The sequence below is a fragment of the Archocentrus centrarchus genome, chromosome 1 (assembly GCF_007364275.1).
Source record: "Archocentrus centrarchus isolate MPI-CPG fArcCen1 chromosome 1, fArcCen1, whole genome shotgun sequence".
NCBI classification, from domain to species: domain Eukaryota; kingdom Metazoa; phylum Chordata; class Actinopteri; order Cichliformes; family Cichlidae; genus Archocentrus; species Archocentrus centrarchus.
In genome coordinates, this window is record NC_044346.1 from 16,904,023 (window position 1) to 16,976,111 (window position 72,089).

At 42.0% G+C, this 72,089-nt stretch overlaps 1 protein-coding gene across 2 annotated transcripts; it reads left to right on the plus strand.

The window, feature by feature from the left end:
• Window positions 1-2,926: 2,926 nt before the first annotated feature.
• cxxc4 (CXXC finger 4) lies at window positions 2,927-35,053 on the plus strand. Of its 2 annotated transcripts, none has more exons than XM_030739270.1 (3): window positions 2,927-3,256; window positions 5,272-6,210; window positions 33,951-35,053. In XM_030739270.1, the coding sequence occupies exons 2-3, from the start codon at window positions 5,386-5,388 to the stop codon at window positions 33,993-33,995; spliced, it is 870 nt and encodes a 289-aa protein (XP_030595130.1). In that variant the 5' UTR covers window positions 2,927-3,256; window positions 5,272-5,385; the 3' UTR covers window positions 33,996-35,053. The 2 variants fall into 2 exon arrangements, with proteins under 2 accessions (XP_030595130.1, XP_030595122.1); XM_030739262.1 differs by having other exon boundaries at window positions 2,927-3,252.
• The last annotated feature ends 37,036 nt before the right edge of the window (window positions 35,054-72,089 follow it).

Below are 72,089 nucleotides of genomic sequence, written 5' to 3' on the forward strand. Positions count from 1 at the left end.
CACAGCTGGTGAGATAGGAGTTAAAAGTGGGGACATTAAAAAGTGCCACATTATACTTCACTACTGACACTTTTTTTTAATACATTTATATAAGGTCAAAGTTAATTTTATGTGCTATTTGAACATTTACATGGAGTCATCATGATGCGTCTGTAAAGAACTCTGAAGCGTCACTTTCCTTGGGTTTTATTTCATTTCATATACGAGCAAAGATCTGGGTTTGTCCATTTGTTTTGTGATAATAAACAACACAGCAAACACAGGGGCCTAAGGTTTGTTTTTCAATTGATTTATGGAGAAAAAGGTGAACATAATGGAGGATTTTGGTCCTGATATAAAGCATCCACAGCTTAGAGGTGACAGCGGAGTGTGAGGTGTGCTAAGAGACTGCTGATGCTAAACTTCACTACTCCAAACTCAAATAGACCAATCACTGACTTCCGAACCACATACGCACTCACACTCACTTAAACACACACATCAACACTTTTGTTGATACACCTACCAATTTTCCTAAACATGCCCATGCACCACTGCTACTACACACTGCTGGGATGCATTGAGGTTAATACAGTGCTGTGAGGTAGACTGTCTCTTGCTTATGCTCTTTATTTACATTCTCTGTCTTCTTTCCCCTAACTCATCACATCAGCTCGCTGACAGCGCACTTTCCTCAGTTAAGTGCACTCTAACCAGTCAGAGGTTAAGTCAAATTTTGCCTTAACCTCTGACTGGAAGCCAGTAATTTTACTGCTGTCAGATTTTCTAAAAACAGTCTCTCTGCTGCCGTCAGCTGTCATTTCAGCGCCAGATCGATTCATCCCTCCTCCATCCCATTTATCCCAGCTTTTAGCATTCATGATGCCAAGTTCATCAGGAGTACATGTTGGTCCACATCAGATTAATCTTTCAGATCTTCAGCATTAAGGGTTAAAGGTTTGTAAAATCAGGCCTTTTATAGGCGGAGAGGCGTGTCAAATACAAAAAGACTAAGAAAGAACAGGTTTACACCCAGATCTGTTCTTACATCATCAAACTACATCAGTAAAACTGTGAGGGGTACGTTTATGCTTATAGTCAGTGCATTTCACCATTAAACTGCAGGCAAACACTCCTCTTTACCTTTTTGCATATGGCTGATTAGCACTCTTAAAGAATTATGTTTGAGTCTGAAAAAATATTTTTATAACCCAAATATCACTTCTAAACAAAGTTTAAAAGATGTTTACATAAAATTGTACAACCTTAATCATAGAAGTTTTTGCTTCTTCCTCGTCCTCTCTATTGCCAGCTCTAAATACAGTCATCAAAGCGTCGCCTTTAGCAGCCCATAGGCCTGTGCCACACAGCTCACCTGGAAGATTATGGCTTAGAAATGTGTCAGTGCAGCTGTCACCGTGTTTACTCACACATAAGCGTGCTTTAAAAGTAGAAGCAATGCAGGGGCTGTGTATTCCTCTGCGACATAATGCCATTTTGCAGTGGAGTTGAAATGATTGATCGGCTTACTGATTGACAGAAAATCAGCTGGTAGCAGCTGTGGTAATGCATCATATCAACAAACACACAAGAGACTTGCAGGTTTGAGTTTCCATTTTTGACTTGAGTATGAAGATTTGCTTACTCAACAACTGTAAATTGAATATCTTTGGGATGTGAGTTGTTGGTCAAACAAAAACAAGTAAATGGACGCTGTCATCTCAGTCTCTGATTACTAAATCAGGAAATATCTTACAACTTAAGAGAATAATTAAAAAAAAAATAAAAAGGTAAGTTGAAGCCCCAGTGATGAATTAATCATTAAGAAATACTCAATATAGATTATGACAATCATAACAATGAATCTGGGTTGAAAAGTTGTGGGAAATCAGGCTGGAAAACTGTTAACAGCTGCTTGATTTCTTATAGGAGTCTAAGAAGGCACCAACTCTTAAGCTCCAAATATAAACATGTCATTAATAAAGGGGTTTCAAATACCATGCTGTCAATAAATGGATGTAGTTCCATTAAAAAGTTGCCTCAATCTATTATTTACCTCACATCTTCAGTAAACTACATTTTCACCATTAATGCTGACATTAGTTACCACTTTCAAGACCATAACAGTGCCTCATTTAATAAGTGGCACCGAGGTTGTAATGAGTTTTGATGACCTTAATAAAAATAAATTTTATTCACCTGCTGTTTTGTTTAAAAGTTTTGTATTTGGAGAAAAACCTGCCAGCACGTAGCAAAGCCTTTTTTTTTCCCCCTCTAAAATGTTAAACCAAAAATGGGGTTACAAAGATTAAGGTCCCGTGTAAGCGGAACCATTTGGAGTCATAATTTAATCGTAACCCAAGCATCAGCGTGACCGGACAGGCAGAGTGCCACACATTGACACTCGTGGTGTAAGTGTGCCACGCGAGCTCCTGTTGACAGTGGGAACCATAGGCATATAGGCATGGTTGGCCAGCAGGCGGGATTCATAACGTGCTGAATCCTGGAAGTCTTGGTAATTATGGCTGTCGCTGGACGGACGGGCGGGGGGGGGGGGGCATTTTATCTTAATCACAGCTCAGCTCCATTCAAATTAATTTGACAAGTTTCCTCAACCCTTATTAAAACACGCGCAACCCCCCTCTTCCTCCTCGCCAAATCTCTCGTCATTAAAGAAATATATTAAAAAATATATTTTTGTCACAAAGGGGTGAAAGAGGCCACTGTAAGGGTTCAAAGCGCAGATATTTCCCGTAGATATTTTCTCCCTGTAGGGCGCCCTGAGCCATCCATCCCTCCCACCTCCCGAGTGTTTCTATAGTAATTTCCAGCCAATGATCAGTAGGTGTCCACATCCCTGCTTCCTCACCTCAGCACCAATCAGCCACACACAGCGACAGGAGACACGGGCTGAACTGAGACCAGGCAGACACACAATACAGCCTCCGGATCAAGAGGAGAGGAAACACCTAACCACCTCTGCGATTTCCGCCCCCCCCCCTCCTCGTTTTCTCCGACACCTTTTGGCTTATTTATGCACTTTTCAACCTTTTTTTTTTCTTCCAGCGTGTCAAGAAAGTCGATAAAAATGATCCTTTTGTTTTGAGCGCGCTGAACACACACACAGTCGCCCTGCTCTCCTCCGGCAGCCTATGTCTGTGCGTCTTCTCGCGTCTTTGCATTATTTCCCCCCCGCGTATCCCTTCGCAGTAATGTGCCGTTACATGGTCGCAGGCTGGTAGCATCTTGGGAGCTCTTCTCAACAGGATCCTGGTAGGTGATGCTCTCTCTCCCTCTCCCCCTCTCTCTGTAGCTTTCGCTCTCGCTTCGAGTGTGTGTCCATCCTTATTTTGGCGTCCGGTTGCATGCGTTTCACCCCCCGTTTTGCTGTCCCCATTTGTGTCCGTGTGGCTGCCAAGTGATCCGGGCAATGTCAGATTATTTTTATGGGCTTTTATTTGCACTGTTGCACCGCACTCCCCTCTTCGGATTATCTATGCATGACCTTTGATCTGGATGTCTAGCACAGACCAGACTGAGTGTAATTAATGGCATCGTTGTGCGGCAGAGGTACAGCGGCTGATCACCGGACGTGGCTTCTTCTTCTTTCTTTCTTTTTTTTTTTTTAAATACTTTTCTTTCCTCGGTCTCCTTTTCGCACTCTCCACCTTTCTCTGTCTCTCTTTCTCCTCTCCCTCCTCTCTCTGTGTCTCTCCAGCTTCGAGTATTGAACATTTCTGTCTCTCTAAACTTTGTTTACAGGCTGAAAATCAATGTCCGTGACTTGATTGCCTTTGGGCTGCGTATTTCGCTCCAGGGGTGAATTGATTAAGTAATAATGACCCTGAGGAGGGCTGATCATTAAGCCAAGGAGGTTTTGTTTACGGGTGGCTGGTGGTTGTTTCAGACGCCACACTGACATTGAACTTCCAGATCTGGAAGGTATGATGGATAGAAGTCTTCTTCTCACATTTGCTCCATGAAAATTAAAAGTGTAGAGCACTGAGACCTCAAGACTTGTTGGAAAGAAGAAAAAAAAAACTTCATGACAGTATTTAGATTTTATTATCTGGATAATTTGATCTCAAGTTAACAGGGCAAATGCTTGACTGTTTGGGCACGTTTGAATATACTTTAGTATATTGAGGACTTTAATAACGCCACCCAGTCTGATAGCACTTGCTCTGTGTGTATATTTATAATTCATTCTTTTCAAGACAGCTGCTCAGTAGCACCATGGAAGTGATTTGAAATGCTTTAGTGTTCCAGCAATGGATCAGCTTTGGCAATTAAGAGAGAAAGCCCAGAAAAAGGTAATGGAAGTAGGGGGAGATGTGTCTAATGGGCTTTTATCTGTGGAAACCAAATCCAGACAGACTGGGGGAGAGAGAGAGAGGAAATGGAGCACCCCCCACACGAGCACATGTACACCTCCACACACATGGACACACACATGCGCATGTCCCATCCTGAGGCAGCTGACACTGTAGTTGGTCTGGTCCATGATCTGGTTGTAAATTCACCAGTGGCTATCACTGAGCGCTGTCACTGAGTAAATGTAATAGAGCTGGCCATGAATGAATACCACTTGCTGCTGAGGCTGGTCAGAGTCTTGTTTACAGGGATGGGCCAGCTTTGCAAATCACTTTTACTACAGAAAAAATCAAGAGATTTTAAAATATTTAACTGTGTAAATCCTCCCATTTAAGAGAGATTACTTTTAAGAACCTACTGCAGGAATGAAATTTTTTTTTTTAAAAATGTGCATGTCTTCATGACATGAGGGTGTCTTCTAACTTCTACAAAATATTAGTTCAGATTAAATAATAAATTTTCATGTTTTGATTAAACGCACTGTTGTGTATCCAGATGTTTGTGTTTGTTCTGTGAAGTAGCTGATTGAATTTTCTTGAAAATATGTAAGAATACCCTGGCAAGAGATCTTTTTTTTTTAAATGTTGAAAGTGCAGCCTTTAAAACAAAAAAAACATGCAAATTTTTCCACTCAATTATAATAATAACATGTTGGTCTGTCACAGCTGTCACGTTATTGTCACTAGATGAAGATCAGCTCTGACTTTTTGTGATTATACTGACTTAAAAAAAAAAAAGAAAGCATAAACATTGTGCCAGAGAATTCTTCACATGTTCAGCTTTTCTTTTCGGAGAAAAGTTGAAATTGAGAAGTGGAAGCTGATTAGAATGAAAGCATTTGTCTCTTTCATGTGTAATTGTTGTTTTCTTCTTGTTTGTTTCTCTTTTTTTGTTTGGTTTTTTTTTTCTCGCTTTTAGCACTGGAGGAGACAAACCAGGATGGTAACTCGTTGTTCGTAACCATCTTCACTTTGACAAAGGCCGCTGTAACCTCACCCTCTTCTCCTAAACACCGACAACCATTCCTCAGCCATGTCTAACATAAACAATGCGCTTTGCATTGAAAATGGACAGAATGCAGATGTGTCTCTCCTACAAAAGGATAATCTTCAGGATGGTGGATTAAGCCAGCTTTTGGATTATAACGCAGAAATGGAAAGGTACAGGTCTTTTGCAAACTTTTATAAAACCAATGGGGCATTTCCACAGACTGCTAAGATTGCCCGTATCACGACGCCCATTTTTCCCAGTGCTAGAATTGGTATGTCCCCTTGGAACTGTGATAACGCCATGCTCTGGGGAAGGAAATCAGCGGCAATAAACCCTAATAGGACCAGCATGCATAGAAATGACTCCCAGAGGCCGGGGAAGCCTGGCGTGCCGCCAGAGACGCTGCAAATGGCAAATAATAATTTCCTCTCTACCTTATCCCCCGAACACTGCAGACCTTTAGCAGGAGAATGCATGAACAAGCTGAAATGCGGCGCTGCTGAAGCAGAGATAATGAATCTCCCAGAACGCGTTGGAACTTTTTCCGCTATTCCGGCTTTAGGGGGCATCTCATTACCTCCCGGGGTCATCGTCATGACAGCCCTTCACTCCCCCGCAGCCTCAGCAGCCGTTACAGACAGTGCGTTTCAAATTGCCAATCTGGCAGACTGCCCACAGAATAATTCCTCAGCATCCAGTGGAAACCCAGCAAAGAAGAAAAGGAAAAGGTGTGGGGTCTGTGCACCCTGCAGGCGGCTAATCAACTGTGGTGTCTGCAGCAGTTGTCGGAACCGCAAAACGGGCCACCAGATCTGCAAATTTAGGAAATGTGAGGAGCTGAAAAAGAAGCCAGGCTCATCGCTGGAGGTGAGAACCGGGGCTCTGCTTCCCCTTCTTTTGTTATTATCCCCTTGCACTCCAAAGCATTAACCTTTTCATCCAGTCACGTTCTAAGCCCTTGAAAATTGTTTCCATGCCCACCCATGCCTGAACATCCCCCCGGTTTCTCAAATCTGCCTACCCGCCTAGCCTAATTGGCAGTAATTAGGGGTGTTTGTGCGGAGCGCAAGCTGAGCTTGGCTCAGACACCCCTAATTGCTGCCAGTCAGGCTGGGGCTGGAACGCATCCGAACAACCCCGAGCTTGGCTCAGCTCCAAGCAGGGCTGGGAAATGGTTTTCAGCAGAGAGCCATCTCTCTCTGCACCCGGTCATTTTAACCAATTATGGAAACCGTCTCTGGATGGGGAGAATCAATATCCCACAAAGCCTCAGCCTCCGACCACCAAGAGATGGCGAGACTGATGGCAGAGCTGCTGATGGCGTTTCTCAAAACACCCCCCCAAGTTTTATGTGTGGAAGGGAATGAAGCACCCAGACTGATCCCTTCACACTTATCCTGTATGAATTGATTGTGCATATCACAGTCACAGTGGGGGTGGGGATACAGTCATTTTATATTATATTTACATCATTATGGGGAAATTATGGATCAGTTTGGGGCATGACGCATAAAAAATAATAAAATAAATCTGATCCACTTAGGAAAGGGAAAAACATATTAAGCAATGGCTTTACTGAGAGGTAGCAAGAGGCTTCATTAGGACACAGGGCAGAATTGTTTTTAAAGATTTGTTTTAATTGATCTATTTGCCGGATGACATTTGGCTGTCAAGGGCAAAGGCAGAATATGAATGTTGAGTTGCAGATATGGTTCTGTTTACCCTGAGGTCTGGACTTAACATGATCCGGTATGGATGAGCTTCCACCAAATGCAGCCCGAGTGCCAGATCGTTTGTTCATTAATCAAGAGATTAAACAGGGAGAAAAACAAGGTTAATTCTGAAATATTACCTATGGAAAAATGCCATGAATGGATTCATGCTTTGTTAACTGAAGTCAAGATATCAGCTTGTGTGATTCTTGTTTGGCGCTCACATGTTTTGCATAAGTTCAATAATACAATGTTGAATCCCAAAGTCACAGTGAACTGAGACTGTGCATAAATATCGATGCCTTTCTATGGTGTAACATATTATCATTTAGTCATATGATTCTCATCATAAATGTCACTTGTGTTTACCACATGGAGATCTTCCATTAATTTGCTCATGGCCTGTCAGCATTAGCACCTTTTAATCATTTTTTCTAGTACTGAGCCTCCAAAGCTTTGCCACTTGGGCAGTGACACAGAAATCTAGAGGTTTGTTTTACTCACTTTAATCCCTTAAACGGATCAGTTGTTACAAGCGAGCTGTGAAGGCGCACCATCAAAGTTTCTATTTAAATTCTAGTCAAGGTACATCTTTAAAAAGTTAGAAATTTATTGCAATAACTTGTATATAAAGTGGAAATGTTTACACAGTCACCATTTCTCTGTAACTGAGACTGAATCAGTTTCTGTTTTAGAAAACTGGTGAAAGAATCTGCCAGTGAAGTGAGATGATTTCAGCCTTTTTGGAAGAGAAATCAACATTTAAAAAAAGAATAATAATAAAAATAGTAGGTGTGTATGAACCAAAACGATTTGCTTTCAGACAAGTAGAAATATTTTCACAGTGGTAATAAAGAAAATGATCTTAAGGACTGAAACTACAAATACAAAGAGACTCTATAGGGAAGAGACTTCTGAGGCCTACATTTTAAATAGCTTTAAATGTTTGGTGGAGCCATACAGAATAAAATGTCTCAGGTTTGAATGCTTCTCTTAAAGCCTGCTGAAGCTTATATACTCTACGGGTGAGTTGTCATACAGTGTGGAAGACTCTACTGTTAAGGGGGAAAAAAATTAAGGTTTAAGAGTTTAATTAAATGGACCATTAAGGAGGCTATCTACTATGGGCTGGACGTGGATATTGCAGAGGTGTCGATCTGAAGCTCATTTGATGCTGACTCTATAGATGATGTACTAACAGGTGTTCCAAACAGGTGTCCAGGAAGCTGGGCCCAAGCTCGTAATCCATGGGTAGCACTTTTGGAAAACATCCATTTGCAAAGAAGGTTAGAATTACCAAGGGTGTGAAACCCCCCAAACAAATCCTAACTTGGGTTTAAAAGCTTTTTCTCTCAGTTCAGTAATTCATAGTGTGGACTTCTCCAGCAGTAATTGTTATTTTTGACTCTGCACCCGTAATTACAGGCACACCTTCTGCTGTGTAAATGGGTTTGCATTTAAAGGCATCTTAGAGGTGTGAAGTTGTGCACTTTCATGTACATTAACGCTGAGTGGGTCTCTTTTTGCCTTGCTGATGATGCTCAGAGTTCATTGGGATTTTATTAAGGAGTGTGAGGAGTCAGATGGTGCACGGAATACGTGCAACATCACATGTTGTAACACGTAGTCACACTCTGTATCTCACCTTTTCTTCTTCTTCTTCCTTTCTCTCTCTCTCTCTCTCTCTCTCTCACACTCACACACACACACGATGCATGCAAACACACACTCGCATCTAGCATCTAACTACGCAGTCACAAACGCACACGCTGAACATGAGCCAAGTCTACCTTTTGCCTTGGAAGAGACGATAAGCTACTGGCAGCGAGTTAGATTTGGCTGTCAGTGTTTTCCACATGGGAATCACCCTGAACTAATTATATCTTAAGCAGCGGTGGAAATGCAAATCAGAATTTTACTCACACCCCTGAAATCGGAGAGCCAATTTAATCTAATACCCCCTTTAATTTAGCGCGCTAATGCAAGGCCCTAGAGAATTGCCCTCTGTCACCGCTGTGCTGTTCTGCAGCAGATTCTGCTCTCTGCCTGCTCCGTCTCTGTGCTGCTCTCAGGCTCCAGGATGGATTAGTCTGGCAGAGGAATCTCATCTAACCTAACATTTCCTGAGCAGTTACCTTTGCATAGCTCAGATGGCTCAAAGGTCCTTCATTAACTTTCAAATGCTATACTTGTATGAGGGTAAGCCCTATCTTCACCTCTGTTTACCTCACCTGTGAGCATTCACTTTAACTTTTATTTCTGTATTTCTTTTTTTTTTTTCATTTATAAATGTTGTCAGGGAAGATACTGTACATGTTGTGTTTTATACTACATCTAAGAGTAGTATGAAAGAGTCTCAAAATTAACATTATGTTATCAGGGTGCTGCTGTAGCTCACCTAGTTAAGCTGGGAATTCACACCAAATGTGCTGCAGGTGCCTGGTGTCAAATAAAGGCTTGCAAATGGCCAAAAAATAAGTCTTAAAATATTCTATTATTATAAGAAAAATATTTATGTATATTTTTGTAGCTGTTTTTGTTTTGCTTTCCAATTTTTTTAACCCTTCAGGTTTATATCAGAACACAAATGGCCCTGAACCCATGCTTGGGAATTTTTTTCTCTGAGGTTGTGTCCAACAAGTGGCTTAAGGATGTTCTAGTTTATGCAGGCATTGAAATAAATTCAGTTTATTGGGAAATGTTATCAGGAAGATTTGGGATTCTGTTCAAGACAGTGCAGATGTATTCATAAACAATTCAAATTGTGAACTGAATGTAGCTCAGAGAAGCTTTAAACCACTTTGTTTTTTCCTGAGAAATCTTTAGACATTATCCTTACATTTTATAATTTATCAGTTCAGTTGTCACAGTTTTCACTATACATAGCATGCAACTAGACACTGACATAATCCAAGCCAACTCATGAGCACCCTGACCAGTTTCTACAAGATATTTTAGCTAAGCTACAAATTCAGCTGTTGAATTTTACATAATTTAGACACTGCATTTATAATGTATGCGTTTTTCAACAACTCTCACTATTAAAGACTGTAAATCAGTGATGTAATACCTACAAGCATGTCTTAAAACAATGCCCTCTGCAGTTATATAATTTGACAGAAACATCCTTATAGTTGAAAGTGTAAGTTCATGGACTTATTGTGAAACAGGAAGTGTGTTGGTAGGAACTATTTTGCTTAACCCTATAAGCCCTAAGTCAAGGGCACTTTCCTGTCCCTGTGGGCACTGGGGATATGGGAAAGAAGCAGTGCACTGTCTGCAAGACAAGCGCTCCTTGGAAGTGTCAGCAGTGCAGTGTAGGCCTTTGCCTACAGCTTGAAAGGAGCTGCTTTTCGGAGTTCCACCAGGGGCCAAAAACTACAGGGTAAAAGTTCACATACTTCTTGTTGTTCAGTTTTTTATAGTTTACAGTTCAAATTAAACATTCCAGATATTTTATTCATGTACATTCTGAGTGCCTTATTCAGGTAAAACTTGTAAACCCCCCCCCCCCCCCCCCCCCCCCCCCCCATTAATCCCTTATTACACACTTATAGCGAACTGTAAAGCAAAACAACGACCAGATGTTGAAAGAAGAAGCAGTCTGAAAAAAGGAACACAAGCGCATACTCAAAGTGGATTTTATGACACTTTTACAACTAAAACAACACAAAGGGAGCCTGTTTACCATTACAGAGTTTAAAGGGTTAAACTTTTTTTTTTTTTACACTAATAATGTAAAAAAGACAAAGAAATATACTTGAAATAACAACATCCTGAGAGGCTGCTATCTTAATAGCAACATAACGCTGCAGAAAAAGCAGAAAAGGACAAAGCCAAATCCCACTGAACAGATTCCTCTTTCAATTAACAAATGTCAAAAGCCAGCATCGTCATGTGCAGGAAAACAGAATCCGAGCGTACAGAGATGTTCTCTCTCCCTCTCTCTCTCCCTTCCTCCCTCCCTCCTTCTGTTCTTTGTGCTGTGTTGATATGACTACATGAAATGGGTGAGATGAAAAGGTGGCATGGCTGCCTGGAAACCTTTGCTATTGTGATAAAAGACAAGGCCCAAAATGGTAGGAAGCAGGACCTTGAGTAAAATAGCTTGGATTCAGCCCCTTAATGAGAGTGCAGGAGCCAAATAAGCAATGGTAGCCAGGTCTAATTTGTTTTAGGTGTGCTCAGAATAGATAAGGACAAATCTGTGGCCTTCACCCCCTCCCACCAACCTTTGCCTCCCTGGAGATAACACTGAGTGCTTCCAGTCAATCTCCATGGGCAAAGGAAAGGAGGGAATGAAAAAAGAGAAAGCAGCGAAAGAAAAGCCTGAGGGACATACAGCCTTTAGATCTGCAGATCTCTAACTTACTGGATTTATTCAAGCTTTAAAACTGCAGATTAATTTGGTCGCAGAGGTCTGGGGGGGGGTGAAAAAAAAGAAGGGAAAAATGAGACCGTACGCTGCTGCGCATCTCAACCTAAAGGGCAACAGTAAGCTCCTGTCAAGACAATGGGATTTTGCCATCTGAACCACAACGCAGACCGCTTAATTATACACATCTTTCCTGCAAGCTACCCTCAGCTACTTAAGAGCACAGGCCCCCTTAGTCATTGTCATGCCCTTTTTCCCCAAGATTGGTTGTGCCATGTGGTTTTTCTGTCAGCTTCCATTTGCAGTGAGTAGCTGTCCTCCTTAGGTCTTCGCTGTGCACAGAAAGGCACTACTGCACAGGACTATTAAAGAATTCATCACCGCTGCCACTGTCACCAATTAAGGCCAAAGCGTAATTGGAGGCGTCCGGACGATGCCCTTACATTATGTGGTCTGTCGCCTCCTCTGCCCCTGCTTGATTTAACATCCCTAGTTCAGCGGTAAAAGAGAAGTCATTGTCATTGTCTTTATTATAGTGAGAGGAGAGCGAGAGAGAGACAGGGAGACAGGGATGGGGGTAAAAAAGCAGCTCAGCAGAGGGTGGACAGCGTGAAAGAGCAGGTGCGGGAGGACGTTAATGTGTGGCACTTTAAATTTTAAACAGATGAGAATACATTATTGATGATGACTCTGGCTGAGAAGTTAAAAGGTATCTCGTCATTACTGAGAGCGGGTACGAAACAGTGTGAGAGAAAAGTCTTCAGTAATTGCATCAGGGGACTTCAGTGAGCGCACAGCAACAACGTGTTATTATGATGCTGAGTTCTTGACTTTTTTTTTTTTTCTTTTGCATAATGCCCTAATTCAGTGGGTGAAATGAATGATCAGACATGCTATTCCTCAGTTCCAGTGAGCTCTTACCCAATACCTCTAACCAACTCCTTTGTGGGTAAATCAGACATGTATTAGGTAGCTGTATTATTACATTGTCCTTACAACAAGAGTGAACTACACAGGAAAATGATCAGTTGTGGCCTCGGAACAGGAGTTCTAACTCAGTGGCTACCTGCTGAGAAAAAAGATCACTACATTTAAACATTTTAATCATTTACCTCTAGTCTTACACTGGTTTCTTCATTTTATTTCATTCATTATACATTTCAGTAGTAGTGTGGTTCTGGTCAGTGCTGCTTTTTTTTTTTTTTTTTACTAACTTTGGCCTTTTTGAAATTTAAATCCGGGTTAAGCACCTTGAAATATTTTAAAGTCAAAGCTGGGAATTTAAGCAAAAGAGCTTCCTAAGAGCATCTGTGCAGACAAAATAAAGACCTAATATTTCTGTAGAAGGTCTTTGCATAAAGACAGAGTAGTCTAAACCAATCCTCTGACTTTGTTTTCCTCTGCTGGTATGAGCATGAGGCTGAAAGAGCACCAGCACTGGCAAGTTGAAAAGTTGATTTAGTTCACTGTCCACTGTTCGACTGATCACAGATGCAATCATGTCAACAGCTGCGTATAAAATCTCCAGATTTTTCAGAAAGGGGCATATTGCTGTATAAGTGTGCAATTTAGTGTGGTGCTGACTGATCAAATGTGCTGCTAAAAGTTCTGTGTGTGAAAAAGTTTAAATAAAAGAAGCAGTGGTATGCATAACTGTATGCATAACAGTGAATGTACAGGGAAGTACAATACATGTATTGGTTACACAGTTTACATGGCTAGATTAAGCTGTAAGTGTACAATGCATTATTCGCAGATTAGTTGTTTAAAAGCGGGAATTCTTAAGACTGCGGTATCAGTATTGGTATCAGGTATTAAAAAGGCATTCTAAAACCATCCGGGTTTAGGCATATTTTTGAGATACAGGTTAATTGTGTTTTGGCTGAAACCCAGTTAGCATAGTCAGACACAACATGCAGATAACTAGCCTTGAAGCATAAAGGCTCTCTTTGAGTTACATTTACTCCTCATAGAATGTAGACAGCTAAGTTAAAAATAAGCGGGTAACTTGTTCAGTAATATGTGTCCGAGATGGTATCGCAGACACCACCATGCAACTGATTTGTGTATGAGAAGTGTGCTGTAAAAAAAGGAGCGTTAAAGTTTGTGTAGTTCGCCCATTTCCACAAAGCTCCAGCAATCCAGGAATATTCAAGAATTTTGTGTTAGAATTTGAATGAAAATGTATTATAGAGGAAAACTGAATTCATTTTTTATAAAGCTCAAACTTCAGTCAGGGTTTATAAACTTACCTTGTATGCATCCCTGTATCCTGTAGCTTTCACTAAACATCAGCTACGACAAAGGATTTTAATATAAAGAGACAATAAAAGACAAGGAAGCCGCTGACTCTCCACGTGTTTTGGAAGATTTGAGTTTCCTAAAAAATGTGAATCTGCTCTGTTCACATCTTAAACCTTTAACCATGTAATTTGTTCTATGTGATCAGTTCATCATCTCTCTGAATATGCTGCGCTGTCATTCTAAATACACTGTTGCATCATCTCTTTATGATATCGTAGACCAGCTATTCCCAGAGTCAGGATTGCTGCGACCCACTTAAAAACTGGAAAATCCCATCAGGCTTTCCCAAACTTAAATCTTCACTTTAATCAAAATACGAGAGAAAGTGATGTATTTCATTGAAAATTTTATTCAAAAAACATAAACAACACAGGCCATTAGTTATAAATTGCTAATGCTGCCCAGTCATGTGTAAAGGGCTAATGCCAACCCACTTCCCACTGGGACACAAACTTCAATACAAGAGCAGTAAATTTAGGACAGAGTAATGAGTAATACCACAAAATAACCACTTCCTATTCCCATTTTTAATTCACTGTTTATATAAACAAGTAAATTTATATAAATATGTAACTTTACATATTTGTCGGTAATTTCAAACTGAATTTCTGTTATTACTGCGGCCCCCGTGCAGTACCTTCGCAGCCCACCAAGGGGCCCCACTTTGGTAACCACTGTCATAGACAATTTAAATACACAAGCAGTTAACCGCAATACCCCGGTACAAAAAAATAAAAACCACCATGGAGGAAAAAACTCCTCAGTAGCCTGACCCCAGATTTAAATACCTTTGTCCTTTCTTCTATCCAGCATGGTTAACATACGGTAACTCAAACCTCCTGACATTTCACCTGCTTGCTTATTTTGCAAAATCTCTTCTCATCTGGCCTAGTGGTGAATCTCGATACAGCGGAAGTACTACTACTAGGGATGTCACCAGAGCTGATACTAATTGATACTTATCTTTCAATACCAAAATTCTGAATTGCGATGCTGCAATTCTTCCAAAACTGACAAGGGGCAGCATACGCCTACAAGATTTCAGATCTATCCTTACATGCAGAAGAAGAAGGATGTTCATAAGCACAGAAAAACTTCACTACATATGGAAGATGGCAGGTAGTCCAGCTCCTGACTCAAGAAGAAAAACGGCAAGAGTCGGGTATGGAAGTACTTTGCGTTGTTATCCTGAAATATATGTTACTATTTTGTTTGAGAAAGCTGGCATTGCTGTTGTGAAATCAGCTGTGTCCCATAGGCTAAAATGTTTGCAATGGCTAATGTTATTTAAATGCTAATGTAATGTAACTAAACTTATACCATTCACAGTGTAAAATGTGGACGTAGCTTCCAGGCACTTCCACAATGAAGCCATTGTGGAAGTGCCTTAAACCTGTATTCTATCTGAAGACCAGCAGATAACAGTCATATAGAAGTCTATGGGTAAAGGGCTTTCTGACTTGACCTCTGTAAACATTTTCCTGCTGAGTTTATGGGGTTAGTCACTTGTTTTGGCGTAAATGCTCATCTCAAGGCTTTAAAACGGGATTTAAGAAACCAGTGTGTGACATCACAGTAGCCACATCCATCTTTTATCCTTTCTGTGGTTATACCTCATGGTTAGCAGGTTACTTGGCAGCCTTCCTAACATTTCAGTCTGTGTCCTGTCAACCAACTATAATGGGGTGGCTGTAGCTCAGAAGGTAGAGCAGGTCACCTACTGATCGGAAGGTTGGCGGTTTGATTTCTGGCTGCTCTGGGCTGCATGCCAAAGTATCCTTGGGCAAGATACTGAACCCCAAATTCAGTATCTTGCGTTGGAGTATGAATGTATGTGAATGTCATATTGGGTATCAAGAATTGTGCAGTTCTTCTGGTATTGGTATCAACTACACAGTTTCTGGTATCATAAGATCTCTAGCTACTGTTACCTTTCCTTTCTCTATTTAGTCTGTTATTTATAACTATGGCAGCATGGTGGAGCAGTGATTAGCACTGTTGCAAAAAAGGTCCTGGGTTTGAATCCACCATCTGGCTGGGGCTTTTCTGTGGAGTCTTCATGTTCTTCCTGTGTCTGTGTGGGTTCTCTCCGGGCACACCAGCTTCCTCCCACAGTCCAAAGACATGCAGTTAGTGGGGTTAGGTTAATTTGTTAATAAGGTTAATTTGGTGATTCTAAATTGGCCATAGGTGTGAGTGGTTGTGTCTGTGTCAGCCCTACAACAGACTGGCGATCTGTCCGGGGTGTACCCTGCCTCCCATCCTAATGGTAGGCTCCAACCCCCCCACCCCCATCTCCCCCGCTGCCCTGAATTGGATAAGCGGAAGAAAATGGATGGATTTATAACTATGTTATTTGATTCATCTTCTGCCCCCCCCAAGAATTTATTTTCCCTTCATTTTTAATCAGTGTGATAACATAACAGATACTTAAAACTTGTTTAACATAAATAACCCATGAACAACAATCCGTTCTGTTCTGCTTTTGGTGAAAGTGGTTATAGAGAATGGAACACCACGCACAGTTTATGTTCTCGAGCTATCACGAAACAAACAGTAAGTAAACATCATGAAAATAACGTTAATTTGATCTTTTTTCCCCTCTGTGTGCAAAAATTAGTGACGTAAACAAACCTTAAACAGCATCCAAAAATATGAAGTGTTTAATTGTCAGTGGGATTTTTGAGATGCATCCACATTTTTGGCTTACAAATTTTGACTTTTATGATTTCTCCTCTACTGAAAACTGAAATTTCAGAATGTCCAAGATCTACAAGTATATATGGACAAAAGCAAAAGTTCCTTACATTTGTAAAGCTAAATAATATGGATCCAGTATGTAAAAAAAAGCAATGCAGCTGGGCAGACGCACTAAAGGGTTTATGCGTATAAGTTAAAAGGCAGCAAATGACAGATGGCCTTGTGCCATTCATCCGAGAAAAACTGACGTGAAAGTGAATTTGTGAGTGACAACTTGTGATGGGAGAAATCGGTCAATGTGGTTTAAGCATCTCAGTTTCTGCAAGTCAAATCCGCGCATGCTGCCACCTCCTCTATTGTGCCTCTGCTCTCAGATTATGAATATTTCATGCCGAGCATCTGACACCGTGCCCAGAAAGATATTTCAAGTTTTTTTTCCCTGTCAGAAACCCTGGGGTTAGAGAGTGTCACAGAGGTGTGAAGTCAGTCTGTGGTCCCCAGGCAAAGGATAGGATTTATGATGCACTCGCTGATGACATCAGGTGGATTTTTTTTTTTTTTTACTGCTGAGCCCCTTTGTCCTCCATGACTGATAAACCATTGAGCTGTTCACGGTTTGTGTCACTCCTTAAAAGATCTGTCTGTGGCGTTGTGTTGAGTAGAGAAATGATTTCAATCTGCTCAGAGTGCAAGCTGTGTTTTGACAAACTGTGACCAGTTTCACCGTCTGATCAGTGTGGAGCTGGAATGACTAAGCAGGTGGGAGTGTGCCTGGATTAGCCCTATCTTATATGCTTCCTCTAGCATATTACCTGCCCACTAATGATATCTCCCTTGTTTTTTATCCTTGTCAAGATTCACAAATCCAGTTTAACTAAAGCTTACTTATGTAATTCCTCATTCTAGGTTGCTTCAGATGGAATGTTAATCATTTGACTCTAACTAGATGACTTTAATCCTTGGAAGGGAGGTTTTTCTCTACATGCAGGGACCATCAGACTTTTATTGTATGTGTGTCTCAGCTAAATTCAATTAAACCAAATTAAGTCTTGTTACACATGCAGCCTCGCTTTTTTCCCCAGCAGTAATATATAAATGCAGCAGTGCAGTGGTTTCCAACCTTTGTGACGTGTGACTTCTTAATTTGGAATTATGCGAGCCCACGCAGAGAATCCTGTGATGGGTACGGCTCAACTCCCAAATCTCAAGCATGCATTGTGCAAACCTTTGCATTAAGGATATGGATTGGTTCGTTCAGCTCCGATGAAGAGGAATGGTTGAAACAAAATGGAAATGGCCTGCATGCAGTAATGTAGAAGGCACAACCACAGAAATGCAACCCCTTTGCGTGCATTTAGTCGTACGTGGCGAGCTGAAGCATGTTTTCTGCTTTCTAGCTTTTTCACAAGCAATAACATTAATGTAGCATTTTGCTTCTGCCACTGTTCTCTGGACCTTAGGGTATCACAAAGTCAGAAGAGTCACTGGTTTCAGAAATATTTTTCATCACTCTTCAGTTCTCCTTTTGATTTTTTTTTTGTAGTAGTAGTAGGCCTCTGTGCATGCTATGGTCACCATTTGAAAATATTTAAACTTTTTTTTTTCATTTACTTTTGCATGGAAGAGGCTTGAATCAAAGCTGTTTCAAAAGCTCTGTTGTTGTCACAGTTCTTTAATCTGAAAAAATGTTCAAACACACATTTTTTGTTTGTCTGAATAGTTCTAATGCAACTGTTCATCTTTTGTGCAGATCACTTCAAACTAAACTAATGTCAACTGTGTGTCACCTCAAATTTCCATTGACAAAGGAAAAGGAACTTTTACTTATACAAAAAGGGGCGCTTTTGGTATTCAATTTAGTTCCTTTGATCACCTCTTGTTGGGGTTTGGACACATTTTAAAATAACAGTAACTTTTCATGTTTTTCATTTTTTTGATGCTGTATTACCTACATTCGCTCAGTGCCAACACCTTGCTTAAAAAATGTGTAAAAAGTGAGTGTAAAGGCATAAGCAGCACATTATAAGTAAAAGCAACAAATTTTACTTATGAAAACTGGCTATTAAAAAAAACCTGATTTACTGAAGTAATATTTATTTTGCACACTGAATTTGATGAACAGATTGATTTGACTCCCAGTTACCTGAGTAAAATTAAAGATTCATCTTCAGCTGTCTGTATTTTCTAATCCTAACCTAAATATTATGTTGATTTGCTGTAAATATGCAGAGCTCTGCGTATGGACCTTCTAAGTTTAAGGGCTCCCACACAGATGCTGTGAAATCTGCTCAAAACAAGAAGGCCTGCTCCTACTTTGCATTTCAATTTAACATTTCAGAGAACTGGCAGCATGTTGCCTCGCTTAGCCCTCGCTTCGTTACACCCACATGGCTTCTCGTCGTGCTAGCTGACGTCTTTCGCTGTTCAAAGGGCTGCAACTTGGCTGAGAAATTGGGGATTTCCATACCAGATCCCTCAGGTATCCGCACACTCAAAACGCGTGTCCTGTTCATCTTCTCCTCCTCCCCCGCTCCCATCCTTCAGCGCCTGCCCTTCTCGCTTCTCACACTGCCCTGATTTCCTGTCTTGGAGCTCAATTGACCTCGCCGCTGCATCTCTTTGTTTTGTTTTCCTGGAATCTCAGCAGCACCTTAAAGCGTGTTCGCTATCTCATACATAGGGGTTTGCTCACAGACAGGAGTTAGCGTTGTTGGAGCCCTGTATAAAATTGCTTCACATGGACAAGGGTACTTAGGTAAAGCTAATTGAAATGGAAGCCAGCACTATTATACATAGTTGCGGGAAGGTGATCCTGGCTACGGATGCAGCCTCTGACCCAAGGGTGAGGCCTCATTTTCTTTCTCAGAAGGCTGGCTCGGCCTCCGTCTGTGTGGGCATGGATTTTTCATGCATGATGAAGGCGAAAGGCACAGCATCTGAGAAACGTTTCAGCCGCGTAAAGTTGCTCCCTTTTTGCCCTTGATATTCCTCACACAGCATGAGAGCATTGTGTGAGATTTTATTCTGTGATGTCGTGTAAGAGGTTTTAACTATGGAACAGGCACTACTGGACAAAGTGAGAATACCAAAATTACATTTTTGACTTTAAACCTATTCCCACCTGGCTTTTTTTGAGCTTCCTGGGACTCCTATATTATTTAAAATATTACCACCAAATTTTCAGGGAAATGTGTATACCCAATAATAAATTACTACATTTACTTTGGTATTGTTATAATGAAAAAATGATTTCATTACAATGTCATCAATTAGGGTTTTATTGGTTGAAATTGTCATAACGCAATATTCCCTTAACAATCAAAGGTATACAAGAAAACTTAAATAGAATGCATGTCTGATCAAGTGTCAATGTCTTTTTTATGCACGTAATATTTTTTTAGTATTTTTAGGAATATCTTTGCTTTTATGCTTGCTGTCTTTTTATCTTATCTTTCGATCAATATATACAGTACCAGTCAAAAGTTTGGACACATGTTTTGACTGGTACTGTATGTTTTAGTTTGTGCCCTAATATACAAGGTAATAATGGAGTTTGAGGGACAATGTACCTGAACCAAACATGTGATCTGCCATCTTGAATTCTGACCTTCATAATTCTGTGTAGGCACCAAATTAGCATAATTCTTTTTAATCAGTTACTTTAATTATTAAAGGTTGTATAAAATTACATAAAATATTGTCATAAAGAAGTAATTAAACAAGAAAACTTGGAAACTAGCTTTGCAAACTGATTTTATAAAACATGCCTGTCAAAAAGCCGTTACCATGGGAACATCAAAAGTGGTGAACTTGACTCGTTGTGGTAGAACTGTTGCCAGATACATTTTAGGAAAAGTCACCAAGTTTGGTGGTTCTAGCTTAAGCCTTTCAGGCATTATACGGCACCGGCCTCAAAAGGGGAACTATTGGGAACTAATAGCTGTTCTTCGAAGATCCCTCCCAACACCACCAACATGAAACTGCTCTCAAATTACTGTACATGGTTGTGTTTACACTGGACTTAATTTTGATAAAAAATTTTGTTGAGACCACACAACACTTTCACGACTGTAGTCTTCTTTGGCTCTGCATGTTTTGCCTGTTTGTACAGCAGCATTTAATCTCAGCACATCTCACACAATGTATTGGTCTGGCGCTTGGTAGTTACTAGAATTCTTTTTCAATTCTTATTGTTTAATGGTCGTCATCAAATAGTTAATTACCACCACCTTCAGGTGGTAGGAGCGTTCCACCAGGCACCAGTAAAAACGAGGGCAGGTATACACTCACCAGACACTTTGTTATGTACACCCTGCTAGCACCGGGGTGAACCCGGTACTCAGAACTATGTTAATTCTTTGTGACACTGATTCAACAAGGTGCTGGAAACATTCCCTAGAGATTTTGGTCCATGATGGCATCACACAGATTTGACAGCTACACATCCATGATGCAAATCTCCTGTTCCACCACATCCCGAGGGTGCTCTATAGGATTGAGATCTGGTGACTGTGGAGGTCATGTGAGTGAACAGGGAATTCACTGTTAAAGAAAACCGTTTGAGACGATTTGTGGCACAGCGCATTATTCTGCTGGAAGCAGGCATCAAAAGTTGGGTACACTGTGGCCGTAAAAGCTCCAGATTCAGACCCTGTCATGCAAAGGTAGCAACAGGACTGACAGGTGTGGTCCTCTGCTGCTGTAGCCCATCTGCTTTAAGATTCAATGTGTCATGTGTTCACAGATGCTCTTCTGCATACCCCGGCTGTAATGAGTGGTTATCTGAGTTGCCATTGCCTTCAGCTAGAAGCAGTCTGACCATTCTCCTCTGACTTCTTGTCTCAACAAGGCATTTTCACCATAGAAAACTGTCACTCACTGGATATTTTCTCTTGTTTGGACCATTCTCTGTCTCTGTAAACCCTAGAGATGGTTGTGTGGGAAAATCCCAGTAGAGTAGTAGTAGTAGTAGATCAGTAGATCAGCAGTTTCTGAAATTTTCAGACCAGCCCATCTAGTACCAACAACCATACCACGTTTCTTCATCATTCTGATACTTGGTTTGACCTTCAGCAGGTCGTCTTGACCATGTCTACATCCCTGAATGTGATGAGTTTCTGCCAAGTGATTGGCTGATTAGAAATTTGTGTTAATGAACACTTGAAGAGGTGTACCTAATGATATGTGAGTGTATATACTAGTATATATGTATATATTGCTCAAAAAAATTAAAGAACACTTCAGTCACACTTCAGATCAAGTTGAAAATTACCAACATACACTGTGTAATGTGTTGAGAACAAAATGACGTAAAAACATCATCAAACCTTTGAGGTGTGGGTTTAAAATCAAAGCAAAAATCAAAGTTAAAAATTTTTAGCGTGATCCTTTAATTTTTTTGAACATTAAAAAAATGTTTTGAATAAAATATGAACTCTTTTTTTTAAAGAAAATAAAGACCATTTGAATATTTTAAAACGATACCAATCCCCAGTTGTTGACAGTGAAGATTGAAGTTTTTGTACTGCTTCTCATACGGTTTTAGCGATACAACATGTCTACTCAGAAGGTGTAGCATGAGAAGCATGTGAGCAGAGCAGAAGCACATCCAGAGACCCTGTCAGGGCTCGAGAAAGACTGACGTTTCGGTAAATATTGAAATTCAACACTTCCCATCTGTTGTTTTGTCGCTGATTGGCGGGAGGACGTTTTTAAAGGGAAAACAGGTGAAATGAGTTGAACATTTGTGATTGTGTTTTTAAAAAATTTGTACTGGCACTGAACAGTAAACACATACAGTGAATTTAAACATATCCTTTCTATCCACAATTAAAACCCTATGATCCACTCTGCTTATATTATCTATGAATACGAGTACATTAAAAAAATGTATGTTCATTATTGATGGTACGCAATGCCATTAAACTCTTAACTGCCCATTTTAAAAGAAGGCAAAGTAAATTCAATACATTCTTATATAAACTGTGTTTAAGAATGTACATTTCACATCCTTCATTCACACATGTTAACCGTGCTTGAGATATCTTTTGGAGAGTTCCTGTTTCTGTACCCAAAGGTGACTAACAGCTCAAGATTTAAAGGGTGAATTCACATTGAATCATATAAAACAGAGTTGTTGGGGTTTTTTTCCCGCTTCACTTCTATCTCTGGTTTGCAACTTTGAAGTATCCTGCACTTCCAGTCGAGCCCCCATTAGTGACGTCATTGACTCAGCAGGTGTTTTGCCGTTGGCAGCTGATTGAAAACATCTGCCGTGACATCACTGACTGGGGAGTTTTCAGAGGAGAGCAGCAGACTCAAGTTCAGCAACTCCCTCCGTATATGATTCGGTGCGGATTTACCTTTTTGACTGTAGGTGTTTTTCATTTTCATCAAAAATACTGACTTGCTCATAAAGAGACATATTGCTGCACCGCCTCGGGAATACCGGGCCTGTTCCATTTCACTGTCCACTCAATGGCTCCTTTGCAGTTTGATAAAAGAAAAGAGTTTTTCTGTTATTTCCTGAAGCCACTGAGGCTTGGCCCGTCTCTCTGAAAATCCACTCCTATGGAGGGCTCGTAAAATATACATCCTACAGGAATACTGCACTGTAATTACATTCCCCCATTAGCATACGGAGGTTTGGAGTCACACTGCACTCAGCCTCCAGCAGCACTTTGCCATATGGTCCGTCTGTGCTTCTCAGCCGATATTTGGCAAGACTCGCGCAGAAGGTCAAATATCAAGTCAGAGGACTGTGCCAGAATTGCATCTATGCTAATTGCGCTCTTTCTCTTTCTGTGCTTCCTCATCCATCTCATGCTCCTCTGCTCCGCTCCCTCTCTTTCATCCCTCTCTTCCTCTCCCACTGAAGTAAGTAATCTGCTTTAGGATGTTTCTGAGATGGAGATGGATTTGGTTTTCCTTCGCTGCCCCTCAGCCTAATCTCCCCCCTGTGACCACCCTGCCTCTCGCATGCACAGCTCTTAAGCACACCATCATACAGCCCCCTCCCTGCCCCAGTCCATACACGCCTAGTCAGCAAAAAACTCCCAAATTCCTCATTACTCACAAACATCCGCAATACACTTAGCTTGATTTGCTCGAATGGATGCCTAGTGCAAGGCTGGACCTGGAATTAAAAGATTGTAGCTGCATTTCAGTGTTGGAGTGCTCTCACAGTTCTGGTGTACTTGGGTTCTTTGTCTGTGTAGGGGTGGTTATCTGAATACATATGCTGTTCGTGTGTGTGTGGGGGGGAAGGACTACTTAATTTGCTTCTATCTCTGGCTCTGAGCCCTCCGTGTATAACCAAATAAACTAATAATCTGTAATGGCTGTGACCAGAAAAAAATTTTGGTAAGCAGTGGTGACAGTATACCAAAAAATTCACTGTTAACCTTTTCTACTGTTGGAGCATCAATATACATGTCCCAGCTCAGGGGCTAATTTGCAGCTGTACGGTCCCAACATAATCCTAAACATATAAACAAAATTCATAAAAAAAACATTAGGCACAGTAAAACTGAAATGACATCCTAAACAAAACATACTGTCACAGACATAAAGTCATTTCCTAACCTGCATGAAAACATGAGCTCAATAATAAGCCCATGGTTGTGTAGATTTTTAACCATATTGTATGTTTGACTTGACTGACTGATTAAACAACAAATCTACAAAGCACAGATTGGTGCATGATTTATTAACATTATTCATATTATTTCATTACAGTCCTGACTTCTCTACTTTCTGCCACTGACACTAAATATATGAAATTCTATGCAATATTTGTGGTTTAAAGTAGTGCCTGAGCATAGTCCGCTTGTGTTACGGTGTTGTGATGCGGCACTGGGGCCAGCGGTGTGTGGATGCCTAGATGAGTGGTCTGTCCATGATAGCGGCCTTGGAGAAGTAGTTTTTATAAGCAGCACTGGGTGGCTAGAATATTGGCTACAAGCCCCAAGATGAGATTTCAGCCCCCACCTACCTAACAGCGGTAACGGTGCAGGTGATGGATTGCTATACCTTCCAGGTTTGAGCTTGGCAACGCCCCAATATTTCTCCAGAATAAAGTGACAGGCAATATATAACACATCAGTTAAGGCTGACTGCATTCCTGAAACCCCACCGACACCACCACCACCATCACCCAGCCTGGAGATGGTCCTGAGTGTTTTGGATGGATCTCAAAGTCGTCCTTCCCTGACACAGACTTTTTCTGGTTTTAGCCCACCTCACCACTGAGGTTAAAATAATCAAAGCAGATTGTCATTTTATTTTGAAAGGATTATACACTCAACTTTTCTGATTGTAGTTTTGAGGTGCTGGATGTATTTGGGGCTTGCAAGGGTGCAAGGTGTTTGTGGGTATAAGGAAGATGAATTTCACATCCACACTATATAAAGACTGTATTCAGTTATACATCTGAATGCATATAAAGGTCAGTGTGCCAATAAATAAAGCAGCAAACAGAAGAGTTTGTATATTTGGGCATCTTTTGTTTGCAGCCTGTTAGAGCTGCATTCAGACGATTGTGATCATAAAGCACGGCCTGGTTCCTGACCTGTATCTTAATAAATAATGGGTATTGTCAGGGTAACGTATGGGCCATGTGTTATAATGAGCATTTGAAAACACATCAGCACACTCCCACAACCTGCCCAGTGCTACTGTCTCTCCCTGAAATTCCTTCTGTCTTTCTGTCTCTCTCCCCTTCTGCTATCCATTCTATCTCTTCTCTGATTTTTCTCTTGCTGCCTTTTTTTTTTTTCTTTGCTCTATCATCTGTAGAGTACAAGCAGATTCTCAAGATTTCCTAGAAAGGAAAAGTGAGGGCGGGAAGGCAAGTTTGTAGCTGGGAAAAAAAAAAAATCCACCCGTAATTATGGTGAATTAAAAGTTTTATGATGTTGCGCATGCCCGTGTGTGTGTGTGAGCCTTGAGTGTGTGTTTGGGAAGGGGGGGTCTGTGACAAGGCTGGCTGGGAGCATAGAGCTGAGGGTTAGTGCCAGACATGTCTCAAGAGAAACCGGGGCACATTTGCAATCACCCCGAGTTCAAAAGGGTAATTTATTCACAGTCTGTGGTTAAAGTAGGGCTGCTCAGAATGCCAGTGGAATAGTGCTTGGAAGCAGAGTAGTAAAGACACATTATTTTAATTTTTTCTCTCCTCTCTTCTCCTCTTTCTTTCTTTCTTTGTTTCTTCCCTTCTCTCTCGCTCCCTCTCTCCCCTCCTCTTTGCTTTTTCCCTCATCGTCCTCTTCATCTCCTGTTGTTGTTTCTGCGAGCCCTGTGTGGCGTCTTTTAACACACGCCGGCGAGCATATTTCACTTTTACACTCATCCGCATTGACGTCTGGGCGCTGATTGAATTTTGAGGCGCTGTGGCGTCTGCCATTATCATCCTCATCGTCTTGAGTGGTTTATCTCTGGCCCCAGCTCAGTGTGACGCCAAGGCTGCAGGGGAGAGGAGGAGCAGCGCAGGGGTGGGCTCGGGGTTGAGGAGTATTCGTGCGTTTCCATTATTTGTGTAGAAAAAGATAGATTTTTAAGATTCTGGATGGAGATTTGTGTTGCTTTTGCACGCATGTGGTTCTGCAGAGGTCAGAGTTTGGTTTAGTCCAACTGGTTTGATTTCTACCACCTTGTTTTAATCAGCTGACGATATGGCTGCAACATATACTGCACCTGCCAGGTTCAGTTAAAATCACAGGCCGCCCTGAGACCTTACACTGCCCCACCAGAATCAGCAGAGAATTATTCCACCACACGTCAGTTTTACTGTGTTGTTATCACCCAAAGCCACCAGCAGACAGTTAGAATACCCTGCCTGCTGTGCTGGTGTGGTGGGGTTAATTTGAGGTCTGGAGAAATGTCTCTCTCCTCCTTCAGCCAGTTCAATACTCTGTTGTGTGCATTCATTGCCGGAGCGGGAAATTGTCTTTCCCTCAGTCTGTCGTTGTAGCCAGGTTGTTATGTATGCTCTGCTGCAGAGGCAGCAGCGCTGATGCGAGCTGAGCTGCTGCCACAGCGTCTTGATTTGAGGTGAAACCTTGGCGTTGCTCTCTTGTCCCTGGTGTAACACTATCAGCTCTTACCTTCTCCTCACCCCGTCTTTATCACCCTCTCTTTCTCTTGTCTCTGTATTCTTGTGTCTTTTCTCCCTCACTCTTCCTGTCAGTTGATTTTGAAGGCACATGCAGGCGGGGGAGCAGACAACACAGAGCTGTACTAATTGAGCCTTCTTTGTGCCTGGTCACTGCAGTGTGCCGAGGCAGGGAGGCCTGGGAGTGAATCCAAGCAGCACTCAAGAGCCCAACTGGATCGATAACGTGGGAACTTAACAAAACAGAGACATGCCGAGTGCCCAGATCAGGGTCATTATTGTCTCTGGTGAGCCGCACTTCCACCAGGGACTAATCAATGTGAGAATATGGATCAAGATAAACATTCTCACTTCCCCGGTCTCCCCTCGTTTCTTCAGCTCCAAGAACATCACAATGTAGGCAGAGAGAAAAAGAATAGGGTTTGCATATGAAAGTCTTCCTGTGGATGCACCTTTTTCAGTGGAGATGTGTTCACAGCATTGTAAAGGTCTGTCAATACTCTGAAGGAAATGTTCATATTGTCTAGTTAGTTTGTAAGAATCTGTGTTTTGTGAGCGATGATTAAAACCCAAAAGCTTGGTAAACTTTTTTGGGGAGGTTTCTTTCACTTTTTGACCCAGAGTCTGGTGGTACCCACACCTTACATTATCAGTGAGATATACTTAACCTTAAATTTATTATAATATTTTGGCTGTGCAATCTTTATGTGGTTGTCCAGTTGAAAAGTTTGTTGCCTAATGAATTAATTGTGGCAGAAAAACTGTACACATGCTGTTGTGTGTGCGTGGTATTCCGCACTGTTTGATTGTCTTCCCACTACAATTTGTTGTGCATTTTCCTCTATTAGTTTTTCCACTTTTAGCGTCCTCGCTTTGCACCACTTGGTATCTGCAGTGCTCCCCATATCATTAAGGTAGCGGCCCGTGGCTGTGGCTAATATTGAAATAATAACATTAATGTGGGATCTAAGCAGCAAACATTATCAACTAGCCTGTTAGTCATATCGTTAATAGATGGTTTTAATTTAAAAGGATAACACAAACATTTGTATCTAGAAAGTGTTGTGTTTCTCTTAAAGTCTACACAGAAACAGCAGTAGCCTGTTTCACCAACTCTATTTGATCAGCAATGAAAACATAATGCCTGAAGCGCAGCACTACCTCAGACAACCTAAAAATATTATTTTTGTTTGTCTGCACTACCTAAGAGAATCTTAAAATATTTGTCTTATATATCTTACAGTATTTATATATTTTTGCATTACATCAGACAACTTAAAAATAGTTTGTCATCAGCGTTAATTTCAAAAAAATTACACCTTTAAATTTTTTCTGTCTTTTTTTCCTCCATCAGAAATTATATCAAGAATTTTCATGGGTATCAGTTAATCTGAAATTCTAGTATCGAGACAGCCCCATTTACCAGCTGCCTTTACCTCACCTGCTACCAGGTTGGTTTTTTGTTTTGTTTTGGTTTTTTTGTAGTTTTGGTAAGCGGACTGGCATTTATGTAGCGTTTTGACAGCCTTATTACCCACACAGATTTTACACTGCAAGCCACAAAAAAAGTTACTTTTGTTTTGCTTCTCCCCTCCTTGTGTCTGTGTCTTAAACTGAACTTTAAAGCGCAGCAGAAACCTTTAGTGCTACGCGATCTTACCAAGAAAGCTGGAAAAAAGGACTAATTACTTTAAAGTGGTTATTTTGCATGTCTATTTGGATTTTTTTCAAGACAGGAAATGGTTGAGAAAAGCAATCATTTAAATTCTACCTCGAATGTTAAACCTATACTCACATTACACAGCATCCCAATGTACTTTAAATAAACACTATACTGATTTTCCACTATGCTTTCTGGGGGCTCAGGTGACTTTAATGTTCAGCGTAAATATGATTAAAACTGACCTGTTACTTTGGTTCCTGTCCCTTTTATTTTTCTCTAAAAATACATTTTAATGCAGAAATCACATATAAAACATGTATTTTTATAAACAGCAAAACTGATTTCAAAAATGAAAAAGCACAATTAATGTATTACAGTGACACAATAATCAGCTCATGGCAATTAGGTAAAAAAAAAAACAAACAGATGTGTGAACACGTCTTGACCCTTAAAAACATGATCGCATTTCATTTTCTCCATGTTTGAATTGGTGATGATGGTATCCTGCTGCTCTGGGTTCCACCATTATGCACTCAGAAGGATAATAGTAATTGCTTAATGTGGTGTGAAAAAATGGTAAATGGCTGCTACAGACAAGGAATGCATGCATCTAAATCAGGAGGGATCATGAGTCAGTACCTGCGCAGCTGACTCTGTTTAGGAGATCACAGGAAGGATATCCTAAAATGCAGGAAAAGTCACATCTATTGCATTATATTTAACACGTGAATATTTGTGATAAGTCTACAAATACTGTAAATGGGAGCCCAGAGATGATAGGAATGATTTCTTGTGTTGCACTGGAGGTAATCAATTAGTTTCCACCCCAGCCAATCGAGGCGTTTGTCTATCACCCAACGTCAGTTCTGTTAGAGGTTTCTTATTATTAAAAGTTTGCTGCCAATGCCGCAGGGTGTCGGCTCAGAGGAAAAGTGTTGGCTCTGCCTGACTTTGTGTCTAAAATGGCTTGTGCTTTTATTTGGCACTATGTAAATAAATTTTCATTTAATAATCTAGGACACTCATCTGTTTATGGCATGTTTATTCTAATTGCTATATATATGTTTTCCATTATAAAGTATTTCTGTGGTCTAAGTGAATTTTGTTATGTAAAGCTAAACTTGTCATAGCAGAAGACATTAAAGTACTTACAAGGTAAGACAGTTACAGTGTCAGTGCTGTCATCAGAAGAATTACTCAAAAAGTTGTGCTTAGTATTTCCTTATGAGTGTCAGTCAGTGGCCAAAGTTGCATTTGTTTGAATACATGATTCCCTACAAACTTTTACTGAGGCAAGTTTTATCCTAAACATACTGCTCAAAAAAAATTAAAGGAACACTTTAAATCAGAGGTCCCCAACCCCCGGGCCGTGGACCGGTACCGGGCCGTGGGACATTTGGTACCGGGCCGCACATAAAGAATAAATAACTTAAATTATTTCCGTTTTACTTATTATCTGCGCCTAAACTATATTTAATTTTGAAAAATAGGCGGATTCGCTCCGTTACTTCCCTCCATGACTTCCTCTTGACGTGTCAAGACGTTTCTGCTCACATGATACGTCACCGCTAAAATTAAACCCAGAAGCTTCAGGCCTGTCTAACGAAATCGGTTGGTTGACCTACATAACGCTTCTTTAAATTTTTGAGTGCTCAACAAGAGTAGAAAAGCGCTATGTAAGAACTAGTCCATTTACCATTTTTATTTATCAACACCGGGAATAGCAGTGAGGTAGACCCAGCCATCAAACTGACTCTCCAGCGCTTGACACCGCGGCTCTGCAGCCACGCTCCATGTGAAATCAGCTGAACCCAGTCAAACCAGAAGCCAGCAAAAATGAGTATCAGAGAAACAAGCTCAGGGGGCTTACACTGATTCAGTGTTATGGTGAGTTGTATTTTTCATGCGCTTTATACAGTAAAAATCACCTAAGTCGAAGTCGCACAAATCGGGTTTTCGCTCTAGTTGGATGGCATCTGCAGGTCCTGATTTTTCCTAACATTAATTCCAATAAAATCATCACATAAATCCGTCGGATATTCACCTACCTCGGATGAAAAATCTGGTCCCATTGTAATAAATTTCCAGTTAAATGTGATCGCATAAACTGGATGAGTTTAGCGCTAAAACCCTCCTCAGCTCCTGTCCGCCCACTTCCATGCATCGGCCCGTTCGTGCACAACTACACACACTAACAACGCCTGGAAATTGTTTTAGTGTTTATATCAGTTCATTTCACCGGGGACAATCGTGGCAAGTGTAAGGTACAAACTTGCACTTACGAGTAAAATTTCAGATTATAAAATTTGCAGAAGCAAATTCATAGATGAAGCAGAAGCCATTGCAGCGAAATTCGATAATAGACCCCAAACTGGGCCATTTGAATCCGACTGAGGTGATTTCTACTGTATTTGTTTTTGCGGTGTATCTTATTTTGAAGGCATGTTTTACCATGGCTCTAACAGCTGACCAGGGAGCGCTGTGGGCAGAGAGCCTGTTATTCATGTTGAGGCGGGATGTTACGAGGACGCTGCTGATAGAGTTGCATACGAATACAAAGTGGATTCCCGTTTTTTATTATTATACGTAGAAAATATCACACTTGGTTATGGTCGTATCATTTATTTTGACGTATTTATTCGCCACACTTTAAAAGCCGGTCCGTGGAAATATTTTCTAACACTAAACCGGTCCGCGGCTCAAAAAAGGTTGGGGACCACTGCTTTAAATGATATAGACGAGTTGCAACCTGGTGGCATCGTATGGACCAAAACATAATGTCCCAGCAGTGTTCCATTGGATTTAGGTCAGGAGAGCATGGGGGCCAGTCAATGGTATCAATTCCTTCATCCTCCAGGAACTGCCTGCATACTCTCGCCACATGAAGCCGGGCATTGTCATGCGCCAGGATGAACCCAGGACCCACTGCCCCAGCGTAGGGTCTGACAGTGGGTCCAAGGATTTCATCTCATTACCTAATGGCAGTCAAGGTGCCGTTGCCTAACCTGTAGAGGTGTATGCATAAGATGAGGAGGGAAGAAATATCAGTGGCCTCCACCCGTAAAACCATTCCTGTTTTGGGGGTTGTCTCATTGTTGCCCCTCTAGTGCACTTGTTAATTTCACTAACACCAAATCAGCTGAAACTGATTACCAACCCCCTCAGCTACTTAACCAGATCAATATCACAGAAGTTTAATTGACTTGCTGCTATACTCTGAATAAAAAGTGTTCCTTTAATTTTTTGATCAGTTTACCCCCCACCCCCCCCGTTTTTTTTTTTTTTGGGGGTAAAATGGGAACTTTGAATGGGCTCTGTGCTGGTACATCATGCTCTGTTTTCAAACAGTTCCAGATGAAACATAAAGAAAATCTCAGCAATATCATTTGGTGTAAATCACAACTGTAAAAAAGAGTAATATTTTTGGTTTCTTGAAAGTGGAAAAGTGTCACAGCTACAGTTCTTGCTGACATGCGTTGTATAATACATGAAAAAGGATGTCAAAATATCAGAAATGCAGTACTTGGCACCAGTACCAGTAGAAGTACATGATACTCTATACCCAGTTCATACAAAACAAAATTAAAATTCCATGCACATGAGCATAAACTTTTTAATTAAAAGGTTACTTTAAAATACTGCAATGGTGGTGGGAAGGCAGTTTATTTAAAATGTTATATTTTGTTAACAGGACACTGACTGAAAAGTTAGGATGGTTTCCCAGTAGCCTGCTAATGTTACTGCGAGGTTTTATCTGATGTTACTATAAGTATTTAAATAGCCATTGCTAACATTTTAGCCTACAGAAGATAGCTAGTTACACAGTGGTAGTGCCAGCAGTCTCAAACAAAATGCCAACGTGTATTTCAGGAAAAAGGAAGAACTATGAAAATTCAGATGCTGTTAATATGAACTTAAACTTACTCAACTTGAATTAGTTGAACAAATCTGGCTGACCGTCTTTTAGGTGCTTCGCTAAATTGGAAGTATTTCCTCCCTTTGTTTGAAAAGTATGATAGTATAATTTGTATACTTATTATATAATATACAGTATATTTTTTGAATCAATTATCACAGCTTGGTCACTCACTATCAAACACAAAGTACTTTCATACTCAACTCTGCCTTTCTTAGCAGTGAGTCAATCATGGCAGCTGCGCAAGTTGCCATCTTCCTCGTGCTGTCTTTCTTGTGCTCGTGATCTTCTTCAGCATAAGGACAGACTACAACACTTGTAGCTGTATGCTGCCCCCTTCAGTTCTGGAAGAACTGCCACCTGAAAACACACGCTGCCTACAGTACCTACGGTGCTAAAGAAAAACAAGTGCAATCGCAGTCTCAGAATTTTGGTATCAAAAGGTACCATAAGTGTCAGTTCTGGTGGCATCCCTGCATATAAGGGTGCTGATATCTGATATTTAAGAAGACTAGTATTGTTTTAGCTCCACTGTTACACATTGTGTTGAACAGCACCCTCTACACAGTTGAATGATGTCTTTTTTTCATTTGTTTATTCTGATATCAGACAAATTGTCAATTCATTGCACCTGCTCTGAAGTGTGATAGTACTGGGATTTAATTTTCCCTAAAAAAAAAAAAAAAGCCAGCATGCGCACCTAAATCTAATAAAACATTTAAGTCAATAATCCATTGCAATATCAGTGTACTGTCTTTGGTTTTAGTTTAAAAAGTTGAGCAAAGTAAAAACTGTTCTGCTTGTTAGTCCAGTTGTTATTGCCTCTGTGATGCAAGAAACAAACTAGTTTAGTCTATTTAAAATTTCCATTTTGCAATGCACAGCTTGACAGATGACAGCAGCATTAATCCTGCCCACTGCATTGACTGCCTAAATGTTACTCCTCCTGCAGCACTTATCGGGCAAATTCATTGTTTATCAAGAAACTGCTGTTTTGTGTCATGTTGCCAGACAATTAGTAATTACAAATGCTTGGAATTCTTTTGGGTAATGCAATTTAAATAAGAGTTAAATAAACTACTATCAATGCTCATTGTACACGTTAGCGTTTGCATGTGGTCAATAACCTGTATAAGCTTGAGAGTAGGTGCCTGTCTGGTGCTAACGCCCTCATCAGCATGCCTTTAAGGAGCTGCCAATGACACTTGGTATTAAAATGTCAAATTGCTCTCCACTCAGACTAAAGTGATTTTAGTTGTGATTATGCACCATTTCCCCCGTCAACAGGAAAAAAAAATCAAAAAATGTGCTAATTGGTCATGGGGATTGGTTGGAGACTCCAGTATTTTATGTCTCTGACTTCCAAATGAGTTTCGGAAAGAAGAGGCTGTCACTCTGGTATAGAGGTTTCGGGGAGAAGAAGGAGGGGTGGGTGCTGGCGCAGGCTCAAATTGAAATGATGCACTGTTCCCCCCTCACTGCGGCTAGAGCTCACAGTAATTAAATGCCTCATTGTTGCTTCTTGGGAATTTGTATTGAATATTTCATACAGCGTAATGATTATTTGGGTGTGGGTGGGACGTGGATGTAATCACCTTGGCTGGCTCTTTGATGAAATACTTGATTTGGTGGTTGTGTTTTATGGCCATTTTAAGTGCCCTTCTGGGTTTTTACTTTACTTAATGTCCATGCTGTTTCTAACTGCTTTTACCCCCCATCTGTAATTTTTCAAAATGAAAATTTCCAAAAGGAAATAAACAACATGCCAATGACATAACCTTAAACCCTGCAAAATAAATGTGTCCTTCACATTTTGTCTCCCACAGAGGACGCCGGTCAACAATGGCGAAGCTTTTCGGTGGTTCTTTTAGAAAGAGAGCCGCGGACACCCCAATCCAACAGTAGGAGGGCAGGTGGGACTCTTGACTCTCTGCCAGGAGCACTTCATGGGTTCACAGAACCCATCACGCCCAACACATTTGGAGAGGATGAAAGAAGAAAAAGGGGACAGACAAAAAGATAAATGATAACATAATGGTGTTGTTTTAACTCTGTAATTTCCTTTTCTGTGTAATTATTGTACCTTTTGACAGTATCATAATGTATATTTTTGGTGTCTATGAATGTGTTTTCAGTGTTGTGGCTGTAGGTTTACAGCCAATCCTGTGTAAAGGACTCAAACAGACAATCATACAATCACCCTGAATCCGTCAAACAGGAAGAGGCCACAAGGAATGACGATACACAAACCCAACACACTTCACCCTGGAGCAATAATCTTTTTTTTTTTTTAACTTTTCTTCAACCTTTTATTTCTGTTGACTTATTTTTATGAACCTGAGTCATATTCAGGTCTTGTCTTCTATTTAATCTGTAAAGCACACGCTCATCTTTAGACCGTTGCTGGCAGTGTGATATGTTTGAGAGGGACAAAGGGAACGATGGCAGCAGTGCTCCTGTGATGGGTTTGTTGATGTGCTTCCTGGTCTGAGTGGACTTACAGCAGAACAGCTACACTTCTTTAAGCTCTAATTGGGCATCATTTGATTGTGGCTGCACCAGATGTTTGAGTCAGACTGCTGTCTGGGGGGTCATATTCTCAAAGAAAATACATTTTCTACAGAACTACATACAGGTCATTGTACCCATTTTTTCCCCCTTTCAGTTTGGATCACTAAAGGTTGTAACTGTCAAAAAGGTAGAAAGTAATGCCAGTAAAGAATTGTAGGTCATGTTAAAAACATTAAAATTTTGAATTAATTACAGACCACTACACATATTTAACATGCCAGATGTTGTTCTGGAGCAAAGGGATACAATAAACTTTTCTCCTTCAGCGTAAACAGCAGTCCCTCCTGCAAAATAACGTTAATACATTCCAAAAACAAAATTATTCAATAAGTTACTCATTGTCTTAAACCCTGTTGTTGCATGTGTAAATGTGTTTTGGTTTTAAAGATTACTAAGAATTTGTATATTGTTGTTGTGATGCTTTTATGTGTTAAAATAAAAAAAAAAAATGACTTCAGTAAAAGAGATCTTGGTGGAACCGTTTATGTGGAGAAACCAAGGGCAGGGGAAAAAAATTAATTCACCAATATATATATATAAAGGAAAAAAAAATCAGTAATCAGTTTTGATCACCTGTTAACTATTATCTTTCTTCCCTGTTTTTAAAGCCTCAACAGAAATAAGAACCTGGAGGAGATGGGAGAAATATAACAGCATTGGTTGCCTCCCCAGTCACGTATTCCCTAGAATACTAAAATGTTGCATGAAGAAGAGTGGTTCCCAGAGGCAGCAGACTTTAAAGGACTAGTGAAATCCCATGTGGTTTGTCATGCTGGAATGCACTGGGGGGGGGGCACAGGGGTGGAGGGATGCAGGGATGCAGGGAAGTAGAAGAAGGGAGGATGGTGGGTGGGGTTGGGAGGAGGTGAAGCGAGACAGGCTCCTGAGATAACTTGAGCGACTGAGTGATTGCCTGGTCTTTTAGTTTCAGGGGTAGGTAGGGGGGCGGGAATAGGGATGCTGTGTGGAGGGGGGAAGCAGCAGGAGGCAAAGGGAGGACATAGGTGCATTTGGACGATAGCTGAGATGGGGGAGGAGGGGTGTCAGCGCTGAGGAGAACGAGCAGAAAGGGAGGAAATCATCCGGGACTGACTTCTCCCCTGACTGAGCACGCTTGCCATCACCCAAATTGAGCTGCTGACTGTTTAGGGATGGCCGGGAAGATGGCTTGAAGTGCTCTGCAGCAGCAGTGTTGGCGGCAATGTGGTGTCTGAGGCGCCCTCATCCCCTCGCCTCCCTCGTTGGTCATCAGAGGTTGATAATATGCATCAGGAGTGCGCTGGCTCGCTCACTCTCTGGACGGTGAGATTAAATAACATCAGAGACAGTTCTCTCTAATCCTTCCTCCCCCCGCTTCCTACTCTGCTCTGGAACTGGGATTTAAAGTCTTCAGGCCCCAGTGGTAATGTTCAGCTTTCTGCTTTGACAGGGAGAGGCAGAGACTGAGAAAGTAGCAGAAGGATGTTAGCAAGTTAGCAGGGTGGTGGGAATATGTGACAAGTTAACCCGTTCTCATTCACGGGGCTTCAGATACTACCGTTTTGCCAGAGCCGCTGATATCCAAGAGACAGAAGGTGTCCTTTGGTGTCAGTGCTCTCTCTCTTGGCATTGATGAGACTGGTCTCAGTCTTAACTCGTCACATATAGACTCCAGTTAAAGACTCCTTGGGGTCACATTTAAACACAGTGGATGCCTTTAAAAATCATTGTTCAACATGCAAAGTTCATCTTAAAGGAACTCAATTTAACACAATCCAGTTTCAAAGCATACAGAGTGGCTTTGGTGCCTCAGGGTCACCAAACTGATCAAACTGCAAGTGAAACAAAAGAAGAAGAAAAAATTATTGAGCAAAAACAATGCAAAACACAAAAATATTTTTGGATAGGAAGCTATAGCTTAATCAAATGTCTCTCGCTAATGAGCAAGTTATTTCTTGTCAGTTAAATACAATCTGTTCAAAAACAGTAACAAAAAGAGGTATAAGAGCATTCTCCTCCCCTGTAAGATTTAAAAAAAATGTTATTTTTATGTCACTGTTTACAATAAATAAACTGCATGTACAGTGTGTTAGTAAGCTTTAAAGGCTGTGCAGTCTAAACAACTCCCAGAGTAATGGACAGATGTGAGTGGTGTCGTCCTGTTAATACAGATTATTCTGTTATTTGTGAAAGATGTTTTTTCACTTAAAACATAAAAAGTGAAGTTTACTTTTTCTGTATGTTTTGCCTTCACACTGTTGGAGAATTACTGATTCAGAAATTCTCGAGATTCCCTTTAAATTAGACTTTCAGTTAATATTCAGCATTAAGATACACTGTAAAAAAAAAATTTCCATATGTTTTAACCACCCGGTGAATTTTTCCACTTACTATTTACGCAAACAACTGTTAAAAAATTACCAGTATATTTTCTATCTTTTATGGAATATTTTTTTAACAGTGTAAAGTTTACTGTTTTACAGGAGATACATTCAGGCTCCGCAGGATAAGCTGAAACTACTGAAGAACTGGAAGTTTTACACTCTTGAAAAGCCTTGTTAGAGCAGCGGCTATATTATGAAAACATTTTTAAATGTTGGAAATATGAGCTAGTAAAGCTTCAAAGTATATTGTCATTATTTGCCTTAATTATCTATATCTTTATTAATTTTCAATGTTTTACCTTTTTCCCTGATTTTTAATATTCTATAAATTTCCTTCTGTGCTAAAAGTGCAATATAAATAAAGATGATTTATAATTTATTTATTTAAAGTCATGTTTCAGCTCCAGTAAGTTAGCACTGTTACATAGCACATCGCTACACTATTGCCTGGTGGTGCAAGAAACAGATCAGTCAGACGAGTGGTAAAAGACCTTTTCCGCAGCTACAGAAGTGGATCAATGAGTTCGCCACGCACACTAGGGCAGCTGACTGTAAGCGCACAATATCCTCATTGCATTTCCATTTGTTTTGAAATTTCCTAGTAGCACCAGGCTTTAAAAAAAAAAAGCTGCACAAGCTGATGAATGACCTCTTTTTAGTTTCAAAGAGACATGAGGGTTACTTCCAAAAGTCTGACCTGCTCGGGCCCATCTGCTCAGTGCCCTTCTCAGTTACCACGATTGCTGCAGAAGTACTACTTTGAACCGAATAATGAAACTGCATTAATTCACTGGTGATATGGGTGGTGACATTTTTCATTACCAAATTATATGAATTAGTGTAACTTATAGTCAAAGTGTATCTGTAGAAGTCAGCAGAGGGGGGAGGACAGTGAGTTTTACTGGGCAGGGCTGGAGCCCAGAGGCCCGTTCCGATCACTGCTGCTGTTTGGAGAACAAATTTTCTACATTCCTATCCATGAATGTTGGATTGGTTTACTGGCTGCAATGACCCATATTTGAAAAAGAAAAATACATTTTAGAAATGCAATGTGTTGTTGTTGTTCCCTGAACGTCAAGTACTACATTTTTGTCAAAGATTCTGTGTCTTATGGCATCACTGTGGTCACACACTGGATTGAAGCAATAGGAGGATAGGTCTATCATTCCCAACTCACCATGTATGGGTGCTTGTAAAGAACCGCTTGGTGTCACATTTAAATGCACTGACTAAATGTCATTTTTTTTAAGGTGCAGCATTAATATAGTGAAGAGGTGTGTTTTAAATTTTTCAGATCTTAAACTTTTGTTTCTATAACAGCTCACATTTTCTGATGTCTAAACCTAACCAAATACTGTTTACTGTGTAAAACTAACTAAACAGTGAAAGTTGATATGATAGATACAGTAGATGCTCAAAAAATAAAGGAGCACTTTTTAATCAGAGTACAGCATCAAGCATTTGATCTGGTCAGTTAAGTAGCAGAAGGGATAGTTAATCAGTTTCAGCTGCTTTGGCGTTAATGAAATTAACAACAGGTGCACTAGAGGTGCAACAATGAGACAAGCCCCAGAACAAGAACGGTCTTACAGGTGGAGGCCACTGACATTTTTCCCCTCCTCATCTTTTATGACAGTTTTTTTTTTTTTTTTTCACTAGTTTAGCATTTGGCTAGGGTCAGTGTGATGAATGGTGACTGAATTGCATGAGGCAATACCTGGACCCTACACAGGTTGCACAGGAAATCAAACCCCTATTTGCTGTGTCTCCCAGCACACTCTCAAGAGCATGGAGGAGATTCCAGGAGGCAGTTACTCCAGGAATCCTTAACCCATCAGCAGGACTGGTATCTGCTCCTTTGTGCAAGGAGAAGCAGGATGAGCACTGCCAGAGCCCTACAAAATGACCTCCAGCAGGCAACAGATATGAAAGAGTCTGGAGAAACCATATAGAATATTATACTGCCTGTAACATTGTTCAGCACAACCTGTTTGGTGATGGGTCAGTGATGGTCTGGGGAGGCATATCCATGGATGAATGCACAGACCTCTACAGGCTAGGCAACAGCTCCCTGACTGCCAGTGGGTGTCAGGATGAAATCTTTGGAACCATTATCAGACCGTACGCTGGTGCAGTGGGTCCTGGGTTCCTCCTGGTGCATGACAATGCCTGGCCTCATGTGGTGAGAGTATGCAGACAGTTCCTGAGGATGAAGAAATTAATACCATTGACTGGCCCCCACGTTTGCCTAACAGGCCTCTGACCTTTACCTTTACCAGTGTAAATCCAATAAAACACCTCTGGGAGATTATGTTTCGGTCCATCCAACACCGCCAGGTTGCACCTTAGACTGTCCAGCAGCTCAGTGATGCTGTGGTCCAGATGTGTGACGAGATCCTCTAGTACACCATCCGTCGTCTCATTAGGAGCATGCCCTGACGTTGTTACAAGCACGTGGGGACCATACAAACTACTGAGTTTAATTTTGAGTTACTGCAATGACATACTGCAAAATGCACTAGCTGGCTGCATTATTTTTTCACTTTGATTTCTGGGGTGTCTTTGAATTCAGCCCTCTGTAGGTTGATAATTTTCATTTCTCTCAAACGATGTGGCATCCTTTCATTCCTAACACATTACCCAGACCATATAAATATAGATATCCAGCAAGATTTTTTTTTACCCCATTGAGATCTGATGTGTTTTCAAAGTATTTCTTTAATTTTTCTGAGCAGTTTATAGTTAGATTTTTAAAGCTATTGCATGATGTGAAAACAGTGATTGCTGGAATATTTCGTCACTGGCAGTCATAGTGTTAAACTGTTCTCTCACTTTCTATGTATGCAGTGACATCTGGCAGAACATGCTGTGTGTACATGCCAAATTCTTCTTTCTTCTTCTTCTTTTGGCTGCTCCCTTTAGGGGTCGTGGATCATCTGCTTCCATCTCACCGTATCCCTAGTATCCTCTTCTGTCACGCCAACCCTCTGCATGTCCTCCTTCACTACATCTGTGAATCTTCTCTGTGGTTTTCCATTCTTCCTCCTGCCTGCAGCTCCATCTTCAGCATCCTTTGTCCAAGACATCCAGTATCCTGCCTCTGCACATATCCAAAGCATCTCAGCCTTGCCTCACTAACTTTGTCTTCAAACTGCTCAACCTGAGTAATTTATTAAATTCATGGGTTTTTATTTTTTTAAGTTAAACAGTAAGGTTTAAGTTTAAACCCCTATAAGGTAAAGTAAATGAAACAAGCCATCAGTATATAATGTTGTTTTGTGTGTTCTTCAGACAGAGATTAATTGTGGTTTGATGTCCACCAACTCCTGTGAAAGATATGTGGGCCTTTGAAGATGATATTAAATGTGACTTCCTTTTAATAGTCATGTCTTTCATCATTGTTGGGAAGAATCGATGAAACTAGCTTCTATTTGTGTTGAAAAACTAAAATAATAAACAATTTTATTCCAGACTCTTCACACAAACTAATAATTTCATAGTTTTCTCTGTTTCACTTGATTGCTTGATTTTTGTTTTCTCATGCCGATAACAGTGGGATTGCTGGCCTGCAGTTTTTCTCAAAAGAGTTGCAACATTGTGCATTTTTACTTCTTCATATTTGCTTCTTTTAAGTGTCCTATAATTGTCAGAAATATCAGCTGAATGTGAAACATGCACGACATTATACAAAAGTAGTGGGGCAAGACCAACACTGCAGTATATGTGGAGCTGAAGTCATTTGATCGTGAATGTTTAGACAAGTAAGCGTTAAGTAGGTCTGTATGTCATCACAGCATCAACAGGACTGGAACAAATCCTTACTTGCCCTGTTAGCAGGATGAAGATGTTAGATGTTAGATGTTAGATTCAACTCATTGTCACTGTGCACACAAGGCACACAATGAAATGATCGTTCCAGATCACTCATCTAGAGACGAGCATCTGCGGTCATGCAGCCAGAGACAGGCATGGATGTAGGATATTCTCACAAGGGCTGCATGGTTTATGCACTGTAACAGTAATGTTACGTATGAAGAGAGTGACTGGAAATCACCTGACATCCAAATAAATACTGATATGAATACAGGCCCCTCCAACGCCACCCTTGCCACTGGGTACCAGGGGTTAGTGGGCCAATCAGATGTGCTCACCCTCTCTGTGTCCTTCACAGAAATGCAGAGTGTCTGTGATAATCCCTCCAGGGATTTTTGACTGAAAATGCTCCCTCACTGCACTACTGGCATACTTAAATCTATGCCACTAGGAAGAGAAACTTCTAAACACCATCCTGTGAAGAGGTGCTGAGAAAGGACAGCCTTGACTGTAATACTGAAGAAAGTAACCTGTTACTTCAAGTAAATGAATGCACTCGATGTTCTAATTTCAAGGTTAATGCCATCTTTAAAACCTTTATGGCAGTCGTCAATTTCTTCAAAAATTTCAAGAGTGTTTGTGTAATAAATCCTATAATTTTATTTCCTTCGCCAACTAAAAGAAAACTGTACGCCTGCAGATGCTTGCGATGCTCGTAGATACTTTCACACAATGCGCACAGCACTTTCCCACACTGAGCCACTCACGCACACACAGAGGACAGAGAAAGAGACCAAGAGAGAACGACACAGAGAGCCCCCACCCTTCCTCCTCCCTACCTTGTCTTTCATTATTTATTTACTGTCTGCAGTTTTTCCATCGCACGCATATTGATGCAGAGAAGGCAGGGTGTGAGTGCGTGTCAGAATCATTTCCTGACGAGGGAGACAAGGTGGAAGTAATCAGCAGTGCGCTGATGCAATATGACAGCCCCTAGAACCGCTGGTACACTGTTAAGAGCAGGAGGGAGAAGAAGAAAAAAAAAATCTCCCCCACTGAAGGAAGCGGCAAGATTTGCACAAGCAACATTTGGGTGGAAAGTAGATTTGCAAAGTTCTGAAAGTTTGCGAGGAAGGAAATCGGATTCTGGGGCTGTTTTGTCTCAGCTCATCTCTAAAATTTCTGCTGAAGTATTACAAAAAAAAAAGCAGCACAAAAACTGCATTTTGTTTTGGTTTTTTTTCCTCTCTTTTTTTTTAATGTATATTCCACTATAAGGTAAATAAGCCATCCATTGAGCTCACTGTTTTTGTTGCACCCTGAAGGAATTTGAGTCATTTGTAAAGTGACTAAGTGGTGGGTGCTACAGGCATGACTAATGTCCATGTTTTTGAAATGAAGACACCCCACCCCCCACCCCCACACCTCATGAAAAGCTACAATAAAACAAGGCTTTTATTTCCATCTTCTAAAGGAATGTAATCAAACCTATTAATACAAAAACACAAGGAAGGTCATTCAGTTTATCTTAGAAAGTGAATATATTCAGTATGGAAAAAAATAACACACAAACAGGGTCTGCAGAGAAGCCAGCAGTGTGCATGGCTGACACGATCTCTTTCCACTAATCTTGTCTGAGTGTTCCTGTCCCTCTCTCGCGCGCGCTCGCTCTCTGAGGCAGGTTCAGATTGATTAGTTATCCTGCAGCCATCACCAGGCGCAGTGAGACGGCCGAGCACGCCAATCCTCCCGCCGCTTTCCCCTGTGTAACACACCTGTGCATATCTCCCTCACACATCTGTACATCTCTGTCTCATACGTTTCTATCTCTGTCTCTGTCATCACCTTTCTCTGTTTCTCACATGCGTACCGACACCTTCACCCTGTCTTACTCACCCACAGATGCACACACACTCACACACACACACACACACACCATCTGCTCCTCCTGACAGACACAACATTCCCGTGTGCAGTAACTGATGAATGTGGAAGGCGATGCTTTTAGGGTCTCCCTGCGTCTCTTCTTTTACATGCCGACCCAGGAGAGCAAATGGGTGAATCATGTGCTCAAAAACACACACACACACACACACACTGCTGATTGATTGATTGATTGATTGCTATGGTCAGTATCATGATGGCTGGTGACATTTCTCCGCATCGTGTCAAAGCCTCTGGCAGCAAGAGTCTCACAGTAATCTCCAAGGAATTAGATAATCTCAGTCAGAAGGGCTGGAATCCAGGATACGTCCGTGCAACAGTCTAAAAGCCTGCAAATGTCCACCGCTCATCTTAGCTCCAGGGTATGAGCTCACATTCAAGCACATGAGTCATCTATCCATTTTAAGGGGGGGCATTGTATATTAACAAATAGATATTATCGTCAATTAAAAAAAAAATACTGATGTTAAATTAATATGCAAACTAATGTCAAAGTAAGATGTATATGTAAAAGAAAAACTGCTTTTAAAGATATTTGATTTAAATACTGGTGATGGTTGATATAAAGGGAAGATTGTCTTCTGGCAAATAATTAAAAACATGAGACAGGACACAGTCACTTTAAAAATTTCATCTAAAATCACTTTTTTTTTAAAGGTCAAACAAATGTTTTAGCATCTTAATTTCAGCATCACTATAGTCACAGTATCTCCCTCATCCTCCACTTTTGCCTCTACCCAATCCCCAATAGATTAAAACGTAACAGTAATGGAAGCAGGGCACAAATTTCATCTCATTGTCTTATATTTTCAATGCCAAACCTCCCACCCTGACCTCATGACAATGTCTGTGTCATTACATGTCATTACATGTCATTCACTTCATTAGGTACACCTCACTAGTACTGGATTAGACCGCCTTTGCCTTCAGAACTGCCTTAATTCTTTGTGGCATTCAACAAGGTGCTGGAAATGTTCCTCAGAGCTTTTGGTCCATATTGAACTGATAGCATCACAGTTGCTGCAGATTTGTCGGCTGCACATCCATGATGCAAATCTCCTGTTCCACCACATCCCAAATGCTCTACTGGATTGAGATTTAGTGACTGTGGAGGACATTTGAGTACTTATTGTCATGTTAAAGTAACCAGTTTGAGATAATTTGAGCTTCTGACATGGCGCGTTATCCTGCTGGAAGCAGCCATCGGAACATGAAACAGGATGGACGTGGAAGCGGTGATACTCAGGTAAGCTGTGGCATTTAATCGAGGCTCAACAGGTACTATGGGACCCAAAGGATGTTAAGATAATATCCCCACACCATTTAACCATCAGCAAGCCTGAATTATTGATACAAGGCAGGATGGATACGTAGGATGGATACAAAGTACAAAGTACCCCTCTGTCTGGTACCAACAACCATGCTACATTCAAAGTCCCTTAATTCTCCTATGCTCAGCTTTAACTTCAGTAGGTCCTCGTGATCATGTTTACATGCCGAAATGCACAGCATCTCTGCCATGGCTGATTACATATTTGTTTGAACGAGACGTTGAATAGATGTATCTAATGAAGTGTGTCGTGAGTGTGTATACTTGTAGATATACAGTACCAGTCAAAAGTTTGTGTCCAAACTTGACTTGACTGGTACTGTATCCCACCCACTAACATGTGCCATAATAAAGAGATAATCAATATTATTCACTTCACCAGTCAGTGGTCATAATGTTATGCCTGATTGGTGCGTATGCTGCTCACAAAAAAATTAAGAAATACTTAGATCACATTTTGATCTTGATGAATGAAATATACAAGTTGTTCTCTAACTAACCAACTTAGCCAATTTGTGATGTAGAGGAGTGAGAGTGTAGTGTGAAAATATTTTTAATAACTCCTTTTGCACGTTAGCAAGGAAAGTCTTGGTGATGAAGAGGGGACGTCAGCTCCTGCCATGTCTGGTTTAATAAAACAGGCAAGTTGAACAGGTGCAGGCTCCACGAGCACTTTCACTTTAGCATCTGTGAGAAATAACTTGGTTGACTGAATGTACAAAGTTTAACCAGCTACTTTGCTAATACGCCATCTTAAATTTTCAGTATTTTTTAATTCCCCTGTAGATACTGAGAGTTAACCATGTTACATATTGCTCAAATCTTTTAATTTGCTTGTGATTTTTGTCATGTTATTAATATATTTTAATATACTTTGTAAAATCAAGCTGTAGGCCTGCCTTTTTGAACCCACTGATGACTGAGACATATGTGGTCTGCACAGGACAGCCTACTCGCATACAACTGCAAACATGATTTTATAGAATATGACACATTACTGGAGATTCAACAGACTGTAGCATTTAAAATGAGCTCAAGCTTAAACATCTACAGCAAAATATTGATCCATATCACACTGATGGGGGAACGTTTATCTGCAGAATAAGCACTTTTACTTTTGATGCTTTATGCTGGGGCAGCAGCATCAGAGCTGGTGGCACCAACGGACTGAATAAACTGATCAGGGATGTTGGCTCTGTGATTGGCTGAAAACTGGTCACTTTTGAAGCTGTGGTGAAGAGGAAGTCACTGAACAAACTGTTGTCCATCATGAATATTCCTGACCACCCTCTGCACCGCGTACTGGACAGGCAGTGGAGCCTCTTCTCTAACAGACTTATTCAGCTTTGCCACATGCTGCAGTGCATCTGTCTGGCAGAGAATCATCTGCCAATATAATAATTATTATTATTACTTTTTTAAGACTTTGTCAGCAGTTCATTTTCAGACCCTGACCCTTTATTGCAGCCAGTGAAGAAAACAAAATATTTATTACATATACACGAATCAATGATGATTCTCTGGGTTGAGTCCTTTCCAAGTAAATTTGACAGAGAAACATAAAAGAACAACACTGCATAAAACTATTCAATATTTTCTTGTCTCCACATCAACATCTACTGACCTCTACCCTAACCTGGACTAATTAAATCCGGCAAAAAAAAGATATTTTATTCATAGTTTTAATAGACTGATGCACTACAACTTTGTTATAGGGATAATAAAAGGTTATAGGAACCAATGAAGAAGCATGTCATCAGGATAAAAGGAAATTACCAATGCACTTTATCTCTAATGTGGCTTTCATTCTCTTAGCTCCCATGTATCACTCATCTTTCAATCCATCCACCTAGCTTTTCATCCATGCATCGGCTCCTCATTCATCATCTACCCATCCATCTATCAGCTGCACCACCAGTCCAGCCATACATCCACCCACCTAGTTTAACCAAGTGATTCAATGAACCCATTATTTCCTCTTAAGGAAACAAAGACACCACTTGGCCAAAGAGTCTTCGCTGCAGTATCAGACTGTGCAGACACCATAAAACATGTTGGTGCATGAGCTCAATGTTGGGAAAAGGAGATGGACAAATGAGGGGAAAGGACAGGGAGGGTCCAAATGTCAGGTCCCATTGGGGTCAGACGGTAGCAGCTACATTTACCAAAGCAAACAGCGCAGAGGAGCAGAGTACTTCACCTGTCGGTGTGGATTACTCCATTATCACATTTACCAGTCCCACAGTGTCCCATTCCATCCACTCACAATTCAAAATTCATACACCATGCAGAATGGTGGGGGCTATAAAATGTTAAAACTACACCAGGGTTAAAAATTTCAAAGAGGCATCAAGTTATTGAGAAGTTAACTGTGAGTAATCAGAGGTGAAACCCCTCTAAAAAGACAGCGACCTCGTAGCAACCTGGAACAATGAAAGCTGTCACACTTTATGCATTATATCTATAATAGCATGTTTTCCACTATTATATTTGACTTTAAGGGGCCTTGAAGGTTTGATTACGGCCTTAATATGAGCTGGATACAAATAAAGAAATACATAGACAATGCAACACCACACAGTACATGCCAGAACATTGCATGCATATACGTTTGTATGGGGGAAAAAAAAGCTGTGCAGAGCAACATACATTGGTGTTATACTATTCATCTTAGACTTTGATGGAGGTCTATATCATACCACAGTCTGACAAAGAATTATTGCTCTTCCTCTATAGTTACCAAAGCACCTCTTGTTTTCTTGTGTGTGTATATGTAAAACATACATACAAAACACATATAGAAGTAATGTAAATAAATCAAGGACAAAACTAAAACCAATGAAGACAGAAACAAAAAATAACAGTAATAATGCATCAGTTACTGATGATAAAATACATAAATTTACTTAAATGTTAATCTAATGTACTATGGGTTAGAAGATGTTTGGATATATGAGGGTGTTTACTGGTTTTTTTTTTCCTCACTAAATAATCTCAGGTACAACAACCAATAACCTAGTTTCATATTTGTTGTTATAAAAAGGTAGAAAGTAGTCAACATGCTTACTTTTTGTCCACTGCACTGCGAATTGCTCAACTAGTTTGCACGCCATTCCATAATTTCTTTCTCAATGACCCACTGGGTGTGGTAAAATTATTTCTTCTGCATTTCAGCAGAATTACTGGACTGTAGCCCTGAAGGTATTGACTGGAGGTGAACTTCGTTGCACTGTACTTTTACCCTGCAGCAATACAGAATGCCACAGCACTTATAATACCTCTGTGGTTTAGCTAGGCAGCAAATAGAACACTGGAAATGGCACAAAAGACATATCCAGGGTAAAGAGTCATCCCTGGAGAGAAGAGTGACACCAAGGAGTCCCTGTTCTCCTTCTCAGCAGTGTGATTAATAACCTCTGTGCCCCATAATCTCTCCATCATCTATCTATGTAAATGCCCCCGGACCTGCAGCGCCAACACACTTTGTGCTGATGGCTGTTCTGCAGCACTGGGCTCTGTGCACTTGGATATTAGTATGTGTGTGTGTGTGTGTGTGTGTGTGTGTGTGTGTGTGTGTGTGTGTGTGTGTGTGTGTGTGTGTGTGTGTGTGTGTGTGTGTGTGAGGTGCTGTGCAGGGGTTTTTGCGACAGGAATGGTAGAGATGAGTAAACCAACTCAGCTATAAGCTTACCCACTGTTTTATCTGTTACAAACACACTTCAGGAAACAAAGGCACGAGTAAGGAATACGAGATTAAATTAGATTTGGCCAAACAGTTTAATAAATTCTCGTTTTAGCTCTTGTTTTCCCAGCAGTGACAGCTTCAGTAAATGCATTAAATTGGTTAAATTTGGCATTTCAACATACTATTTCAGATTTTACATAAATGACTAATCTTTGCTTATATTTTTTTTATTAAATAAAGGTGTTTCTCATTCATGTCAATAAGGGATTTTTATTGTTTCATTTCCGCAATGTGTGCCACTGCCCCTCTGTAGCCAACCAGGAATGTGTTCAGCAAAAAGGAAAACAGGACAATGTTTCTTCAGTTCTCAAGTATTTCTCAATACTGATGAGTCATGTGGGAATTTCAACAACCTATTTTTTACTGACACGTTGCCAGTTCTACTTTGGTGTCTTTTGAGACCCACCCCACATGTGGAAACAGTTGGTGAACAAACTGTTACGTAGTGTTACCCACAGACGTTGGGGTGATTTTCACAGGAAGAAAAGAACAGAATTTTTTTTTCAGGAGCCTCCCCCCACTGACATCAGCGTTTCGAGCTTTGGGCTTTGGGCCCAGCAATTTTGTGGTGTCGCCAGTCATTTTTTTGCTGAACATGCATGGCACTGGTTCTAGATGAGTCACCAGCACCATATAACTGAAAGGGAGATAAATGATTCCTTTTTGGAAAACTCTCAGGAAGCACCTTTGCCTACCCTTTCTGCCATGTTCATGCCATCTTTATAAGACACATTTGGCCATTAATTGCAGGAGGACAAAGGAGTGAGGAGAGGAGAAAAAACTAAGTCAAAATTATTGCATTATATTAGTTAAATGACCAATTCACTCACCCATCCAAATCACTGAATTCAGGTGTTCCAATCACTTCCATGGCCACAGGTGTATAAAATCAAGCACCTAGGCATGCAGACTGCTTCTACAAACATTTGTGAAAGAATGGGTCACTCTCAGGAGCTCAGTGAATTCCAGCACGGTACAGTCATGAAATTTCCTCACCACTAAATATTCCAAATCAAGTGTCAGCGGTATTATAACAAAGTGGAAGCGATCAGAAACGACAGCAACTCAAAATCACACAGCGGGGTAAGCAGATGTTGAGGTACACAGTGCACAGAGGTCTTTCTGCAGAGCCAATTGCTACAGACCTCCAAATTTCAGGTGGCCTTCAGATTAGCTCAAGAACATTGTGTAGAGAGCTTCATGGAATGGGTTTCCATGGCCTAACAGCTGCATCCAAGTCTTACATCACCAAGCGCAATGCACAGCATCAGATGCAGTGGTGTAAAGCATGCTGCCACTGTACTCTAGAGCAGTGGAGATGTGTTCTCTGGTGTGACGAATCACACTTCTCTATCTGGCAATCCGATGGATGAATCTGGGTTTGGCAGTTGCCAGGAGAACGGTACTTGTCTGACTGCATTGTGCCAAATGTAAAGTTTGGTGGAGGTGGGATTATGGTGTGGGGTTGTTTTTCAGGAGTTGGGCTCGGCCACTTTATTTCCAGTGAAAGGAACTCTGAATGCTTCAGCATACCAAAACATTTTGGAGAATTTCATGATCCCAACTTTGTGGGAACAGTTTGGAGTTGGCTCCTTCCTGATCCAACATGACTGCGCACCAGTGCACAAAGCAAGGTCCATAAAGACATGGATCAGTGAGTTTGGTGTGGAAGAACTTGACTGGCCTGCACAGAGTCCTGACTTCAACCTGATAGAATACCTTTGGGATGAATCAGAGCGGAGTCTGTGAGCCAGGTCTTCTCATCCAACATCAGTGTCTGACCTCACAAATGCGCTTCTGGAAGAGTGGTCAAAAATTCCCATAAACACATTCCTAAACCTGTGGAAAGCCTTCCCAGAAGAGTTGAAGCTGTTATAGCTGCAAAGGGTGGGCCAACATCATATTAAACCCTATGGATTAAGAATGGGATGTCACTCAGATTCACATGCGCGTGAAGGCAGATGAGCATATACCTTTGGCAGTATAGTGTATCTTTGTGAAATAAACACTGATTACATAATGTCTTGTTTGTAGAATGAAGACACCAGGCATTTGGATTTGTTAACTATAATCTTTGCTTTCAATATACAATTCTGTCTGACACCGAGTACAAAATCTCCCAGGAAAATGAAAGCTCCCAGTAAACAAAGGAGTTTGTTTTCCTGTGAAGATGTCTACTGCCACTTTAATCATTAGGCATGAAGTAAATTTTGTAAACTGTATGTCCAAGGCACTCCCAGAATGTCAGCGTGATAAAACTTATAATTCACGTCTTTGCAACATCAGATAACGTTTACACTAACTTAACAATTTTGCACAACATTGTTTTGTCTCTTCCTACCCACCTTTGTGCAATGAGATGCCATTCCACAAAAGCTAAATGGCATTACAAGCACAATTGTAATTCCTCTCACTATTACAGTGCTTACAGTACATCTGCACTTAGACTTTATTGTCAGTACTCCTGTCAGACTAAACAGAAGTTTTCTTCTAGCACACAATACAATTTTTTTCAATATATTTAAAAAGTGGCTTTACATTTTGACAACAATGTGACATTAAAAGAGCCGGTAACTTATCATCCACATATGTTTTTCATTTTGAATGAAAAATTGTTCCACAAATGTTATCGGAGATCTATATTTTAATATGTTTTTTTAATGATGACTATTTCAAAACCCTTAAGATAACAGTTGTGTAAGCCATTTTATTTGATTACAAATATTTCCATTTAATAATTTTGGTTAATAAATTTCAGTTCAAATAATGAAAGGGAACAAATTTTCCCAGCTGCTAAGCTGTGAGCTTAGCAGATTTTCATCATTTAAATTTACCGAATGGAATGTTTCGATGGTACTAAACCAATCTGTGCTTTCCCAAAAGTTATTTTAGGATATTGATTTAAAACTGCAGAACCATCAGCATGATCTACTAAAGAGAAGTCACACTCTAGAGGATGCAGTGTAAGACTGGAAGATGTGATTTGAGACTTCTGCATGTATTTTCTAAATGGCTGTCCCAGCGATGGGGGGATGGTGAGCGCTGATGCAGACCAGGAGGATGCTCTGTGTTTTTTAACCATGACATCCCTCAGGCAGCTCTGGGTACAAAGACAAATAACAATCGAGTTATGAAAAGGTCAAAGAGTTACACTTTCTTAATGTGCAACTGACTCTGAAGATAGAAGAGAAGAATCTGAGGGGAAATCTGTAGACTCAGCTGCAATGGTTTTGGGATGGTACTCTGTTTATATGTTCTTAATTATATCAGTAAATCCCTGAATCTTTGACTTGTGTCTTAAATATTGATCTATTAAACACATACAACATACATCATACAGTATTTTGTTTTCTATTTATTCATAGATAACATCAAAAGATGTTGTGGAGTGTTTTTGTTTGCATCAGTTATTCTTTCAGCAGATTTGCAGATTATTTCCGAGATTGTTGTTGCTGCTAACAAGAACCGAACATCTTGACTGACCATTGGCCAATTGCACTGTGACTTAATGAAAATAGACATGCACTGATTAAATGTTATCGAGATATGTTTGGAAATCCCATTTCTTTTATAATACCATACTATCTGCAATGGATTGGAAAATCTAAGGCGCTGTGTGAAAATTGTCTTGAGGTCTAGAATATTATTTAAATTAAGGGTTTTACATATCAGGACCTAATAAAAATAATCTGGTCCTCACCAGGTCTTAAAATTAAATAAATACAAACTGAGGTGAACAACAGCATATGATATATATTACATGTCATTATTTATTTAACAAAACCAAGTGCAGCCTTACTGCTTCCATTGGAATTAAGAGGATAAGTGGCAGCCAGGTGCTGATAATCAAATGCACTTGATTAACTGATAATTAGCGAGGGTAAGCATCTCTATTAAGGCAGAAGTTCTGGCAGTTTGCAGGTCTGGAGCATTCAGGTAAGTGTTAACACAATGCCAAGGAGGAAAGACCACAGCAATGATCTTAGAAAAGAGAATTGTTGCAATTCCAAGCAATCATAGTCCCATCATTCTACATTAAGAAAGATTATTCACAAGTGGAAAACATTCACAACAGTTGCCAGTCTTTCAAGAAGTGGACGTCCCAGCTAATTCACTTCAAGGTCAGACTGCGCAATGCTCAGAGAAACTGGAAAAAAAAAAAAAAAACCCAAGAGCTACATCTGAGTGAAGTGCTGTGGTAGGACCTTAAGAGACCTGTGCATGAATGAATGCCCCAAAACCATCACAATTTTGGGTGCTTTTTGCACATTGCCGTCTTAGCCTTTGTGTAATGAATGTAGCAATAGGTCATTGAATCTGACGGACAAACTGTGTAACACTACACACTCTTGTCAGTCGCAACGTGGGCATGCCCCAAAACATACCCTGCTGTATCCCCCTTTTGACTCTAAAAAAAAGTGGCTGGTAGAAGAAGGTGTGACTGCTAACCAACAATGAACACTTTTTTTAAAAAGTGGCTCAGTTGCATTTTGTTAAGAGATACAGCCTGGTCCCAGATGGAAGGGTTCAGTCATTCAGCCTGATGTACCTTTTAAAAAATGATTTTACATTTATTTATTTTTTTACAGTGCAGATCCAGAGGGATCTTTAAAGCTCCACTCTGATTTTGCCTTTGACTTTGCCTAAAAATTAATTATATTTTGAAGCAGAATCTACAGCTGATAGCAAGGGTTAAACTTTTGTTTTGGCCTGTATTAGGGAGATGAGATTAATCACCACTGACAGCACCAATTAAATCATTCATGCAACATTTAAAATTTTTTTAATTACATACAGTTCAAAGCTGAATATCATGGGAACTTTCAGCAAATCAGGACTTCCTGTCACTTATAACTCCAAGAACTAAAGTCTGAGTTTTTCTAATGACTTTCTACAGGAAGAAAAATCTTGGATGCAAACCCCAAACGTTACCGTTTTCAAATCTTTCACGGGCACAGAGAGATCTGATGATGATTGCCTTGATTTAAATGTAAAAGAAAATGACTCACTCTGGTTTTGCTTATGTGTTTACAAGTAAGTTTCAATTACAGAGTCTCACATGAGAGAAAAGAGGAGGATAAGTATCTACAAGCCAGCAACTTTCCCAAAAAACCTTCACTGCTTTAACTGAATATCTCAGCACCCAGAGGACAGTCGGCATCCTGCAGCCCACACTCCAAAGCACCCTTTTTCAGTGAGCCGCCCTCACACAGCTCTTCAGAGGGGAGACATGTTGTTAATAATTAGGCTGTGGCTGGAGGCACAGGGAGGCTAAACTTCCTCTAACAAGTGGGTTCTCTGACAGCACAGACATATGGCTCTCGCTTCCCCATATTCTCCTCAGCCCTCCAGACTTGTACATTTTACACACGTCCAAGGCGGGGGTGAGAAACCTCCATCCTGACTGCCAAAGAACAATAAATCAAATTCATAATGGTCGGCAACAATCAGATAATTATGAGTGTGGCCGCGTGGCATGAAAGGGAATTTTCTCCTTCAAATCCAGTTACCCAATTTTGCTTGATTTCTCGCCAGCGTTCACAACATTCACTACAATAGGCCATTCTGTCTTTTATTTGGAAGTGGCCTCCAAAATGCTGAAAATATAGCATTTGTGCCTGCCAAAATTTCACACAGTCCTGGAAAAAAAACATCAAAAAGTGGCTGTTTGAGCACATTTGTTCCACTGACCATGTTAGTTCCTCTGTACAAAAGATCAGATTTGAGCTGCATCGCTTAGACCTAAGCAAAGGTTTAGACGACACTCAGGTGGTTTGATTTCTTTTTTGAGGCTTGCTCATGTAAATCCACTGTTCATCTACAGCACTGTGCAGAAGTCTTGAGTCCCTGTCATTTCTTTGGTAGGAAAATGGGGGAAAAGGTGCAGCAATTTGTGCAACATGTGCAAACATACATTGGAATACAGTATCTAAGAAAAAAAGAGTATCTACAATTCTATGACCGCCTTTATTTTTCAACATCGTATTCTTCAGGGATAATTCTCCAGGCTTCTTGAAGGACATTCAAAATTCTTCTTTGGATGGTGGCTGCCTTTTGTTCTGTTCTCTGTCAAGATGATCCCATAGTGCTTCAATAATGTTGAGGTCCGGGATCTGGGGAGGCCAGTCCATGACTGATGGTGCGCCGTTGTGTGTTTTCTATCCAGGCATGCTTTTACTGCGCTGCTGAAAAACGAAGCAGTCAGATTTTTCCAGATGGTATTGCTTGGTGAATCAAAAATCTGATGGTAACTTTCTGCATTCGTAATTCCATCCATTTTAACAAGATCTCAAACAGCACTGGCTGAAATGCAGCCCAAAAACCATGACACAGCCTCCACCATGTTTTACAGATGGCTGTAGACACTGACTGTTGTGCTTCTCTCCTGACCTCCTCCAAACATGTTGATGACCATATGAACCAAAAAAATGTCAATTTTTGGTTCATTTTTTCAGCCCAGTTGTTACAGAAATACTATTTTTATACCTACCACACTGTTTCGTTGACATTTTTTTTTTCATAGATTATATTTAAGAGATTAGAAAAAAAAATGTGACAAGATACAATTTAAAATTGATTCTCTGCTAGGTTGTTGTTATGTGTAGACACAATACTGGTTCATTCCTTAAATTAGGAGCCTTTTCATGCTTGAATGATTCATAGGTCAGTGTAAGTGGCTTAACAAACAGAAACAAACATTCCTCTGAAAATGATCAGGTACAAGGACTGGACTTGAAAAATGTGTGAAAAGGCAGCCAATGTTTAAAGAAAAACTTTGAAAGACCTTCAGGAAGTCTGGAGAACTATTGCTCAAGACCACTTAAAAATTACAAGAAAGTCTGGATCCTGGAATCAAAATATAAAGAAATCAGGGTGGCTCGAAGATTTTTGCACAATGCTACAGTTCCAGAAGAGCATCGCTTACTAATTAGCATTGTGAGAGAGGTCATATCATATCCTAAGCAAAGAGGGTCTTTTTCGGTGTCATGGCTAGACTTTAGGGCTCTAATTGCAGCAGTGATTTGTGGTATGCAAAGCATGATGAGGTAGACCAAAATGAGTACACACTCAGAAGATCAATACATCAAGCTTTATTCACTAAAAGAACAAAATCATTTAATCACAGATACAGAATTAGAAAGAAACCCAGGACTAAATTTACCAAGTGCTTATCAAAAGAAGGTGTAGAGGCTTTGAGAGAACAAGTACAGTAGTTGTCTCCAAACCAATTTACAAAAGAGGGAAGAAGGCCAAAGCTCAGAGTGGGCTCAGTCGTACCTGCATATGACAGTGCATGACTGATTAATAAATCCCAGTTTGAGATATATGACAATGACAGAAGGGTTTGTAAATAATGAGATGAACAGGAAAGAGAATGATACCACAGTGTGTGAAAACCCACAGTGAATGAGCTGGTGGGAACATTCATGTCTCTGAGTCTTTGACTTGCCTGGAATTGGACATCTGCACTGAATCAGCTCCATCCTGACCAACGACTTTGTTCTTTAGAGACAATGCTTCTCCCTCTGGCTTGCATAGAAGAAGAATTCACACTGCAGGAGGGTAATGAGCCAAAAACCACACCTAAAAGCTTTAAAGGATATTTAACCAAAAAGACCAAGGAGTGCTTCTACAGACATGACCTCAAACCTCTGAACGTTTAAGGAGCACTTGAATGTGGAGAGGGCTAAGTATTCCTGACATCATCAGAAGCTCCCCTTGAACAGGTGTTAACTTCATACCAGAATACATGAGTTATCTGGTTTCGTGCAAACTTGTGAGGCGCTGCTTCTCTGAGCCATACCATCGATATGTTTTAGAAGTTTACTTTTTACTCAGATTTTAAGCATGATATCAAATAACAATTTGCAAAATTTTTAAAAGACGCATGAAACCAGTGTATTCATGAGCAGTCTCGGAGTTTTGAACCCCACTGAATGACAAACTAGCAGGCTGCACTACAGTTTGAGTACTGGATGAGTACTGATGTTGTTTATTGACATTTGCACTTACAATGGAAGTAAAAATTACTTTCTATGGTACATACAAGCTGTACTACTTTTGAGGGCATTTGTAAGCATTTGGCCAGTGAGAAGAATCGTCATTTAAAGTATTTCCTGCTGCCTCCTATCTCCTTTTGCTGGTTGGGTGTGTGTGTGCGTATTGGGGGGGGGGGGACAAATCTTGTTTTGATACTGGCGCTGTCAGGGGGCTAGCCGGAGAGGATAGTAAACACTGCCTTTGCAGAACATTTAAAATCAATCCTTCAGCCACAGGCCTCAATACTGCCTTCGCTTCTCTCTCCCCCTCTCGCTTTCCCCAAGCTTTTCCTCCTCTTTTTCTCTCTCCCCTCTCTGTAATGTGTCTGCTGCTCTCTGAGAATAGAGGCAGCACTTAAAAGCAGGGCGTCGAGGCTGAGTTTGGCGACAACAGCGCTGGCTTTTATTATCATGCTGAGATGTGACCAGCACCGCCCACCACTACCACCGCCGCCACCACCACATACCTTCAGCAAGCACTCGTACAGACTTTCAAACATACACATAAATACATGTACACAGGCCCATACGTACACACTCATATCACTTTGATGAGCCAATAATCACGTCATTAGCCTGTTCGCTTTCTAGACGGTGGCTCATTTGCCAGCATCCAAGCCGCCGTTACCTTTGCTCATGATTGGCCACAAGATTAGTTGAAAATCATTTTGCTTCCAGCAGTATTGCTTGATTAAGTCACCATTTGCCAACCAATAGAAACAGTCAACAAATACCTCTACCAGATGACCTCTCATGGTGGAGCTGCATACTAATGATTGTAAGGCTACATGAATATGTGCTAACCTATGCACATTTCCTAAAATAAAATGAGGAACTCAATTATAAGCACTCAAACAAAGCCCAAAAGAAAAGATGGTTCCAAAGGTTTCACAGTTAAAGAGCTGTTACGTGGTTTTCTGGTACTGTGATCCACCTGCCTTGAGGTTCGACGTGCTGTGTGTTCAGAGATGGTTGTAATGAGTGTTAGTGTTTAGTTTTTTTTATTAGCTCGGAGCAGTCTGGCCATTCTCCTCTGACCTCTGGCATCAACAAGGCATTTTGGCTGAGATATTTTCTCTATTTTGGACCATTCTCTGTAAACCCTAGAGACGGTTGTGTACCAGCCAGGTACCAACAACCATGTCACGTTCAAAGTCACTTTTTCAAAATCACCTTTTCTTCACCCACTCTGATGCTTGGTTTGAGGTTCAGCAAGTTGTCTTGACCATGTCTGCCTATCTAAATGAGTTGTTGCCATGTGATTGGCTGATTAGATTTTATTTTTTAAGGAGCAGTTAAACAGGTATATCTAATAAAGTGGCTGGTGAGTGTATGTTGTTCAAATGAAACTAATTTGAGGAGATATGCCAAGATTATATTTAATCTGTCTCAAACTAGTAGTAGAGCCAGCATTATGCAGTAATATTAGGAGAGACAACGGGATTGCAACAGGAGAATTTGTGTCCATGTTCACTTACTTAAATCAAACAGAGAGATCTGGAAATAACAGTTCACCTTTAATAAAAGCCTGCCTCAAATATAGTCATGTTGCCTTTGGTGAATCAATTAAGTGAATAAACATGCCATGCAAACAAACATGCAAGCATGCAAAATAAGAGCAAACTCCAAATCTTGCATCAGGCCAGATTTCTTTCAACATATCCCGGTTTTGTTTCTGCGTGCACCGTTGGAGGCCTGAGCTTCACTGTGGTGTTGAGCAGCCGGTGAAGAGCATGTGAAATCTGACCCCAGAGAGGGTAAAGTGAAACCTGGTCCATAGAGACAGCACTCTCACACCGAGGCTTGTATGTGTTACCCACCACCTCCTCTGCAGAGCATTTCATTCAATTTCCCTTTAGACACAGGGTTACAGAAACTGCAGGACTTTATTTCAGTGCACCATCGTCCATGTCTTCTGTTTGTCAATTTCATGTGAGCATTTCCATACCGGTTTTTTTTTTTTAAATCAGGAAAACAAATTGATCGAAAATGCCATGTATCACTGTCTCCTAAGTAGCGTCGGGCAGTGCTGTGCACTACAGGACCTGAGCAACATAAAGTTACCACTTTAACCTCTATTAATGCAGCTGTCTTCAAGGCAAAACAGTGACAAATATGTCAGTCCGTGACCTGTAATTGCAAATGCATCCTTTGGGCAATGAAGGTAATTTAAAAAATGGTGGAATATAGTGATGACATTTATGGTATCATTTCTCTTTGTCAAATTACCTGTGGTTTGACAGCAAGCTGTGCAATAAACAGCACAACATTTACTGCATTTACATGTGAAAATGTTATATAACAACAGCAGTGCTGATATTATTTGCAGGATAAAACTGACTGCAAAAAATAAGAACACAAATAAGGACAATATACCAGTAAACTAAAAAATTTTAAAAATACTTTAGAGAGCAAGGTGAGCTTGTAAATGCTCTTAACCTATTTATCCTTGTAAAATCAAAACTGCCTTTCCACCGTTGTCTGACTGAGCTGTGAGATTTCTAGGCTGCTGCACATTACTGCTGATAGGGGCTGCTGGTGGTGGGGGTAGGAAGAGATTTCTGGTACAAACAGCCATCAAAGATGGGGGGGTGTGTGTCATGGGAATAAAGAAGCTGCAGCAAGGGCCAGCTTTCATAGCTCACGAGCAAGGCTTACAGTGGAAGGTCCCCGAGGAGCAGTGTAGCAAAGACGGACACATTTTACCCTCCACACTGAAGACAGAAACAGATTGTAAAACTACTGCCAGACAAAGACCTGGAAAAGAGTTATATGGAAATCTAAACTTGAACTGATGGCATTATAGAACATCATGTGTAATTTTTTTTCCTCTTTTATTTTCAACTGTGTTAAAGCCGGGATTTTCTGATCTTTCATTATATCTGAGAAATTCTGATTTCCTGACTTAGCTTAGGAAAAATGCAATAGAGTCAACTGCAAAAGGTTAAAAATTGCATGTTGAGTGATAAAATCCTTGGACAATATACTTTTGACAAATCTATATATTTTTAAAGATATGTGGTTTCACTCTAATCTTAAAGATGACCAAGTGTGTGTAATTCTGGGTGAAAGTGTTCTGTATATGGATAGCATGGCTTTTCTGCCTATCAAACATAATCCCAGTAAAGTAAAAATGTCCGAACTCATCTGTCTGTCAAGACTTTGACAGCTCATTTGACAGTTACTTTGGAGTAGAAATGAAACACATTTGTGGTTCAAAGTTACACAATAAAGCTTTGCAGATGATAAATACAGAAGTAGCAGACATTTTTGCTGACCTTTACTCACCTTACTCGTGAAGAATTGGTCGAATTGGCCAAATGCCTCTGAAGGTCTGCTGTGGTCCAAGAAAGCTCAGGAATTGTTTTTGTTTTGTTTTTTATTTCTGAGTCTTTTATTTTTTTTTTTAATTTCTGAGTATGTTTGCTTGTTTTGTCCGGTGTAACTTATAGCGAATGGGCATTTACAGAGTAATAATGCAGAATAACAATAACTACAACAAGAATCCACACGTTACCATTAGGACACATCACCACATAAGGCATAAAATGTAGAGAGGAAAAGAAAGAAATCAATAACAGTCTGAGTTAGTCATGTCCATATTGTCCTGTTATAGCACCAATGACAACATAGCCACTGGAAAACTGTCTCAGATTTAAGATATGTGTCTTATAACAAACAAACAAACAAACTCTTTCAGAGATCTTAAAATATTTGTCATTTTTATTGGTAAAACAGAGAGCATTCAAAACTCTTTTAGCTTTTATGAAATATTTTTATTTTTGTCAAAATGATTGCGTAAAGGCAGCACGCCAGTTCAATCTTCATGTGCAGCCATCCTAAACAAAAGTGAGTTAAATGTATGTCATAAAGGAAACATCACACAGGTAAAGATGTGAAACCAGAAAAAGTTGTTTCACACCTTACTTTTGGAAAGACGTGCCTCGCCTCACAGGCTGATGTGGTCTCTTACAATTTTTTTTCTTTTTCATTTTTTAAAAAATGCACACATAATTGGCACACAGCCAGGATGATAAGGGAGATGCACGCACAAATGGCAATTAATAAACAGTTTATTTAAATCAAAGAAACATAAGAAAGGAACTCAAGCTAACAATGGTAGCCACAGTCAGTACAGTCAGTGGGTAAGTGAGTGCTCAGTGAAGAGGTGGTGAATGAGATGTTGCTTAGTGCAAGGACACAAACTAAACAGCAACCAAACTCCAGATGGGTGTCTCATGGAAGAGAGCCACCAAACAAACTGGCTCTCAGGACTTACAGCACCACACACTGGGCCCATGTGTTCTCACTGCTGATGGCTTTGGACAAACCACACCTCCTCTCCAATACCCGCAGAAAGCAGGAAGTGGTTTATATCACACATCTCACTTTTCAGCAGGAGACTTGAGTTCTAGTCTAGCCCGAGACTAAAAGTTGTATTAACTTACTATTTGTTTAGGTTTAGGCTCATGATATTTGAAATAGGCCCTTCCACAAGGTTAAACAGCTTGGAGAGCTCCTAGGTTTCCAGGATGCCAACTTCTGTCCCAACTTAAGGTGATGCTACAACATCAAATGTGATTACTGATAGCGTATGGCCTGAGACTGTGGTTTGTGCCTCACTGAGGATCAGCAGTGGCTCTCAGGCTCACCAGATCCCCTTTAGGGACAATGAGAGAGGGTGACACAGAAAGATGGAGGTGGGTCATGGAAACGAGAACAAACAGGCATGCAGGGCAGGAAGGCATTTACACTCTCAGCAAGAAATCTGCTAACTGAACTAAAATGTTTAAATATTTCCATAAAGGAAAAAAAAGGTGTGCAGCAAACTGAACAGCAGTCAGCTATTTCAATTCAAGAATATTAATTAGGAGTAATTTTTAAAACTGTGTGTTTGCAAAGGTGCTTCTCAAAGTCAAGGATGATTGGAACACGTAATGGAACAGTACAGTGAGTGTGGAAAGTTCACTGAAAATGGCATGAACACAGAGAGACAACCATTCATGCTCACACCTATAGTTATCACCAGTTAACCTAACAGTCTTTGGACTGTGGGAGGAAGCCTGAGTATCCAAAAAGAACATACAAATTTCACAGAGAAAGCGCCCCAGCTGGCCAACAGATTAAAACCCAAGACCTTTCTGCTGTGAAGCGTAAGGTGCTAATGAAAACACCGTGCCACCCAAGATTAAAAATAGACATCCTTAAAAATTTGATTTCAATGAAGGCTCAGCGCTCGGTAGATTTCAAAGGATCCTGGACAGTGAAACCTCTGAATCCTTAGAAGTGTAGCCGTTAAGGAGCCTTCATTGACTTTAAGAAGCAGCTACAGAGAGCAATGCAGCTGCGTGCGCGACCCTATGTGATGCACAGTCCAAACAGACAGTAAGAGTGTATTTACACTTCACCACAGTAAAACTGTATGTGTGTTTTTTGTGTTCTGCGTGTTCACAAGCAGGTAAAACCAGTCATTTGAAATGCCTCTGCCAGCTGAGATACTGAGGCCGCGGTACGCCATGGGTGACTCTGAGCTAATTTCATTGTCAACACCTGTTTGTGCTGAAATCCCTCACAGAGGCGATAGATCCCAAACAGAAAGGCCATCTTCAAAAACCTCCATGAAATATGGAGTTCTTTTTTTTCCCCTCAGATGAAGCTTTCTTCATGCATGGCTTCCATTTGCTGCACGGTGAAGAATGTTGTTACCAGGCAACAGGCATAACAATGACACAGGTGCTGTCTCCCCTCCCTCTCTCATCCAGTGATCGTGGGTTTTGCACCCTCTCCTCAATAATGTTAAATGGCACTTGTTCGAAGTTCAGCATGAATTTGTTACACTTATATAAGAAAAGAAAGAAAAAAGGTTGCACCTTGATTATTGAGAACATCCTGATCTGGTCTGAGTTTTCTTTTGTCACGTTGTTGGTGCTCTTCCTTCTTTTGCTTTTAATAGTCATGAAAAAATGAGAGTAAGGTAGCAATATAAGCGCTACAAAAAGGTTAGGTTTGTATCTGCTCATAAACACTTAAAATAAATCTGCCAGTTTAGTAGAATTTTTTAAAAAAAATGAAAAATGGGTTAAAGCAGTGAAAGATTGTGGATTAAAAGGCAAGAAAAATGACACTTTTTGGTAAAATACTTGAAACAAGGCGTGCTGTCATATTTTCAAACTTCTTTAAGACAATTAAGACTTTTAATATTTTCTTTCAGTGTGTGTGTGTGTGTGTGTGGTGTGTGGGGGGGGGGGGGGGGGGGGGGTCAACAAGTTATCCAGAAATTTTAAGGAGCCCAGGCTAGCGTTCTGAAAAATAGGTTATCAAAGTTCCTCTCAAAAGCCAGGAGTAATGCAGGCTCACATTTTTCTAAACGCCGAATCACAAACAAAGAGACAGAAGAGCAAGAAAAGCAAGGGCAGCGCTAACAGCCTGTTAACACCACACGAGCTCGTCCCAATCTCCTCCACGTCTGTCTCCTTTCTTGCTTTTCAGAGATGGCAGAGCCTTTGAGCTTCGTTAAATTGTCCCTCCTGCCCTCCCCCACATTTTTCCTCTCTTGTCTCCTTTTTCTTTTCCCCTTTTCCTCTCCCCGTCTCTCTCCCTCACTCTGTTCTCTGCATCCCTCCTCCTTCTCTTCCTTCTCCTCCTCCTCCGCCCCCACCACCTCAGCCGGCAGTCGTTCGCCCTTAATCAGAAGGCTGCGGCTCCCACGCTTCTGTGCCTCCTCCCTCTAGCCTCCTCATCACCCCATCCTCCCCATCCCCACCCCCAACCCTCTATCCTTTCACTACCAGCCGCCACTTCCCTTTCCAGTACTCTCTCTCTTTTTTCCTCTTTTTATTTATTTATTTATTTTTGTGCACAACCCCCCCACCCACAGACACACACACCACCACCACCATCCACTACTACCACCACCTCCCAAACCCCTCCAACCTCCTTCTACACCCCTGCAGTTAGCATCTGCCAAAGGCCGCCTCTGTTCATCACTCACCCGTGCACTTAGCAACAAAAGATGTGTGGTAATTTCCCAACGTGTGCGGCAGACCGCCGGTCAGTCACGCCCCAGGGGGCCAATGGAAGGAGGCGTCCGCAGAGGCACTTTGCCTCACCGCTGGTTGCTCCTGACCTCCATGTCATGCATGATCGACATGGGGGAGAGTGGTGTGGTGCAGCTGCGTGACTGGCAGGCCGGGAGATCACAGTGGTGGGGCGGGGGTGGGTGAAAGTGGTGGTAGTGGTGTGTGTGTGTGTGTGTGTGTGTGTGTGTGTGTGTGTGTGTGGGCGTTTGGGAGAGTGTGCATGATGAGGAGGTGGCTGGCAGGGGAAGGAGCAGAGCTGATCGCTGCCACTGGCCCTGGCCGCTACGGCGTGTTTGTTAAAATGACTTCCTCTTGCAGTATTGTCACCAGCTTGCTGCTGCACCTGCTCTCCTCTCCCCAACCTCCACAGCTTCACACTCTCTCCCTCTGTGTCTCTGTCAACCACAGTACTTTGCAAATGACCATAAATTCTCTAAGTTGAGACGCCAACCCAGCAGCACATTTGCGGGACCTTTTGCAGTACATTTCAAAAGAGCAGCAAAAAAAAAGAAAAGTAAAAGAAAAAAAAATCAACAAACCAGAAGTATTCATGAATAAAACCAAAGAGGTGAGACACACAGGCGAGCTTGCAAGCACTTTTACACATGCCAAAATACAGTAAAAGCCAACACACAAACACGCACACATAAATATGAAATGTGCATGTGTGCTTCAAATCACAGCTGCACAGCAGAAAGGCATATTACTGGAATTCTGAGAGTGCAAAGCCCTTTTCCCAGCAATGAAAGCGTGAGGGAGTGTGCGGGGGGGAACGTGAAGAGGGGATGGTGTTTGGAGCGGGTGTGAGGACACCTCCATCCAATCTGATCAATGGCGATATTAATCTGAGCACGAGTCAGCCCTGCCGCCACGGCATTTGATTAAAACAGGGAAGAAATATGACGTAACCAATAAATCTCTTTGTCAAAATGGCACGTGGCTGTACAGGAAAGGAAATACTGGCAAAGATAAGGGAGAGGAAAGGAGAAAAAAGAGGGTAGAGGAGGTTTGAATGACAGAGAGAGATGGAAGGAGTGCAGAGGGGGATGGGGTGGCTGGTGACTGACCTCCTCAGCATTTCCGGATGCACGAGTGAAGCACTCAGGCTGAACCAGATCTTCACCCACTTGCCTCCCACCGCACTTCTACCAAACTATCTTTGCCTTCCCTCTGTTTCTCTCTCCCTCTCTCTTTTTTCTTCTTCCTTGCCTCTGTCCCTCACCCTCTCCCAGCAGCAACCATGGATAACAGAATAATCCTCCTATCCTGTACGTGGAGCCTTAATGTGTGTGTCTGTGTTGTGGAGTTTGGGGCCTCTGCAGCTCACAGCTAGAAAAAACACCAAAGAAAACAGGGATGGTGGAAATGTGTGTACTGTTCATGTACACAAGCTTGCAGATCTGTCAACTATAAAACATCTCATGCATCAGCAATTAAACAATAAGTATATTTCTATTGGTATACTTTATGATGATGCAATGAGACTACAGTAGTACAGTATATTTTCTAAAGGCAGTCCCATTTGGAAATGAAGTTCAAGTGCTTTAAATCCCAAATAACAACAGAACGCAATGATTTGCAAATCAGTTGAGGCCTATGTAGAGACATAAAGAAAAAATATATGAAATGCTGAAACCGAGAAATTGTATAGTTTTGGGAGAAGACCAGTTATTGTTGTTTTGAAAGCAAAATGTCAAAAAAAAAAAAAAAAAATCAAAGCAAAATGTTTCTCTTTCTTGCTTGATGTCAAATTTATTATTGAAATAATTTTAGCTGCTCAAAATTTTCGAGACTTCTTTGTCATCTCATAATTCACCAAATGTTTTCAATAGATAACAGGTCTGGACTGCAGACAGGTCAGTTTTGCTCTTATAATTCAAGCAGAAAATGGTTGGCATTGTCTTACTGAAATGAGCAAGGCCTCTTCAAAACCCAAGAGGTGTAAGGAAGTTAAACATAGCCAGGCTTTCTTTGTATTAAAACCCCAATTAGATATAACGAGTATCAGTTTTATTAGAAATTTTCTTTGTTAAGCAAGGTTTTTGACTTAAAGTGGGCATTTGGCTCTTCACAAAAAAAAGGTCAATCAGTTGAGCACCTCCTCCTCCACCCGGAAACATTATCACAGGACCAGGGGCTAGAGATCGATGATCACTGCTGGTGCGAATAAGACAAGAAAATAATGCTGCAGAAACTCGTTAATCTTGTGAAATCTCATGAAAGAGATTCTCCTTTATGACAGTGAAAATGCTAACTTTTAGATCAATGAAGCTTGCTAACCCACTAGTAGACCCCTTCAGTTGCACTGAAACCTGGATATAAACTTGGTACAAAAAGTAAGGAAATTTGTGTTTGGTCGCTTATTTCTTTGTTGTAACAATACTTCTTGGCAATAAATATTAAACCATTGGAAAGCCTGTTTATTTTCCCTAAATGATGCCCATTTGTGAAGAAGAAATGCATTTGTGGGTTGAGCATCAGAGTTGAGCATGAAAAACTTCTCTGCCAAATCTTCTCTGCCAGTGCCAAACAGCTTATTTTGCTATTGACTCTTTCCTTACTTTTTGTGCTAAGGCTAGTTAGCATTATTGGTTTGTTCACAGATGTTCAAAGTACCCACACCATGTGCACTACTGCGCTTCCATACCATCATCCTGGCTTTTAACTGTGCACTAATAAGTTGGAAGGTTCCTCTTCTGGATGTCAATTTCTGATAGCTTGACATTTTGAGGTGTTTTTAGCATTACAGAACACTAGTGTTTTGTTGACCATGTCCCAACTTTTGCAAATATGTTGCAGGAGTGATTGCACACAATAGAGGATGTTAATAATATGAAAATTATTTCATTCAGTTTATATTTCATATTTTCAGTTTTCCAACTGTTTGGGAAACAGTGCTGTGATTTGGGAATCTACTATGCAGGCTGGAAAGACCATCTTTGAATGTTTGGAGTAAAAGGGCAATAGTAGACATTTAATGAGCAAAGCATGTACAGTAGCTGCAGACAATCCAAGTTTCTCTTAATCACGCTCATATTCATTTTTAATCTTAAACTAGCTGCTGTTTTGCCTAAATGTACACCCAAACTTTAACCATTAATCCAAAAAAGTCATATTAACTGTGTTTTACAGCCATTTGTTGTTCAGCCAATAATATGTCCACGTTTCATTCCAGCAATCCCACCAGCCAAACACAGCACATCCTAAAAAGTGTTGTAAGCCAAACTGAATAGGCCTTTTCATGTAAGACACATAAAAGACAGGTGTAAATTATAAAATTGATGACATCTGAGTAGGTGATGCAGTTTCAAGGTTTTAGGATTGTTCAAGCTGGCTCGCTGTCACCAATTATTTGTAATAGAAAAGAGCTATTGTTAATGTTATTAGTAACACCTGTGCTTTATGAAAGTGAAAATGTCTGTTGTGAGAAAATTGTGCAACGGGTGAATGCTGTGACTTACACTCTGTGCTGCAACTGTAATTATCTCCCCATTGGGTGTAAGAGCTCATATTAATGGTTACACAAATATGATGCATAATTACTGAGAGATATGCTGCCTGTGAGGAGGCTATAGATTCATTGGTTTGTCCATACCTGTATGCTTAGCTTGTCTGACATTTGTGTGTTTGATTTATTGGCCTTGTTTGATATCATTTTGTTTGTTTCTTTTTGTTGTTAAAAATGTCTTGTGTACACAATATTTCATTTTACTTTCAAGATAAGTGAATTCATACACTGTATTTACTTTATTTTTTTTTTAAAGATTATGAATTACAGTAAATCCTCACTGCCTTTCTGACTGTTGAGCAGTGAAGGGGTATATTGGCACTTTAGCCCAGAGGTTAGATTAAGCAGCCACACCCTTCCTTATGCAAAAAAATATAAAGTTATTGAGGTTTTCCTTTTAATCCGATCATCTATTAAACTTTTCCATTTTCCTTCTTTTGCTTTCATACTTCATCATTCACCCTTTAACCATTTTGCACTCAGAGCTTGGCAAATCCTGAAATATCTGCACTGGTAAAAGCAGGGGTTAAATTGGGATTTAGCAGGTGGGGAAACCCTAAGTTCGGGTGTAGTGGTGCAGTGTGGGGGGAAAAGAATCGCTTAGAAATAAGTCACATGATAACTTGCTTTATGAGTTAGATTTTTCTTTGTGTATAGGCTGTGATCAACTAACCTGTGCTGCTACTCTGATATTCACTGCACTTTGTGTTTTGCCAACTGAGTTTAAGATGTATAAGCAGATGTTTCACGAGCTCTATGGTAAATTTCCAACCCTACAAGTATAAAGCAGGGATAAAAGGTTGAATTGTGTGGATCTAATCAGCATCATCAATATCTTAAATATAATAACTGATGATATATTAATCAAGTTTGATTTATATAGCACCAAATCACAACAGTCATATCACAGCAATTGTCATGGTCCTGGGCCGTCTGCCCAGCATTTGTGTTTAGTTCTGTCTTCCCTGAGTTTTGTTTTTTTCAGTTGTTTTGATACGTTTGTTCCCCTCGTCCCTGTCTCCCCTGCTCCATGTCTTGTCTGTTGTCTTGTCCCTGACCTCCTGTGTTTTCATGTTGAGTTTATTCCTAGTGTTGTGACTAGTCTGTGTCTCTGCCCCGTGTCTGTGTGCCAGTCCCCCGTATGTAGTCTGCGTGCCTTGGTTAGTCACTTCCTGTATTATTTTGACAGTCGTGTTCCCTGTGCTTTGTGTTAGTTTTGCTTCCCTGTTATTAGTTTCATTTGCTTCACCTGTTGCTCCCTGCTGTTTCCTCTTGCCCTGATTACCCGTGTGTTTAAGCCCTCAGTGTTTTGTTCTCTGTCGCGTCGTCTTCAGTGTTCCCTCGCTGTGTGTCTCCCTGCTCCTCCTCAGGTTTTGGTTTAGTCCCTTCCCAGTATAGGTTTGTTTTGTATTTTTCCAATAAATCCTGTTTTTTTGAGTCTGCATCCTGGGGTCCAATTCTGCCTGCCACACACACACGCCATGACAGAACGACGCGACCATTTCAAAGACCCCGCGGACTCAGACCTGCGTGAACGGCAGCTAGCTGTGCAAGCTCACCTGCAGGAAGTGGTGAGGAAGCCGTGGCTGGCTCCCGAGTATGAGGGACAGCTCCGCCGCTCTCACCGCGCTTGGGGAGACTCCAGCTGGGTTAAAGGGTCTCCGCGTCAGAGCTTGCCGCTCTCTCCACCTCCGCCGCCACAGCCCTGTTCATCAGCCGCACTGCAGCAACCGCCCGATACCATTGCCCCACCTCTGCCCCAGCCTTTAGGGATTAAGCTGGGCGGGTTCTCCCTGGCATCAGATTCGCCCCCGCCCGAACCTTTCGGGAAAAGGCTGGGCGGGCTCACTTCCTCATCAGACAGTCCTTTGCCTGCTGCTTCTCTTGCCAGCTCTGCTTCCCTTCCTCTCCCTACGACGCGGAAGCAGCGCTCGCGATTCAGGAAGAGGAGCACGGAGCCAGCAACCCATGACAAGAAGCAGGAATCAGTCACTGTGAGAGAGATGTCCTGTATTGACTCTGCCAGCCCTCCAATGGATCCTGCAGATGCTTCCGTCTTCTTGGACCGGGAACTTGGGCCAGAGGTTCGAAGATTCTTCAGAATCTCCTCCCGGATTTATAACTGTACTGACTCGAAAGCCTTTTCCATTGGATTTTCTGCTGTGCTCAGTCTCTTAGACACCCACCCTCGCTTATTGCTGTCACCCACTATTGCCGGCTGGATGGCTTCTGCTGTTCGTGTGGAGGCACAGATTAGAGCACTGAACTCTCTGTCTTCAGCATCACCAGCAGCACCACAGTTACCCACGCCGCCTGCACCACAGACCACTGTAGCAGCCTCCGAGCCACAGCAGTCAGAGCCCCCAGTGTTAGCTGCAGCAGCTCCTCAGCCACTCCCATCAGAGCCCCAGCTCCCTCAGTCAGCCTCTGTAGCTCTCCCCGCTTCAACTTCCCCAGTGCCAGCTCTCCCCGCTTCAGCTCCCTCAGCCTCAGCTTTCCCTAGCTCTCAGTCAGTTTCCACGCAGTCAGCTCTCCCTAGCTCTCAGCCTGCTCGCCCTCAGTCAGCAGCAGCTCCAGCCGCTCTAGTTCACCCTGCCTCAGCTTTGCCCCCTCCAGTGGTTTCTCTTTCTGTGATCCCCTTGGTCAGTTTAGTTTCACCTCCAGTCCCTTCATCTTCAGTTTTAGTCTCAGTCCCCTCATCCTCCTCAGCGTCAGCCCCCTCGTCCTCAGTCACCTCAGTCCCCTCATCCTCCTCAGCTTCAGCCCCCTCGTCCTCAGTCACCTCAGTCCCCTCATCCTCCTCAGCTTCAGTCCCCTCGTCCTCAGTCACCTCAGTCCCCTCTTCCTCAGTCACCTCAGTCCAGTCAGCTTCCCCGGTCCCCACAGCCAGTGCTTCAGCTTTGCCCCCTTCAGTGGCGTCACTTCCCTTAAATCCCTTGGTCTCTCCAATCAGTTTAGTTTCATCTTCAGTTCTAGTCGCAGTCTCCTCGGTTTCCTCTGTGCCCTGTCCCGTAGTCCCTCAGGTCCCCGTAGTCCCTCAGGTCCCCGTAGTCCCTCAGGTCCCCGTAGTCCCTCAGGTCCCCGTAGTCCCTTACTCTACTTCCACTTCTGGTCCCTCAGTCCCTCAGTTCCCAGTAGTCCCTTCAGCTCTCCCTAGCGCCCGGCCTGCTTCCACGCAGCCGGCTCTCCCTAGCGCCCGGCCTGCTTCCACGCAGCCGGCTCTCCCTAGCGCCCGGCCTGCTTCCACGCAGCCGGCTCTCCCTAGCGCCCGGCCTGCTTCCACGCAGCCGGCTCTCCCTAGCGCCCGGCCTGCTTCCACGCAGCCGGCTCTCCCTAGCGCCCGGCCTGCTTCCACGCACGGCTCTCCTCCCGGCCTGCTTCCACGCAGCCCAGTCCTCCGGCCTGCTTCCACGCAGCCAGTCGTCTCCCGGCCTGCTTCCACGCAGCCAGTCGTCTCCCGGCCTGCTTCCACGCAGCCAGTCGTCTCCCGGCCTGCTTCCACGCAGCCAGTCGTCTCCCGGCCTGCTTCCACGCAGCCAGTCGTCTCCCGGCCTGCTTCCACGCAGCCAGTCGTCTCCCGGCCTGCTTCCACGCGGCCCCTAGTGCCAGTTCCCTTAGCTTCAGTCCCGTCAGTTTTGGTCCCTTTTGTTCCCTCCTCTGGTCCCTCAGCTCCTTTCGTTGTGGTTCCCCCTGCAGCCTCAGTCCCAGTCTCCTCTGTTCCTGCTCCCCCGACTCCAGTTTCCCCGCAGTCAGCTTCGGTCCCCTCACCTCTCCGCAGTCAGCTTCGGTCCCCTCACCCTCCCGCAGTCAGCTTCCCCAGTGTCAGCTTCCCCGTCCTCAGCTTCCACACTCCTAGCTCCCTCCGTGTCAGCTCCCTCAGTGTCAGCCTTAGTTCCCTCCTGTACTTCATTCCTGGTCCCTCGGTCCCCCTAGGTCCCTCAGCCTCCCTGCAGTCACAGTCCATAGCGTCAGCTCCCTCGCCCTCCATAGCGTCAGCTCCTCGCCCTCCATAGCGTCAGCTCCCTCGCCCTCCATAGCGTCAGCTCCCTCGCCCTCCATAGCGTCAGCTCCCTCGCCCTCCATAGTGTTAGCTTCCACGCACCCACCATCACATGCACCTGGTCCATCCCCAAGCAGCCCCAGCTGCTCAGTGAAGTAGCTGTGTGCCCTACACCGCAGACCCAGCCTGCACATTCGGAGCCTCACCTTGTAGGCCCGTTCAGCCCAAGGGTCCGGCTCAGTCGGAGCCGTGTTTGAAGCCCAAGGGTTACGCTCAGTTGGAGCGTCGGGTCGGTTCGAGCCTCCTGCCTCGCCTCGCCGCCGCCGCCTGGAGCGCGGTCGGCCCTCAGTCTCGCCTCGCCGCCGCCGCCTGGAGCGCGGTCGGCCCTCAGTCTCGCCTCGCCGCCGCCGCCGGGAGCGCGGTCGGCCCTCAGTCTCGCCTCGCCGCCGCCGCCTGGAGCCGGTCGGCCCTCAGCCTCGTCTCGCCGCCGCCGCCGCCTGGAGCGGTCGGCCCTCAGCCTCGTCTCGCCGCCGCCGCCGCCTGGAGCGCGGTCGGCCCTCAGCCTCGTCTCGCCGCCGCCGCCGCCTGGAGCGCGGTCGGCCCTCAGCCTCGTCTCCTCGCCGCCGCCGCTGGAGCCGCGGTCGGCCCCCAGTCTCGTCTCCTCGCCGCCGCCGCTGGAGCCGCGGTCGGCCCCCAGTCTCGTCTCCTCGCCGCCGCTGGTGCCGCGGTCGGCCCCTGCCTCGACTCCTCGTCGCCGCCGCTGGTGCCGCGGTCGGCCCCCTGTCGACTCCTCGTCGCCGCCCTGGTGCCCGGGTCGGCCCCCTGCCTCGACTCCTCGTCGCCGCCGCTGGTGCCGCGGTCGGCCCCCTGCCTCGACTCCTCGTCGCCGCCGCTGGTGCCGCGGTCGGCCCCCTGCCTCGACTCCTCGTCGCGCCGCTGGTGCCGCGGTCGGCCCCCTGCCTCGACTCCTCGTCGCCGCCGCTGGAGCCGCGGTCGCCCGCCTGAGAGGTTTGGACTCTGCTTTTTGGCCCCTTGGCCTGGACGGCCCCCTGAACTATGGATGTTTGTTCCCCCTGGCCGTTGCTCTTTTTGTTTCTGTTTTTGTCTTAGCTCCTGAACTGTTCCTTGTTTTGACCCCCTGTTTTGGACTTTGGAGCTCTCCGGCCTTGTGCCGTCGCTTTTTTGTTTCATCCAGTTTTTTTTTCTCATCCCTGTGTTTTGTTCCTGTTTTTGGACTTTGTCCCGGCCTTGTGCCCCTGCTGTTTTTGTTCTGACCTTGTGATTTTTGATGTTTTGCTCCCTGCCTTTGTTGCTCCCTCCCTGGTTTTTGTTTTTGTTCCGGTCCCTCCGTCCTGGTCCCCCGCCTCCCTCCCTGGTCTAGTTTTGTTTCCTGTTTTGGCCGTCGGGTGCCGGCTTTGAGGGGGGGGGTGCTGTCATGGTCCTGGGCGTCTGCCCAGCATTTTGTGTTTAGTTCTGTTTTCCCATGAGTTTTGTTATTTTTCAGTTGTTCTGATACGTGTGTTCCCTTCGTCCCTGTTCCCCTGCTCCATGGTCTTGTCTGTTTTGTCATGAT

Bases quoted from the DNA above. Each gene is read 5' to 3' on its own strand.
- cxxc4 (XM_030739270.1), top strand. From the start codon at position 5,386: ATGTCTAACATAAACAATGCGCTTTGCATTGAAAATGGACAGAATGCA. The intron at 6,211-33,950 runs GTGAGAACCGGG...TGTCTCCCACAG, and splicing joins AGCCAGGCTCATCGCTGGAG to AGGACGCCGGTCAACAATGG.